The sequence below is a fragment of the Amphibalanus amphitrite genome, unplaced genomic scaffold (assembly GCF_019059575.1).
Source record: "Amphibalanus amphitrite isolate SeventyFive unplaced genomic scaffold, NRLGWU_Aamphi_draft 000000F_arrow, whole genome shotgun sequence".
Classification (NCBI taxonomy): Eukaryota; Metazoa; Arthropoda; class Thecostraca; order Balanomorpha; family Balanidae; genus Amphibalanus; species Amphibalanus amphitrite.
In genome coordinates, this window is record NW_024881498.1 from 3064636 (window position 1) to 3136724 (window position 72089).

At 50.3% G+C, this 72089-nt stretch overlaps 1 protein-coding gene across 1 annotated transcript; it reads right to left on the minus strand.

The window, feature by feature from the left end:
* Positions 1 to 4807: 4807 nt before the first annotated feature.
* LOC122365903 (T-cell leukemia homeobox protein 3-like) lies at positions 4808 to 49762 on the minus strand. The gene is made up of 4 exons (XM_043337940.1): positions 49056 to 49762; positions 11803 to 11897; positions 11503 to 11636; positions 4808 to 5665 (listed from the first exon to the last, which is right to left on the minus strand). The coding sequence occupies exons 1-4, from the start codon at positions 49624 to 49626 to the stop codon at positions 5398 to 5400; spliced, it is 1068 nt and encodes a 355-aa protein (XP_043193875.1). The 5' UTR covers positions 49627 to 49762; the 3' UTR covers positions 4808 to 5397.
* Between the last annotated feature and the right edge of the window lie 22327 nt (positions 49763 to 72089).

Sequence of the window (72089 nt, forward strand, 5' to 3'; positions counted from 1 at the left end):
TGGATTATCTCCAGTGGGGCGACCAGCCCGAAGCATGGCTCAGCTGCGCCCATACGCACGTCTGCCGGCACAACGTTGACTAATAGGCGGCAGAACATGCCCCTGACAAGCATAAGGCCAACGGGATAATGAAAATACCTACAAGCAATTGGCGACTGTGTGTACTCAAGGGAATTTTTATGCGGCACAATGAATGAATGCATGCAGATGCATTGACACCATCGATACCTTAACCCTTAACTCTCATCACTAGCATTGACATGCGAAAATCACCAACCAACGATACCTTAACCCGCGCATGACTGGGGGAGGGCCTCTACAGAGCCCCCTCCCGTTTCTCTGTAATATCTTCACCCGCTGGACGTCTCATCTAACCCGCTGGACGTATCAGTACATATAAGGTACCTGCGGCTGCATGCACCCAGTTGACACCCTGTGTGGAAGCAAAAATTTAGTAGCGGCTAAGGTTCGGCAGGAAAATGGTCTTGACGTAAGAATGACATAATGTTCGGTCGATTTTGAATTGATGCAAAACAGTAAACTAAGGAAATCGCTCTCAAGAGCTCAGTTTTTTTTTTAGCTAGATCCAATTGATTTGCATGAGTGGACTCAAAGTACACAAAGCTATCACGCTTATGTTTCGGATTTCCAAAGGCTCAAAATGTTAAAAAGGATACCTATATTGTACCCCCAAAACTATATTTTGAAATTTTTATCTATAACTTTTCGACTTTTCGAAAAAAGCGGAATATGTATTTGTGATAGAACACATATCGTTACTCTGCGCGGCGCGGCGCGGCGCGGCGGACCGACCGCCGCTCTCCGAGCGCCGGCCGTCTTCGCCAAGATGCATACAGAAACGTATCTGCTCGCTAACAGACCTGATAGCTCGCTAACAGCTAACAGACCTAAGAGACCTGATACAGTTTTTCCAGTTTTTGTTTTGTTTTGCTTTTTTCAATCAAATGACTTTTGAATTTTGGCAATCGGCCCAGTAGTTTCCGAGCTAGGAGAGGGGGAGGGGGGCTCCGTTTTCTGTTCATGAGCAAGCAAGTGCAACACACCTGAAGAAAAAGACAATGTGTGATAATACACATACATCTTTCACGATGACTCACTAATACCATATGAATATCATAACAATGATGTGTTATGAAAACACGTCTGTAGAGGTACAATCAACATAACTGCGTAATGGAAATACCCCAGTCATGCGCGTGGTAACTCGATTTAGAATATAAATGCAGCAAACACCTTAAGTAAATCGTTACTCTAGAATCATCATAAAATCGTTAATCGTTAGTCGCTAGTCGTTAAATCGTTATTAGGTTAAAATTATACACATCAATTGCCTGACGTTTCGTTGTATTAGCTTTCTCAAGGGCTACAAACATTCAAGGATACCTATAGGTTTTTGCTGCCATTTGCTATTTTTGTTGCTCTAAAAAAATGTTACTTTTGAATGTCCTTCAGAAAGATAATGCAGCGTAACGTAGGGCTATTCATCTGTATGATTTTAACTTTAAAAGACTAGCCGTTTAGGATCTACGATCCTAGATTGACGATTCTAGAGTAACAATTTACAAAGCCATGTCTTTGCTGCATTTATGTTCTCGACCTGTCTACATTCATCAACTCAATTTGGATTTGTCGAAATGAATAAAATCTGATGGCGAAAACCAGATTCGAAAGTAAGCTATTCGCTCCAAATCTGCCTCTTTAACCCGCGGTCCGCTGGGAGTCCTGGATTTCCAGGCCTGCTGGGGGGGGGGGGGAGGGAGTGAACACCCCGTTCTAGCTCTAGCTTGACTCTAAGACCACGTGATGACACGCCGTAGGCAGGGGCGGATCCAGGAAAACTCCAAGGGGAGGGTCATGAATCGAAGTGGTGCCCCTACCTATACCCAAAATTAAAAACTCAACGGATTTCGTCCACTTTATTTTGGTGGTGCCCCCATTTTCAGTTTTTTATTTTTATTTTTTATTTTTAGTCAGTATCTTACCTCTTAGTCACAACCACATTTACCAATTGTAAGCAAGTATATATGAATGTGCTATGTGTATATATGTTGTGGACGCTGAGTAATGAGTACTTACCAGGAACGTTATCAGGTAAGCAAATCGTTGTCAGTCCGACGAACTTGACCCTGGCGTCTAAAGGGTCTGTCCTTGACACTTCAGGCTTGTCAGGGGCACCAAAGTCCTTCCAGGGACACCACAAACCTGTCAGGGGCACCTACGGCCTTGAAGGGGCGCCACAGGCCCGCCAGGGGCACCACAGGCCTGCCAGGAAGCAGGGGCACCACAGGTCTAGCAAGTATACACGACAGGCCTGTCAGGGGCACAACGGGCCTGTTGGGCCCATGAGCACCCCTAGGGGCAGGGGCACCACAGTCCTTCCAGGGGCACCGCAGGCCTGTGAGGGGCACCAGCGGCCTAGCAGGGGCACCAGTCAACACAGGCCTGCCAGGGGCACCACAGACCTGCCAGGGGCACCAGAGGCCTGCCAGGAGCACCACCGACCTCGCAGGGGTAACTTGGGCCTGTCAGGGCCCAGGGGCACCACGGGCCTGTCGAGAGGCACTTCAGGCTTTTCAGGGGCACCATAGTCCTCTCAGGGCGCAGGGGTAGCAGGGGCACCAGAGGCCTGCCAGGGGCACTACAGGCCTAGCAAGGGCACCACTGGTCTATCAGGGGCACCACGAGCCTGTCATAGCCAGGCATCTCAGGCTTGTCAAGGCCCAGGGGCACCACAGGTCTGTGAGGGGCACCAGCGACCTAGCAGGGGCACCAGTCAACACAGGTCTGCCAGGGGCGCCACAGACCTGCCAGGGGCACCACAGACCTGCCAGGGGCACCAGAGGCCTGCCAGGGGCACCACCGGCCTCGCAGGGGCACCTTGGGCCTGTCAGGGGCACGACGGGCCTGCCGAGGGGCACTTCAGACTTTTCAGGGGCACCAGTCCTCTCCGGGCGCAGGGGCACCAGAGGCCTGCCAGGGGCACCACAGGCCTAACAAGGGCACCACGGGCCTGTCAGGGGCACCTCAGGCTTGTCAGGGCCCAGGGACACCACAGTCCTTCCAAGGGCACCGCAAGCCTGTCAGGGGCACCAGAGGCCTGCCAGGGGCACCACAGGCCTAGCAAGGGCACCTCTGGCCTGTCAGGGGCACCTCAGGCTTGTCAGGGCCCAGGGGCACCACAGTCCTTCCAGGGGCATTACAAGCCTGTCAGGGGCACCAGAGGCCTAGCAAGGGCACCACAGGCCTGCCATGGACACCACAGGCCTGCCAGGGGCACCACCGGCCTTGCAGGGGCGCCTCAGGCCTGTCAGGGGCACCACGTGCCTGCCAGGGACACTTCAGGCTTGTCAGGGGCGTTACAGTCCTGTCAGGGCCCAGGGGCACCAGGCCCGTGGTGTCCCTGCTAGGCCTGTGGTGCCCCTGGCGGTCCTGTGGTGCCCCTGTCAGGACTGTGATACCCCTGATAGGCCGGTGGTGCCCCTGGAAGGTCTTTGGGCCCCCGGGCCTCAAGGGGGGGGGTCATGACCCATGTGACCCCCCCCCCCCCCTTGGATCCGCCCCTGGCCGTAGGCAGCGTTCGAAAGAGCATCAGAAATAATGAAGTAATTACTTCAGTCCCTTTTTTAGGTCATATCAAAAAGGCAAGGTCACTAGAGCAGGCAGCCGAAGGTCAAAATTCGCCACTTTCCAAGTAAAGCCTCGACTATTTTCGACAAACCGGCGCATAGCTCAGGAGCGAATAGAGCTACAGCGCTGCGGAAAAGAGCATTGCATAGCTGTTTCAACGTTTTTTGTTTCTGAATAATGCTCTCAGATTTGACCTAAGGTTCACGACTTAGCCTGCAGGGGGCAAATACTGCCAAAATAGACGTTTTGTAACGTTTTTTTTTTCAATAACATTGGACTCAAAACTTGAAGGGCATACTTTTAACAGCATCGTGTTCCTCTCGGCACAACGCATCCTATGAACTATAATTTGACCTTGAAATATCAACTTGAACATTTGATGTCAGGTCAATGTCATGACTTCATCGGGAAAGGTCATGTTGCATATCAATCGATTCATATTGTCGAGCCGAACTCATCTAAGGCGTATTCGTCGCTATAGAATGCTACTATTTTTCATTTATTTATTTATTGGCATAATCGCCAACAAAGCAATTTCCACTTACAGGCGAAGTCATAGGCCCATCAAAAGCTATTAACGACGAACTGTTGAATACCATTCGTGACCTGAGATGACTCAGGGACATAACGAGGGGTCACGGATGTCATTTTCCAGTTCAGAGTGTCCAGTCCAATGTGTTGCGTGACACGGACTGCCGTAACCTGACACACGGACCCACGAACCCACGGATAAATATTCTATTTGTTCTTGATGTTCTTGTTAAGTGGTATGTTTTCTGTTCATGAGCAAGCAAGTGCAACACACCTGAAGAAAAAGACAAGGTGTGATAATACACATACATCTTTCACGATGACTCACTAATCCCATATGAATATCATAACAATGATGTGTTATGAAAACACGTCTGTAGAGGTACAATCAACATAATTAAAATGCATATATCATTTCATTTAGCTGCTTTGAGTGTGTTTTTGTTCCTACCCATGCGTATTATTTTATTCAATATTTCATGTTCCACGGTACTCTTTCGTTTTTTTTTTAATTTGGGCATTACGTTATCGCTAACCATCCCCCAAAGTGGACTTAAGTGACGAATGCTCCGGTACATGTTCATTTTGTCTCCCAGTGAAACCATTCGTATCACTCTAAACATGTTTCTAAAAGGATTTCCAGGACAATGTATTTAACACATAACGGCATTCACTCATCGCAATATATATCCTGGCACGTAGGTTTGTACACGCTATAGCAACTAAATGATTCTGCGACATTCACAGAGCGATGAACTGGCGGCCGCGGAGCGAGGGAGTGGCAGGGAGGCTATCCCGCCGGGGCAGAGTGATATGTTCATTCGGCGAGCCGTGGTGCCCCTGACGGAGGTCCTGCCAGCCGGGCGCACGGAGGGACGGGAAGGGGGGGGGGGGAGCGACTCACTATGTACCGGGCTGAAATTACTGACGCCAGCGACTACACCGGGGTCCTCTCGAGGTTTTGGCCGGCTCCTGTCGCCCATAATACTACGCAACATAAAAAGCACATGGTATCAAACAGCGCCCAAGTGTCGGCGACAGTGCGCGCGCCGGATCGCGCCGCCGCGCCGGTCCGGGCCGCCCGGGTAGGAACAGCCCATCCGCGGGGCGCGCGCGGCGCCGCCTCTCTCAGTCACCACTCGCCCCGTCCTCTCCGGCACTCGTCGCCCACTGGCGGCCACATATCACAGCGTGTCTGAAGTGCGCCGCGCGGCGGCCCTAGCAGAGCGGCGCGCTGACGGCGGCGGCGGCGGCGGCGGGCGCGGCGGGCGGCGGCGGCGGCGCCGGCGGAGAGCCGCTGGGCGGGCTGCCGGCGCGCTCCGCCCACGGCTGGATGCTCTGCAGCGCGCTGAGCGAGGCGTGGTTGACCGGCAGCTGGTCGCGCGGCGAGTACACGCCCTTGGAGAGACACTGGTCGGGCTGGAAGGACATCATCAGCCGGCTGGTGGCCTGGCGCTCCGCCTCGCGCTCCTCGGCCGTCTGACGTCTGCCAACGGCACAGGGCAGCGTCAGACAGAGGCGCCACACATAGCACAGAGCAACGTCAGACAGCTGCGTCACACACAGCACACAGTGGCGTCACACATAGCACACAGTGGCGTCACAACACAGCACAGAGCGGCGTCACACAGCACACAGAGGCGTCACACACAGCATCCAGTGGCGTCACACAGCGGCGTCAGACAGCAGACAGTAATAATCAGGAGCTTCAGGATCAGCTGTCGGAAGATGGGGACGTCAGAGAGCAGACAGGCCCCACCAGAACGCAGACCGGAAACAGACAGCAGAGACACAGGGCAGACGAGGACATAAGGACATTGTCTGCCTAGTGTCCTGTCTGCAGTAGATACATTTTGGCTAGCCTGTAGATACATAGTAATGCATCAGGACAAACGTCAGGCACTGACATTACCAAACGAGAAGAAAGATACGAAACACCATGCATCCATTTTGTACAAAAGGACGTAAAAGGTCACACAAGTGTCGTTCATGCTATAACATCATGGTTTGACTTCACCATTGGCTCTGGTACATGGCTCACTGAATCACTGGCCCCACTGGGCGAGTCCCACCAGTGGGAGGTGCAGTTGAACCGTGGGACGCCGGGCCGGGGTGTAACAATGCAGTGTCTGTTCCGGTCCGGCAGCCGCGCCGGCCAATGAGTGTTCGTGTCGCCGTAATTGGCCGCCGGATCCGCCGCATGAACAAAGCGGCTGCGGCGGCCCCACACGGGCGGCCGCACGCAACCATAGTTACGCGGATGAATTACGCGGCCGGACATTTTACGGTGGCGTAATTGGCCGGAACAGCGTGCAGGGAGCGGGCCGGGCACGCAGTTAATAACGGCGGCGCTGCCGGCCGCTGCCGCCGCTGCCGCCGCCACCGATGGTCCGGCCGCCGGCGGCGTATGGTCTGTGGCGGGGTGACAACTGGCCGGTCAGACCGATTTGGGAGGGTCTGGGTCGGCTGCTGCCGTATGGTCTGTGGCGGTGTGGCCGGCCAGACCGTTTGCGGAGGGGTCTGGGACTGGGTCGTGTGGTCTGCCGTCTGTGGCGGTGTGGCCGGTCGGACCGGCTGCGGAGGGTCTGGGACTGGGTCGTGTGGTCTGCCGTCTGTGGCGGTGTGGCCGGTTAGACCGACTGCGGAGGGGGTTTGGGTCCGCCGCTGGCGGGTGTACTCAGCTGACAGAAGCGGTAACCGTGACTGACGACATAGTTGACCGACAGAGCCCGTCTGTATGACGGAATGTACACGGAGTGCGTGCGCCGCCAACAGAGAGACTGTCCAACCAAATGGCTCGATCCTATCTCGGACGCGGCTAAATGGAGTTTGATTGTTCCATTGCAAGTCACGGCCGATTAATCAAACGACGCCGCCCGGCCGGTGGAGTCCGGGAGTGCGGGCGGGTCGCCGCGCGGCGCCAGCTGCAGTGCGTGCGGTCTCGTGGGAGCCGGGGCGGACCCAGCACCTCTGCTGCTGCCGGCGGCGGGCGGCGGGCGGCGGGCGGCGGACGCACTCCGCTGTGCGGCCAGAGTCCGGCGATGTCCGGTCGGCGGCGCGGTCGTCCCGCCGCCGGTCGATACGTGTCAGCGCCTCGGCAGACAGACAGACACACACGGGTCGACACGCAACGTCCGGCGGCGGCTGCTCCACCCCCTCAGCCGCCGCCGCCGCCGCCGCCGCCCACCAATGCTATCAACGATAGTGCGGCGGCCCGACGTGGCGCATTAGCGCCGTGATCGCCGCCGCTCGCCGCGCCGGCGCCGCCCTCGCCGCCTGTCTCCGGCTGCGATTGCGCAGCAACATGTGAATCGTTTTAAGAGTGTCCATTTGGCTGATTTATTGAAGCCGCGCCAAGTGAGCACTACTCGTTAATGGACATATCGCTAATGGTACACAGTTGCCGAACGATTTGACGATTTGCATAGCGATTTATATTGCCGCGGCGGCGCACCGGCCGGCCAACATCTCGACTGGCGCCGGTGGGCATTCGGTGGCGCCGACGGCGGCGGCTCGCGCTCTCTGGCCGAGCGCGCCGCCGCGATGGACGCGCCGAAAAAGCGCCGTGTCAACACGCGGCGGGCGCGGCCGGCGGCGTTTTTGCGGGTCGTCAGTGAGCCGAGTGGCGGCGCGGCCGACGGTGCCGGCGCCAGCAGCCGGCGGCGCGCCTCTAAAAACTGCACTTGTGCCGTTTTAAGATAAAAGCTTCACTAAATGTTTAGATAGTGGGTAATACGATTTTATTGCCGTTGGCCAGGGAGCGACTGGCGGCGCGCGCGAGCCTGGCGCCGTCTGGTCGCCGCGCCGCCACGAACTCGGCACAAAGGCGGCAGGTCGCTGAGAGCCAGCTATCTCAACAGCCTGTAATAATGGCATGACTCAATTAGTTCCAGATAGCTGCTTTACTATACAACTATTAATAAAATCCCCTATCACGGCATCGGACAGAGTGCGCATGCGCGGTGACGTCACGCTGACACGGGAAAGCCATTAGCGTGCGGTCGTTACGGGCGGCGGCGGTGGCGCGGGCGGCGCTTATCGGGCGCGGCCGCTTTGACTGGCAGTCGCCTCTCGGCCGAACCGGACCGGTTATCGAGCATGTTTACGCGATGTCGGAGTAATTAATACCGGGCGCAGGTCATGCGTCGCGCGGCGCGGGCCAGCGGTGCGCGCGGCGGTAGGCCGCTGGGAGCGCCGCGCCGGTGTGAATTATTCACACCACTCCGCCGGCCGTCCCGTCCGCTACTGACACTAATTAAAGGAGCCTCAGAGGCGGCCGGTAAACAGGCAGCCGCGGCTCCCTCCCGGCAACACACTGAGCAGGAGCACGTCAACCGCTGCTGCAGCCCGACCTCCGTACAGCTCACCGCAGCAGCCCCCGGGCGCGACCCAGACCTCCGTACAGCTCACACCTGCGGCGGGCTGTGGCAGTGTGCCAATCTGTACTACCGTGCGCCCTGTGATCCCGCGGTAGGCATCCCTGTGCCAGCTGCTCCCAGCAGCTTCTAGCGTGTTTCAGAAACCAGGCATTCATCTGTGCTCCCAACTTCTTTTGTCTGCTTTCAACTTTTATTGAGGACTGTCTAAAATTCTCAAGCAACAATGCTATCGAATGGTGTAAGCCGTCAGAAGTTCACGAGTTTCCAGTCTCTATATATTAGGTGATAAAAGTTACAGTTAGCTTGAACGTCATAATGCAGCTAGAAATCTGGAGAGAAATGTCACCCCTGCCTCACTATGGATGGCGGTGCCGGAAAATGATAAATCGCTGTTTTGCGATTAAGAAATATATCCAAGACTTGAGCTTCAATGCATAAATGTTCTCCCTCACACACTATTCATTGAGTTCAGTCGACCAGGATATTCAGTCTGCAGCCAAGTAAAAGGCAACAGTTTCATTAAGATACTGTCAGAAAGCAAACCACATACGGGTCACCGTCTTCAGGAAGCAGTATTTGCCATCTCATACATATAGGGGAGAGTGGGGCACATTCGTGCAAAAAATGGATAAACCCATATATCTGTTCTTTGGTTAGTGCAATGGCAAAATTGTTGATTGTAGTATGGAAAGGAACTATTGCAGATAGTTTTCCTCTTTAAAAGTTATCCTATAAACTTATTGCTTCCATTAGAAAAAATGACTTTTATTAACTCTGAACATTTGCACGAAACTGCCCCACCTATGGGGCACATTCGTTCAAGAGATGGGGCACTTCCGTTCACCCGGCAAAATTCGAGAAATTACCGGGCATTACCAGAAATTTACCAAAGGAAATTGGCAGGGGGTCATTTCACTTGATTCCTTTCGACAAGAATGCATTGCACAACAAATGTAGAAAGAATGGGCTGGCCAACAAGAATGTGCCAACTGCCGGCCTCCGTGACCTCGCCAAGTTCGCGTGAATTGCTCGTCACGACGTCGCAAGCAGTCGAGACTGAGTCAGGCGAGCGTCATTAGAGAAACCTACTACAGATAAAGTCATAAATCGCAAAAACTAAGAAAAATATGCACGAATGTGCCCCCAGGCAGTGCGTACACGAACCTGCCCCACAACGTTATTAGTAATATATTTCAAAATTTCTTTTTGAAAAAATGACACTTTTTCAACAAACAAGTTTGCAGCAGTTCCGTGAATAGAGTGGGCTTCTTCACCCCCAATTTTGAAAAGCTGAACCACATTTCCGAGTCAGGATCACGAAAATGGATGATATGAGAAAAGTTTGGAAAGCTCACGAATATTACAAATTTGCGTTTTTATCAAGCATGACAGCAGGTACAGTGTTGTCTTCTACGGTGAACGAAGGGCGGCAATGATAGACATATTTCCATAATTTACCTTGAGCTCGTGCAGTCACTCGTGTTCCCATAAACTGCTGAAAACGAATGTGCCCCATGCACGAATGTGCCCCACTCTCCCCTACGTAAATCCTTTTGAAAATATTATTGACTCTCATCGTGTCGTGGCTGTCTGGTAGTTGGCTCCGTACCGTCTGCCGAGTCGCCAGTAGTCGCAGTCCTTTATCCGTTAGCCAGCGTCGTGTGCAGCGCTGTATCGCCTCCCTGGCTGACATTTCTCGGCGCTGGCCAGGAACTACGGCAGCCGGCTGGATTGAAATCCCGGCCGGCTCGCGTCACTGCCGTCGTAACGAGCCAAGTTCTGCGCAGCCCCGCGCTGAGACACTGGCCGCCTGACACAATAAGGCTGCGATTCGTGGCTCTGGCCGCACCGGGCGACCGGTACATTAGTTGGCCGAGGCTGCAGTGCGGTGGGTACTCACTGCCGGGTGGGTAATTCCCGCGGAACATTGGCAATGGCGCGTCACATCCGTTAGAAACTACGTGATATTGTTCAATTATGTGCATTACTTATTCGCTGAGTATTGCACAGCAAAGATAAGGAAGCTCTTTTCTCAAGCTCTCGCTCGAGTGGTAAGATGTGGAACTGCTCGGCCACAGTTATCAGCGGTGCCAAAGCCGATCTGCTAAGGGTGAGCCTTGTTCAGGTCTTGTCCTCAGGTCGTTTCCACCTCGGACCACTGCTCAGCGTCTGGCGGCACTGGCCTCTGACGAGCCTGCACTTCGCCACGGTATGCTACCACGGTGTGCGGTGTGCTACCAGTGCCGCTGTTACTGGAGGGCGCGGTGGAGCTCGCCCCGCCACCCATGGCCATGGCGCGGTGCTAGTGCCCTGTGCGCGGCTGCAGGCTCCGTGCTGTGCGGAACAGCATCAAAGGATATCCTTCTGCCCACAGCTGCAGTCTCCGTGCTGTGCGGAACAGCATCAAAGGATATCCTGACCACAGCTGCAGTCTCCGTGCTGTGCGGAACAGCATCACAGGATATCCTTCTGCCCACAGCTGCAGTCTCCGTGCTGTGCGGAACAGCATCAAAGGATATCCTGACCACAGCTGCAGTCTCCGTGCTGTGCGGAACAGCATCACAGGATATCCTTCTGCCCACAGCTGCAGTCTCCGTGCTGTGCGGAACAGCATCAAAGGATATCCTGACCACAGCTGCAGGCTCCGTGCTGTGCGGAACAGCATCAAAGGATATCCTGACCACAGCTGCAGTCTCCGTGCTGTGCGGAACAGCATCACAGGATATCCTTCTGCCCACAGCTGCAGGCTCCGTGCTGTGCGGAACAGCATCAGAGGATATCCTTCTGCCCACAGCTGCAGTCTCCGGGTGTAGAACGGCATCTATGCGTACCGGCGAGGCATGTGTGTCATGTGAAGAGGCATTCGCTCGGCAGTGTCAATCTCTGACAGTACCTAAGCACTGTCCTCCAATGGCCCGAGTTTGTGCGCCGCGGGCGGGCTCACCTCCACTTGGTGCGCCGGTTCTGGAACCACGTTTTCACCTGGGCGTCTGTCATCTTGAGCTGCTTGGCCAGCGTGGCTCGCTCGGCCGACGCCAGGTACTTCTGCTTCAGGAAGCGCTTCTCCAACTCACATATCTGCAAAACACAACACCGTGCATTATTAAACATTTAGTTGCTAATGTACAGTGTGAAGGATAACACTGACCGGCTTAATAAATGCACTGTTAAATTGATCGAATCGTTTCCTTTTTCTTTTTGTTTTACAAGTGCAATGCAATCTGAAATAATATAGCCCTCTTACCTGCACTCTTGTGAATGATGTGCGCGGCTTTTTCCGTTTCGGGGGCGTCCGGTTCTGGTATGGGTGTCCTATCCTCCGGTTGAGCGGAAACGGCGCTGAAAACAGACAACACCCACTGTGAGGAGAAGTGAGCGGTGCAGCGACCAAATCATAACGCTGACAGTGTCCAGTCGTTCACTTCTCGTCCCCTCGTCTAGCCGCAGCCATTCATTCAAGCACGCCCGCTCTGTTGGGCGGCCGCTCGGGCGCCCGTGTCGCGCCCAGCTCTGCCGGGGGCGTCATCGATCATTGATGACGCCGGTGGGCGCCGGCGGTGGCGGCGGCCGATAAAGGCCGCCCGCGGGGGGGGGGGGGCGCCGATATGAGCCCAGCGCACCGGCGGCACACATTAGGATCAGCAATGCGACAGTCGGCGGCCGTAAAGCTCGTTCCCGGCCGTGTTATCCCGCGCTACTGCAACTTTGACGGGTTAGCTCGGTTTATTGGTGTCAAATTCCATGGGGTATTCCTGGGGGAGGCAGTTTTATCGTCAAACGCTGAGCATAGACTTCCATCATCGAATTGCGATATGGTTCAGCTCATTTATCATTCATATCGGGGTTTGGCCATTGGAAAGTTAAAGCGCGCCTCGTCGATCACGATGCCTTGTGTGAAATAATGGAAACATGTCGCTGATGTTACATTAAGTCACTACTGCATGAAAATCGGGAGTCCGCCGCAGGCATCGCGTTTTTAGTCTGCTCAGGCCTCCCTTCTCCAGTATTTAACGTCAATAGCTGTTGATCTTGGGCGAAATGGTTCTGTTTCTCGGCAAACTTTGTGATCGGCCCTCCCCCGAGGCGAGGTACGAATGGCTTCGATCGAAAACATCAGCCAAGTTGTGCGAGTTCTGGCAGTTTGATGTCGGACCCTACTCAAATAAAACGCCACACGCCTTCCTGAGTCTGTTCGCTATCGGCCACATGCAGGAGGACTGAAGGGGAAATATCAAGGAAGAGGACGGAAGAGTAAGACACAGTGTTAAATATATACAAGTATATGTTTTTTTATAAGCATAAATTGCATGAAATCATACGTATTGAGTATGACATAAAATATCATGTTGAAAACGTGACCAGATGCTCTAAAACTGTAGGTATAAGAGCGAGTTGGAACTAAAACGTCTCCTTGCGTTCTCAGCAAAACACTGTCAAAGCCATCTCCACATCTGGTTGTGGCTTAATGGAAGTTGTCAATTCGGCTTGTAAGCAACGATGCCTACATTGTGTGATAAACACATCACCCAGTGTAATAGCCTTAATTGCTGTTGTAACCAGGTCTTAGCAGCGTTTGAAAGCCTGCAAGCGGTGGCAAAAACTGCCTTATCGGGCGTGTGTGCGCGCTGCAGCCGGCGAATCACCGCTCAGACATCCGAGAGGTGGCAGTCGCTCCCAGCCGGCCCAAGGCAGCGGGCGGCGGCCGTCCGTCAGTCCGTCCGTCCGTCCGTCCGTCCGTCTGTCCGTCTGTCTGTCCGTCTGTCCGTCCGTCCGTCTGTCCGTCTGTCCGTCCGTCCGTCTGTCCGTCCGTCCGTCCGTCCGTCCGTCCGTCCGTCTGTCCGTCTGTCCGTCCGTCCGTCCGTCCGTCCGTCCGTCCGTCCGTCTGTCCGTCCGTCCGTCCGTCCGTCTGTCCGTCCGTCCGTCCGTCCGTCTGTCCGTCCGTCCGTCCGTCCGTCTGTCCGTCCGTCCGTCCGTCCATCTGTCCGTCCGTCCCCGTCTGGTCCGTCTGTCTGTCCGTCCGTCCGTCTGTCCGTCTGTCCGTCCGTCCGTCCGTCCGTCTGTCTGTATGTATGTCCGTCCGTCTGTCCGTGCCGGCTGCTGTCAGCACGGATAGCAACATTTCAAGCAAGCAAGTGGTAGAAATCCCCGAGTGTAGAAGTCATCCGTCAGAGGCGCAGACACAGAGGCGCTTCCTTTCCCTGGTGCGGGGACAGATACGCTCCTCTTCCCAGTCCCCGAGACAGGCACTTCCTTCCCAGGCGCGGGAAGCGGAACGCGGGGACAGATGGGTTAGGACCGCCGCTGGTGCGGTCTGTACTGAATTATCTGTCTTCCACCGCCCTACCGTCCCACCGTCCTAACGTCCTACCGTCCTACTGTCCCACAGGCCCACCTCCCACCGTCCTACCGTCCTACCGTCCCACCGTCCCACCGCCCTACCGTCCCACCGTCCTAACGTCCTACCGTCCTACTGTCCCACAGGCCCACCTCCCACCGTCCTAACGTCCTACCGTCCTACTGTCCCACAGGCCCACCTCCCACCGTCCCACCGTCCCACCGTCCCACCGTCCCACCGTCCCACCGTCCCACCGTCCCACTGTCCCACTGTCCCACCGTCCCCGGCCCACCGTCCCACCGTCCCATCGTCCTACTGTCTCACTATTGCACAGGTCCCACTGTTGCCTGGTCTCCCATTGCTCTCCCAGGTCCCACTAATGGCCCTGCACTATCCTACTAAGGCGGTGGTCCCGTAACCCTCCATTCGACATACTGGTTTCTGAGTGTGTGTATTACTTCCGTCCGTTCGTGACTCGATGAGTGTAGTTACTTCACTTACCAACCCCACATTACCAGACAGAGAGTATGTAACGATCTATGTGTCCCGCCCACTGACCTATTCTACATCCCCAACAATAGGGGAGTGCTGAGTCCTCTCGCTCCCCTTCCTCCTGCCCTCCCCGCTCCCCGGCCCTCCTCTCCCCTGGCTGGGGTGCTGCTGTATACCACTCAGCTGTTCTGTGTCCCGGCCGGGCCCGGCGGCCGCCGCTGTGCCCGCTGTTCCCCTGCGCGGCACGTGCCTGTAAGGGCGCCCGGCCGGGCGGGAGGCCGGGCGGTGCCTCCAATTCCCATCTGCGGTCCGCCCGGGCCGTCACTGACGCCACCAGCAGCGCGCGGACTATCAGTGACGTGTCAGTGACGCCGCCGTCAGCGCCCGGGCCGTCACTGACGCCACCAGCAGCGCCCGGACTGCCAGCGATGTGACCCGTCACTGATCAGTGACGTCAGTCAACTCCAGCACCGCTGCTAGTGTCGGAACTGCAGGTACAGAGGAACAACGGTCCAGGAGAGACGAGTGGAAAGAGAAAGAGGCTGTGACGTCAAACCAACGGCTGTCAAATGTCCTATTAGCTTTTTCTGCGTTGGCTACCTACGCTGGAAATATGATACCGGTTTAGTTTGGCACATGCTGCATAGCCGTACTAATGTGAGGAGTAGAATGTTTTTGTGTTGGTTCTTTTCGTGCTGTAAGACGAGGATTACATTATGTTTGTACAATATTGAGACAATGAATGTTGTTTTAAGCGAGCATCACATTCTTCGTCCGACTGAAGGATCTGTTTCGGCTACATCAATCAAATCTTTTGTCATCTCGCCTTTCAAGTGCCTATCTTGCTGCCGTAAAAGGGGGCAATTAGTAGATTTTTAACGACTAATAAGTCGTTTTAACAGTAATCCCATCGGTCGCTGTCAGTTTGAGCCCGTCACTCGGCCGGCTGACTGGACGTCTCTCCTCTCGGCTCGGCCGGAGCGCTGAGTGCCCACACAGACGGCGCACCGCCCAGACTCGGCGGACCCGTCGCAGTATCTCCCGGGCGGTCCGAGCTGGGGCTGCGGGCTGCGGGCTGCGGGCTGCGGGGCTGGCCAGCGCCGTCCTGCCGCCACCGGCAGTGGATTGAGTCATCAGGCGGCCGCGCTGGTGCCGCCGCGCCGCCGGCCGCGCCGCGCCGCGCCCTAATGCGATCGTAATGGGGCGGCCGGCGGCGTTTGAAGTTGTCTCGCTGCCGCACAGTGACCGTGAGCGCCGACCGCCGCCGACGCCCCCCATTTGCAAGCAATAGGCCATAAAGACGACGACAAATGGCACACCTGAATGGCCTACAGTGTTCCCGCATTAGATGAAGATTTATTGGGACCTTTGAGCCGGTGGGAACAGTTCGCGACAGTTTTTTCCCTCTGCACCATTTGTCAGTTGATGGCTGTGCACTTTGAGTGGCTCATTCACCGTGTAATGCACAGCCTGCGTGTAACAACAGCAAGTCGCACACAGAAAAGATATGCAACGATGACATGAATCAATTGCTAGTTGGCGTTAGAAGGCGCATATCCGGATGGCATTTGTCTGAGTTTGCGCCATTTTCCCGGCCAGCGGCGGTGGAAGTTGCTGGTAGAGCCGGGCGCGCCCGTCCGACTCATATATAATGCACGGGCCGATTGTTCTCCACTGTCTGCCCAGTCCGCGGCGCCGATCGGCTGAGCGCCGCAGCCCCGGCGGCTGCCGAGCCGAGCGCCGCTGCCGTGTTTATGACCTCCGCCGAGCCACCGCCGCGCTCCCGGCCACCGCCGGAAACGCTCCTCACAGAAACAATCAAACGATTTAACTTAACACTCATCGGCGCTTTTTCATTCAAATTGCTCGCCATTACGTATTGTAAACTGGATTGTCTCGCCTTTGTTTAGCCGCTGGGTAGTCGGTAATGACAGTGCGCGTGAGCCGGGTGGCGCAGCTGGATGGCTCCTGACGCGCATGCGGCGGGAACGCGGGGCCATAAACAGGAGCAGGACCACCGCAGCCCACCGCCGCTGACGGTCCGACACATACAGCCCGGTCGGTGTCGGCAGGGGCGGCTCCCAGGTGCTGGCGGCCACAGGTGAACCCCATCCGGAGGCGGAGAGCTCGCCGCTCTGCGTGCGCGCCGGCAGCGCCGGGCCACGGCGCCGCGCGTCGCCGCTCAGCCATCTCCACGGCTGTCTGGTCCATGTCGCGCGATGACGCGAAAACCGTGCCGTAAAAATGTCTTCACGTCTCGAGTTAACGGCTCCATTTTCTCCAGTCAAATATCCCAGACATCTTCCATCGCCCGTGTTTCCGATGGCGCCACTCGGCTGCGGTATTTCCCGTCAGCGCGGTGAGTGAATCATTTCTGACGAGTTCACCTGGACTCGCTGTGCGTCAGCTGCGCGCTGCCGGCCTGCGGTGACACAGCGGCTTCCCGTGTGGACATTCAGCTCGAGCGGACGGTCCTCCGGCCCGGCCCGGCCCGCGACACTCAGTGACCATTGGCGGTCAGCCGCCCGGCGCCCACCGCCGCCAGTCCTCGCCCCTCTGACCGGGTGGCGGGACACTGTAGTGGCGATTGTTGCAGTAATGGACCGTAGCGGTACCGATTGGCCAGGATACCGCCAGCCTACCATGGTACGATAGCACCGGTACTGGGGGACGACAGTCACCTCAGGGGCGGAGCTTCCGTTACAGGCGGTGGGGCGACTTCCCCACCAACTTGCCGCTTTGCCTCACCGATGCTAGCTCATTTGTAGGACTCTATGGCTGTAAATCAATCTCTTTTTCGTATTGAGTAGCTCCGGAATGTCTGTAATGAAAAGATTATCTCTGTAGTAATGAGAATTGTTTCAGGTATATTAAACTTGACTTAAACATTACGATCTTTTGCCCACCAACTTCCCTGGAAAAGCTCCACACGTGACCCCATCCCCGCGCAATGGGACGTGGGTCGCAGCTGATGCCAATACCCAGTACCCACACGTTAACATACGCCGCTCATTGATGAGTGGCATGCCCGACGAGCGCGGCGGATTCCCGATCTCATGGGGACCGTGCCGGTGACGGCCGCGGCGGCGCACCGTCTCTCCCGCAGCTGTCTCTGTCCTCCGTCCGGCGGAGACGGGTCGCAGCGGACCGGCGCGGCCGAGCGCTGAGCTGCGTCTGCGCCGGCCGTTTTTGCCGGGCACTAATGGCCGAGTGGCGGCCGCCGCCACCTCCGCGCCAATCGTTAACAATTTAATTTGAAGGCAGCGACAGGGCGCGGCACGGCGCCGCCGGCCCGCCGCGCTATGACAGAGCGACCGCAAAGTGGGCCCGGCTGGCGGCGCTGCGGTGGAGCCGGCCGGGCCGCTCTGGGAACTGCGTCGGCGGCGTCAGAGAGCGACACCGGGGCGGGCGCCGGGGGCGGCGACCGGGGACCGGGGACCTCCCAGTGGCCGGCCGGGGCCTCACGGACCTCACAGGGCCCGGACGGGACCTCACAGGGCCCGGACAGGACCTCACGGACCTCAGAGCGGCCGGCCGGAACCGTCGCGGCGCCGACCCGCCTCAACTGCAGCGCCGCCGGGACAAAGAGCCACGCATCCGACCGCCGCGCCGCCGAACCAGATTACAGACACTTGTGCAAAAGGGTAGCAGTTATGTCATTGTGGGTCGTATGAATGGGGAAGGATGACGACTGCGGGACGGCTCCCTGGGCTATCATCTGGCTCACTTAAATATGGTATTGGCAGAGACATAGGGTAAGGGCGGGTAAGAGTACGCGGGCGATAAGAGTACGCATCAGCTGTTTCGGTTGCTTAGCAACGCGGGTTTGTCGAGTTCATGAAGTGACATGAAGCCGCCAGTGCGTGCTTGTCACCAACGGAAGGTGGGCGTTGAGCGGCGACGCTGTTGAGTTTAAGGCGATGAATATCATTTTCGAGCGTTATGATATTATTTTGGTATGGTACAATAATTTTGATACTTGGCAGTTGAGATAAGGTACATTTCCGTGATTGTTGTGGGAAACTTGTGAGGTTATCTGGGGAAATACTGTGCAGTGCAATATTCTGTTTGCGAAGTTTTGCACAACGTTTCGGGGCTGTTTTGTGAGCGAATTGCATGTACGGTAAGAGGACGCACTGTTCAGGAGGGTAAGAGTACGCAGAATTATACATTAAATCGAATATACAGAAATATAAAATTATTAATCTATCGCTCAATGACGTTTGTTTTGTAGGTATATCATCAATGGAGCACTGTGATGCAGATGCGTACCCGAAATTCTTCCAAATACGAGTTATTCTCCCTTTTGATTGTGCATTTTTTTAGAAACACACGACATGATTATTTCCTGATTTAGGTATAGACTTGAAAGATTTATTTTATGTTTTTCTTTTTGGATACTAGAATTAACTTAAATGCCTTCTGAGTTTGAAGTTAAGCATTTGGACAGTACAAGCTGCATGGGTGTGTGAATTCATATGCTTGCGTACTCCACCCGCCTGGCGTGCGTACTCTTACACACCCCATATGGTAAGAGTACGCAACTGCAGCGGTTCAGAAAATGTCAGTTTTAGACCACTTCCATTTACGCTGAAGGATCGTTGCCCCATGGGCTGATGGCTAATTCAATGAAGTTTAATATTCCCTATTTGCAATTTCTTTCTTTCAAATATTAAACAAATGAGAGCAAGAAATCAACTAAGTGCGTACTCTTATACGACTTCACCCTAAGTAGTTAATGTGTGGTATTTAAAGCTAACGTTTTCTGTGTGTCGGTACCTACACAGGAAAATGGCGCTATTGGTGATATATATAATGAAGCTATTTTATCACAGTTGATAGGATGTGTTAATTAGAGACATTTGCGCGTCCAACCAATGTGTGACACTAGACATGTTTGTCACATTGGATATCTACCGACACCACGAATCGAAGAGGCCTTGCGAAATCTAGTAACTCCTAGGTCCGGATCCCCTAATGGTTTCGATTTCGTAATGCAGCCAAATGTATAAGGGTGTGTATTTCTGGGTTGGACCCCAACCCTGAGACCGTGGTGGATCCCTTGCCAGATGACATCCGTTTGGTCGTTTCCAAGTCTGGAGGGCCTGAGTGAAAATCATTGAGAACGCGACCGTTTGAGCGGTGTTGGCGTCTCCGCACAAGCCTTATACCTAACAGAGGGAAGGGATGTCGACGCCTGCAACAATTACTTGTCCCTTTCACACGCCGCCAGATTAAACTGCCATTAGCGGACGCGCGATTTAAGCTGAACCGAACGAGTTTATAATGACATAACAGTCACTGCGGCGGGCAGCGCGCTCACATGCCGCGGCTAATAATGTTATTTGTTGGCAGAGTTACTCATTGTACCACTAATGGAACAGCAGCCCGCAGGCCAGGTTTCAATTTGTTACAAGTGGCCGACAAAAAGAGCTAATGCTGTTGGGCGGCGATCTTAGATCTGCCGCAATGTCCGGCCTCATCAGCAGGCAGCGAGGGCCACAGGGACCTCACCAAGCGGGCCGCGTCAGTCCGACAGGGCTGCCTCAGTCGGCCCGGGCCCCGTCAGTCTGAGTGGGCCTCGTCAGTCGGCCCAGGCTGCGTCAGTCTGACAGAAACCTCACCAGACCGGGCCCCCTCAGTCTGAGTGGGCCTCATCAGTCTGAGTGGGCTGCGTCAGTCTGAGTGGGCCTCGTCAGTCTGACAGAAACCTCACCAGACCGGATCGCGTCAGTCTGGCCGCACCTCGTCAGTGGGCTCGCCCCCGCCGCGCCTCAGAACGCCATCTGATATCGGGCGGCATGCAATGAATGTGCTCTCTAATTGAAGACGGCCGTGCCGCAGCTACTGTTTTGTGTCGCCCGTGTTAATTGGAGCCTCCTGACTAGTTAACCGTTCCAGCCACAAGTGCGGTAAATGAGTCAAAAAAAAAAAAATGGTCACCCATAAACGTTGCGTGACGCAGGAGCACGACGCCTCCGGCCTCTGGTACAGTGTGCCCCCTCGGCCGCCCCCGGGCACCAATAACCGCCCAATTGACGCGGTACCGGTTCTCCCCACCCTTTGTCTTCACTAAGCTGGCTTCGGCCATAATTAACACCGAAAGTGAATTAGCTCCGGCCGAGGTGAGCGCTGCTCCACATAATCCCCCGGTCACACCCGGCCCGAGTGCAGTGGAGGAGGCGCGGCGGCCGGCCGCGACCGGCGCCGGACACCGGGGATGATACCAGGCTTGTATACCAATCAAGTCGATTGAATTGATTGATTTGTTTCAACGCGTATTTTGAGTTGATTGGATTGAGTCGATTGACTTTTCGAGATGACTGGTTGACTGACTCGTTTGACTTTAGCGACTGGTTGACTGATTTGATTCCCGAAAATTAGAGTGACTCGCATGATTGAGTCGATTGAATGGGAAGTTCAAATAAGTTTTAGTTGACGAAAAATAATGACACCAATTGATGACATCAAAGATCACAAAACTACACTGAAAACTGCTTGTAATCACAACTGCAATATGGGGTTGTGATGACAAGCCAAATAAAGCACAGGATCTAAACATGAACAGCCAACTTTGACTTTCAACTGCAATAACTGCTCCAATCCTGGTGATAGAGCCTGGCGATGCACCTACCTACCTTTCTGCACTCAGCAGGAAACGTTTTTTTTTTATCCAGATGATAAAGTGCAAGGCCCTATATACTAATAAAGTGTGATTAATTAATAATTCACATCTCCACATCTCCTCAGAAACAACCCACTGAACTCTATAAATATCTGAAACCCCTACAAAAATAACTGAAACAAAAGCGCCGTTTTCGTCTCGCTAATTATGTTTACGTACCTAATTAATAGCTAATTTGCTGCATTGTTTAATTTGCAGCAGAACGTTTGTTGATCCTTTTCTCCTGAGAGCCTAAGCATAACATATTTAATTTATTTCATTTTCCTTAAAATATTTACCGAATATTATTAAGTGGTTTTATTTCAAATGAAATAATAATTAAAACGAAATTGGTGTTGTACAACCGATTTATTTCATGATGATCTACCATACTACATGATAATCAATGACGTCATCTTACCAAAAAATCAAAAGACGTAGAATAAGGATTTATAAAAGCTTAGCATACTTATTGGCAAAACGTTTTCTTTGCTTCGCAGTCGCACCGTGCCGTTTTCGCGTTTTAATTTTCCTTGTTCCTACTTCCTTTGTCCTTAACTTATCCTGTGGTTCCAGAGTCCCTGTCCTCTCCATTTCCTTTTAAATGTATTTCTAATCCTCATCCCTGTCCCCCAATCCTAACAGTTTCAAATTGTATTGCAATAAAATGTTTTGAATTCTTCACATAGGTACCTAACATTGACATGTCACGTCCAGAGTCGTGGACCGCTAAATACTTCAAATCTCTTCCTTCCCAATCTGACAACATCCCACGTCTCAAATGCACATTGTGTGGAAAGATTTTTTTCAGGCTGCCAGTCAGTCTCTGTCTAACCGAAACCGTCACATGCAGGTAAGATATTTATTTTTTTTATTTCCCTATGGTTAATATGTTATTGATGCATATTATCCATTAAAATAGACATGGTGTAGGGTAAATGGCCAAATCACGAACACTGCCAAAATCTGAGCAGCCAACTTTCAACTGCAATATCTGATATTTAGTGTAAATGGAGTTGGAATATGGCCAAAATTAAATTGACAACTTTTAGGTGAAAGGTGGTGATTTGGGTTAAGGGGCGAGTCAACTACTGGGTTATTTTGCACCCATTAAATTAAACTTCTGCTCCAATTCTACCCATTGAACCTCAATATCATGATCCACCTGTCCATCACTAGGTATCCTTCCTTATTACATAGAAGCTTTGAATGGCATGGCAATTTATAATTTCAAATGACAATATTTTTGTTTCTTCTGTAGGTAGGTAGGTAGGTAGGCACATACATACACCAGACTGCTATGGACACTTTTCCAAGTTGGTGGGCAAAAAACCTAATGTATGTCTTGGTTTGAGTCGTTTGATTGAGTTGATTGATTCCTTTCATTGTCGCGTTTGAGTCGATTGAATCAATTCCCGAAAACTGCTCTGACTTGATTGATTTGATTGGTTTCCCAAATTTGTCGTGATTGAATTGATTGCTATTGATTGAGTCGTATACAACCCTGGATGATACCCGAGTCAGCCGACCGGAACAGCGATCAGCGCCGTCCAGCCCGGCTGTCAGTCAGTGGCGAATCGATAACGATGTTTTCAACACTCACCCGGCAGCCGATACACATCTCTCCGGTCGGTTTATGATCGATCCTTCTCAGAACAGTCGCCTGACTGAGGCGCGGCAGGCAGAACGGGCTAACCGCAGGCCACCGCCGCGGCTGGGAAACCGCCCGGCCCGTTCCCAGTTTAGGTTTGACCTTGCTCTAATAGCTCGGACAGATCGCACATTCAGCGAGCCGGAATTGGCAGTTGACAGTCAGTAAGCGGCCGTGGCGACAGTCGACAGTCAGTAAATGGTGGTGGCGACAGTGGAGAGCTAGCGGGGCGGCGGGTGGCGGCGGCCTCTCCGGTACAGAGCGCCGACAGCGTCTCCGTGTGCTCAGCGGGCCGACGGGCGCAGAGCACCACTCAGCTGGCTGCCCGGAGAGCGGTACGGAGAGCCCTGATCCCGGCGATCTCCCGACTGAGCGGCTTTAGCTGCAGCTGAGGCCTGAGCAGTCTGTTCGCGGCACCTGGCCACGGCCGGCGGACCGCCATCGCCGCCGTACTGCAGCGGCGGGCTGCCGCGCGCGGACCGCGGCGCCCCCTGCCGCCGGCGCGGCTCCCAGAGAGCGCCCGGCCCGGCACGATAAATTAATTACCTTATTGGACGTGAATAGCGGCGCTGAATATTTGATGGCGGCTGGCTGGCCCGGGGGAGCCGCGCCGCGGGGAGACACACTCGGATGAGATAGGCGGTGGCAAATGAAATTTGGAGCCGATTGTCGCTGATTGTTTTATGGCGGCGGGGTGGCGAGATGGGCCGCGTCCGGCGCGCCGTCGGAGGGCAGAGCCTGACGGCGGCGTGCTGCTGGCCGCCTGCTCGTGGTCCGGCCGGCGCCGTCTGCACTGGGCGGGCCGTCTGCGATCCCCAGTCAGGAGCGACCGCCGGCCCGACGTGGCCGGACGTCGGCAGGGCTGGCTGAGCGGTGGAACAGAGGCAAGAGGTCAGCGGCACACCATGGAGTGGCCATTTAAACCATCCTTGGTGTGTGTCCCCGTTCAAATCTAATGTTACGGAGCGCTTATAGTCCGACCAAATAAACCTCTGAAACATGAGGCAACTATCGGTGTATAACCAAAGAGAAATGTTTGTCTTTCTCTGTTATAGCTCTTTGCTTGGATGTGTACGTTGGTACTAAGTGTACTTATTACCTACTAGAACCATAATACATGGAGGTTATGTTACCTCGTCCGAGCATAAATGCTCCCTAATTAGTTGACATGAGAGGTAATTATATAATGACAGGCCGCTTATTCCTCTGCTAACGAATACTTTTGCTCGCCAGTATATATTTCAGCCAGCAATTAGTTTTGAAAGCACTCTGTCAGACATTCAGACCTATAAAGATGTTATCAGCTGCCCTGCAGGCCAGTTGAACCTACCGACCTCTGCGGCGCGATCATTGCGCTGCGGTAATTTGTCACCGGATGATTGACTGGCGTGCGACTCCTAATTCGGCCGCGCTGTGGCCGCCGCAGCCGATCCCAGCCCGGCCGGCGCGCCGGCAAAAATCGACAGCACGTCAATTTACGGTTGTTTATAGGCCTAGTGATGGCAAACGAGAGGTTTGAATGCGCCGCTCGGTCTGCGGCGCGGTCAAAAGTGCCGCTGCGTGTCGGCATTGTGCCGTCATCCGGCGACATTCCGCGGTGATACCGGCCGCCGATCATGTGGCCGCCGCGCCGCCAAACAATTGGACTGGCCCCGCTCGACATGGCCGGCTCTGAAAACATCCAGCAGCTGTCATATTACGCTAATTTATGGAAAAGGCACGGCTCGTTTAGTCTTGCCGCCTGCACCGAGTAGGTACTTATCAGTACTGAAAAAATATTGTAAGCGCGGCCTTTGCTAATGATTGGCTATAAATCCGTGTATTCCCACAGTTTTTTTGGTGGGACGATGGCTTTTCACAGTCGTATGGCTGCTTTGTCATAAATGCTTAGAACAGTGGTCGGCAGGTCCTTCGGGGTCGTGCCCCCTTTCTGGGCGCCAGGCAGGACCATTACCTCCACCTACTAGACTCAGTGTGGTTAAATTCATTTTACGTTAGGGGGAGGATGTAGAAAAAAGACCGGAAAGGATGTCGTTATTTACATAAAACTTGACTTCGACCATTTTTAAGCACTGTTTTTATATATGTCACCAGACAATGATGTAGAAATATTAAATACTGATAAAACTTTGAAGGCATTCTGATATTCGGGATATTAAATGAGGTTTTAAAGTCGGGTCATATATTTGAACATTTTGGTTATTCGAATGGTTGTCTTGGCGTGTTGTGAGAGTTTGCGAGGTTTGTGTTTCTCTTGCTCCTAGACGTTTGGGTTCGAGGTTATTATTATGAGTCGTGACTGCCGTATGGATGCTTTGATTTACATTTTTAGGATGTCATTATACTTTTCGTTATGGGTGGATTTCCCCGCAACATGACAATCTTGGACACACTGACTAGACTCCATTGCTTACATGACCAATTTTACTGAAAATCCATACCTTTCCGTGACTCTTTGGGTATTTTTGCGTTTCCAATGCATCAAATTTAACCCACGCCCTGCTGGGGCGTGGGTTGCTGGTGTTTGAACACCTGCCGGTTTTTTCGCGAATGTCTAAAAAAAACACGGCGACACTTTGGCTATCGATGACCTCTGGTGACCTGACCTTTGACCTGACCAAAAAAGTGACGGATTTGATTTCGACATTATTTTTTACGCTCTTTCGAACGCCGCCAACCACGTATCGTTACGTTGCTTATAAGCCGAGTTAGCCCTCGCCCGCACATGGGGGGGGGGTGGTTGCCACCCCCCCCACGTAGTCTTTCTGCTCTGCACTCAACATTTTTAGAGCTAGAAGGCTGATTTTTCGTATAGCTGCTCCTCTATCCTTTCTTGATGTCTACCGAAAATTTCAAGTTTCTGTGGTTTTTGGTTTCGGAGATATGGCCTTTGGGTCATTTGGGTCATTTGGGTCATGTCATGACCCAAATGGCCAATTCTCAACATCTTGCGTTGGCTATGGGCCTTGTGAGCTTTTGACACCTTGATTTCGGCCTTTTTTTGCCAGTCTTACCTCCCACCTATCATGGAACATGTTGTTCGACGATGTACAGATGTCAAGGTCAAGGTCAAGGTCAACCTAGGTCATCTAAGATAATTACGTTTTAGGCAAGCGGAATTTACTTTTTGTGAAGTTTTTTGACTGCATTTTTGGTAAAAACTTCTCAGATCATGATTTTATATAATGTGGACACATAAACAATCGGTGCACGCACACATCAGTATACACACAGACACACACAGACATACAAACACATATAATTGACCTTGACCTAACTTGACCTGAAATGACCTCAGCAGCAAAAACCTGGTCGGGTAGTGTGACAAAGAGGTTCTAGCTGGCTTGGCACCAGAAAACGGCATCGTCATCGGTATATGATAACCAGCGCACTTGATATCCAACGGTGACCAAAAACAGCAACATTTTTTAGTTTGACCTGACCCGGAAGGTCAATGTCTGACCTGAGAAGGTAAAACTGGGTATCATTGGATTCGTCTCTTCTCAAAGAATCTTTTTTGATCTTTACCGCTAAGCTCTATCTCCAACAGGAACGAAATGGCGCGGGGGGGTGGCAACCACCTCCCCCCCCCATGTGCGTTCTAGGATGGGAAAATGGCATGTGCGGGCGAGGGTTAGAAGGGGGTTAAACAAACACCCCCTCCCCCCAGCAGGGCGTGGAAATCCAGGAACCCCAGCAAGGCGCGGCGTAAAACATGACACTTCCTCCAAAAAACATTTCATATATCACATTTAACCCTCGTACGTATAGGGGCAGCGGGGGTGGGGGTCGTGAATAACTCACGTAAAAGGCGTCGGATTACAACAAAATTGTACCCTCGGGCCGATCATTTTTTCCCACCTGCCCGGATAACATCATGACATGGATGATGGACGTGGGCCCAAATGACCGTTGGCTTATGAACTTTTCTGGTGATCATGTCGGGCCATAAAATCCCACTTCAAGAAGTTATAGCGGGTCACAATTTTCTCGACATTTGCCACTGACCTCTTCAATGAGATGAAATAACAAGGACCCTTCCCTTACGCAAGCGGCTGTGAAAGCGCCAGTAGACAGGCGATGGTTAAAACATTGCAGTTGCCTTTGCACGACTGTACGGAATGGTGTGAAGCTATATAAAAATTGGTATGCGCCATGTAAGCAATTCATGCTGTGTGCGTTTGGCCTGGGTAAATCTTTGGGGCGCAACAGTCACGATGTTTGTCCCATCAAGGAAGCCCTTAGTTCTAAAAAGCTAGGCTTTCTCAGGGGCCCTCATTACCCCCGCCGAAGGGGCTCCATTACCCCCAAAGGGGGCATGCCCCACCATTTGCCGACCCCTGGCTTAGAAAGAGAAACCAAGTCTTGTTTGTGGTTTGTTACGTTGCGGGAGGGACCTTACAACTAGGGTGGTTGAAGAAGTGATACATTCTGCGGATATGATAGACTGCAATTTTGTCCTTTTAGTATACATATTCGCTGCAAAGTAAAAAATGTCAAATGGAACTCTTCAACTCTTCGCCACCATGCAAACTTTTGTCATTGGCTGCCAAACTTTATGGAGAGTTGAGACAACGATGAGCCTAACTGAAGCTGTGGAGACTCCCAAGTCACATGTCTTGAGTTTAGGATTTTAGAGTGACTGATAGAGGTAGCCTGGGTGTTATTATTCTCGATTTTGAAAAAAAAAACGATTACTGAAAGTATCGTATCATACCTACCACGGAGGGAGACGAGCCTCATGTATTGCTACATAGATTCATGATACAAAAAGTTTGGTTTTAAGTGAGTAGATACCCTTTCCTCGATAATTGTTGTATCTGCAACAAAAGTACATAGTTATATATTCTATCTGTTTGGCAAATTTTTAAGCAACAGTCATCAACCAACTTAAAAAAAAAAATCTTAAAAACCTGAAGAAATTTCTTCAAGTGGCTTGATGATTAACTGTCATTTGTAAAGTTCCCAAACAAATTGGATATATACCTACCCACTTTTGTTGCAATTTGAACAATTATCGTGGAAAAGGTTATTCAAAATCAAACTTTTCACGTCAAGATGCTCCTCGCAAGAGCACTGTGTGCAGTTAATATTCTATACTATAACATCTTTGTTCAAAACTGATCTCTAGAAAAGAGGTATCAAAATTGAAAAAAAAAAATAATTCATCTTGAAACTGGTGGATTTGAAATGAGTTAATCTTTTCCCAAAGCCTAGTGATTTTTAATGTTTACTATAAAATAATAAGAAAAAGAGTAACAAAAGGAAGTAGACGAATAAACAATTGAAGCAAGCATGGCATGAAGAGTAAGGCATCATTTAATCAAATGCATAAAACGACTTAACTTCTTAACTAAGGGCAATTTGATGTTTCACAGAGCTCATGTTCTTGATCAAAGATCCGAATTCCATTATCAAAAGCCGCTGCCTCTATTCCAATGTTGTGGCTGAAAGTTGAAAAACGCTTAATTAGACGTACATAGGGCAGCCTGAGGCAAGACGCCCAAGATAATTTATATTGTTGAATAGTTTTTTCCCACATCACCTAAAAGTGCAAATTTTTGCTAAGTGCGTTCTTTGGAATTTACTTTAAATGCCACCCCTCAAGTTCATTCACTCGTGATCGGACTCTCAGCTAGGAAGTGATTTGTGAAGCACCTGCAAATGGGCCATTTTCCCCACCCCACGGGCAAAACGCCCCAAGGCCTGGCGCAAAAAACCCATACTCTTGATTAGAAGATGAGCAAGGTAGTTGGCGAAATCTTACCTATATGAGAGGTCCGTTAGACCTCTGGAGGCACGTCGCTGAAGTTAACACCTCCCATCCTATCGGGTGTTCAGCTGTGGCACTATCATATGACCATGTTTATAACCTACTTTATAAGGCGAAATAATATATTATTGCAACGTAAATGTTCTTCCCTACTAACGCACTAAGCCAGTCACTCACTCGCTCACTCACTCATTCACTCACTCACCCTCACTTTCTCCAGCAGCTTGTGAAAAACGTGCAATATTCTTTTGTAACCTACATGTATCTTGCGCAGACTGTGTGTTTGATAATTTTGACTTTCACCGCAGTTTTTGTCTTTGATTTTTTTTCTGAGGGATGCCATGCTAATATTAATGACACCATGACAGCGGGCAATAGTGACCCGTGCGTGGTTTAATCCTTTTTTAATTATCTTCTGAGCTGCGACATGTTTAGTGAAATTTATTAGCGAGTTGGCGTGGACCATGTAATTACATGAATACTGCAGGGGGGAAGGAGCAATCATAAAAAAATATTGCCCTCTGTAACGCCTGTAACCGCTCGAGCGAAAACCTCAACAAGCATTATTGGCCTCGGCTTCATTTCGGGCAAGAAAGCATGTTTCGGTCTTAGCCCTCGGGCTACAACAACGTGACATCGGGCAATGATTTTTCTATTGCCCGCTACCCCATACCATATTCATATAAAAACGCATCACTTATACCACTGCTGATAACGTTTTTCATCCCGAGCTATTGCGGTGTGGCTCACACTCTGTGGCAGGCTCTCGCCTAAAATCGCGTGCTTCTTCTCTGTGAATTCGACAAAAGATGTTTGGCCAGTCAGCTCCGGGCCAAGGCACATCCGCACAATGAATTCGCTACTAGGGGTAATTATCATCAATCGTTTCACTTTGTGTAGCTGAACTGAACCGGGGCCGCCTGTTCGGTCCACTGAGCGCCTTTTGCCGCAAGGTGCCGAAGCGTTGCGCTGCTTTGGTGAGTTGCCGCTGGGAATGAATAAATGCCACTTGTTATAAATGAGTACTGTGCATAATGACTATTTTGTGAGAATTCATGTTAAAAAGAAACACCGCTTACACAACATTCAGAACGAAAAATTGGCTGTCATCCGACATAACCTACTTATTCATTGATGGATTTTGTTTTAATCTTATTCTTTCATACCATCTATACTACTATTTGAGGAGGGTGCGTCTGTCCGTTACCGAGGTCCCGACTTGGTGGTGCTTTGCGTGGACTGCAGGCCAGACCGTTGCACCTAGCCCGGTGAAATTTGCACAACTCATAGATCAAAGATGCGCGACGTGCCTTTGAGGGGTCTCAGCTCGATCGGGTCGATAGGGAGCGCGTGGTGCGTGCTCAAAAAGTGCAAATTCGCGTCATAGACTTTACATGTATAAATCGGCGTGCGAAATCGGGCGAAAATGGCTAATTTTGGCCGACACGGGTCCAGTTCCCGTGCAATATCTTGGTGACCAGGGATCCGACCGGCACGGGGAAAACAGCATCGTGTACAGAATTGAACGGGCTATTGAATGGTGTGCAATGCAGAGGATAGCACGCGCCACGTGCACCGGAGAGGGCACTTTTATTTGAAAAATGCGGTTTTTGAGGGATTTTGGAATTAATTTTATTTTTAGGTGACCGTTAAATGGAGCGAGTTGAATCAACGCCTATTTGCAAGAGAAAGGTACTGCCTCTCATATAAAAATTAAGAAAAGCTGATTGATCCAAATCAAGGTGGTGCAAATCACAGGAGAAAATGGTGTTTGTCAATTTTGTGCCACTTTGTTAATCACACGGGGTTTGCTGCATAACCTGATAGCTTTGGCAATTGAATATGGTACCATTGGATAGAGCATTCAATTCTGTCCAATATTCACTCTTCATTTTTGCATGATTAGCAACAGTATCCTTAAAAATGTAAATGTTCCAAACCATTACATTGTCATTTTTAGCGAAATTCATCGATGGCCCTCAAAAGACTTCACGCCAGTTTTCGAATCATTCTAAAGTAGAACGCATGATAATACGAGACGGGCACCTCGATGCGATGTATCTTTTTGTTTTCTTACGAAATGCATGGCCGTCAAAAAGCAATCGAACGAAATGGATATCTACCAACCAAATCGACACAGACCAACCCAATACCCACGGGTCAAAAAATCCCCCCATCGCGTTGCGGAGCACGCGGGTAACCCTAGTCCATTACCATTTTGATCTTATTCTTCTAGTATATCAACCAGGCGACTACAGAAGGCCTACTTTTTAGTCATGTAAGCCAGTACAAGTCCGCTAGGTATGATTAATAAAGCTAGTGCTTTTTACTTATACACCTTTTTGCACTCAAAATAGGCATCTTTTCATTCAATATCGGCGAATTGCATTCAATTTTAGCGATCTCTCATTTGCTTCGAATAGAGAGATCGCTAAAATGGAATGCAATTCGCCGAAATTGAATGAAAAGATGCCTATTTTGAGTGCAAAAAGGTGTAGTATTTTTGGTTACCATTGGCACAGGACCAGCCTCATAGAAATAGCATAGTAAACTCAGGAAATGACGTGCTTTCGTGCATTTCAATTGCCACCGCACATCAATGGAAGGAAAACAGTGTACTCGTGCTAACACCAGTAAACTGAGCTGACTGGAAGCTGATGGTTACTGCCTCGTCCCATCCCTTTCTTCGTGGTCACAAAAAGAACATGATGCGGAAAGGTCGGCAGCGGCTACTGGTTGTCAATGACGCGCCTTTTTTGTGTGCAAAATTCGCCTTTCAAACCAGCTATGCCACACGGCCGAGCGATGTTCATCCGCATTCCCTATCACTGTGATCCGAAACAATAACACCGTTTTTGTTAGAAAACATACACCTCTTGGAACGATGAATGTTTCATGGGGCGGTGGAGCCGTCCGAGCCCTGTCCAAATAGACTCAACTGCACCACTTTGCCGATATATCGACTCACAGATTGGCCGGCCGCGGCGGCTGCCGCCCAGAGCCCTGTTTTGATGGTCAGGGCAGCGCCACGCACGCACCGGGACCTCACCGAGCCGGGCCGGGCCGCGAGTTTCCTAAGTGTGGAACTATTCATACCGTCGCCCGTTCGAGTGACGTCATCACTCGGCGCTGGCGGCTAGGTGCATGGATTGGCGGGTCCTTAAGTTGGCGAAGAGGCGGAGCCAGTTATCCTGCGTAAATATTTAGTCAGTCTTAATTTTAGCGAGTTCCCTAGCTAGAGAAAAAGTAACTTGTTCTACGTGAATATATAACCGGTGTTATTTCAGTTATCGTTCGTGCATTCGCCCACCTTGGAAGCATATCTCCTACGAGGTGCTTGAGTTTTGACGGTGTGCACTGCGTTTCGCTTCAGCATTGAGCAAATGTCTTCGGTATTACGGCTGGTGATACTGCCTATCGGCGTTGAATGATGTTGTTTGACACCAATAGGCAGGGGTGTCGATTTTTCAAAATGGTTGGGGGTGCTCAACCCCTGCACCGGGTGAAAGATTGCAGCTTTGCCATGGGGGACAACCGTACATACAAGGCATGGTTGGGTATCCTCATAAGGTACCTACTGATAATCCTGGGATTTCCACTAATATTTCCCAAAGGTTGAACGTTCTTCAGCATCATTCTGCTCGTCCTGGTAGGTACTTGGCTACCTTATTACATAAATATGTCTCCGAAAAAAGTCGTACATTTGCCGGCAGCTGGTTGCAGCCCCGGCACTTCGGTAATAAGGCGACAGTAACCGATGACGGCGATTAGCACCGGTGCAGCAGCCCCTGCGGTCCGCAGGAGCGGATATTGCGCGGAGGGAACGGTAGCTACGAAGCTCTGGCGGTAATCAGACGATCACAATAATCTCTGATAATGACAGGTGATCGCATTTCGATATTTATGGGTTTACGATTTTCCAGTCAGTGGCGTAGCCAGGTGGGCCCGTGAGGCACATGCCCCCCCCCATCAGGTTCAGGGGCCCCTCGGGTTATTCGGGCCTGAGGGGCCCTGCGGCGCCAATTGGCCGCTGAGGGTCCACGTTGGCCATATTTGGACTAAGTAGGGCCCCACAGGGCTCGTAAGAACACCTCATGGGCCCACAAGTACCAACATTAAGATCTCCATAAGGGCCCCAAGCCAGCCTCTGAGGCCCACTTGCCGGCCTCTGGGGGTCCTAACCGGCCTATAGGGGGCCAGCTCTAGGAGCTGCACACCCGCCTGTAATGGCCCCACACCCATTTCTCTGAGGGCCCCTATAACGGCGACTGTGAGGGCCCTCACCGGCGCCCCTGAGCGCCACACCGGCGTCTCTAAGGGCCACACACCCCTAACTCTGAGGCCCTACACCAATGGCTTTAAAAACCCTACATGGGCGGTTCTGAGGGCCCTTGTCAGTTACCAGCGACCCTGACGATCCCACACAGGTGACTCGGAGGATCCCAGCGGCGTCTGAGCGCACCATACCAGTCTCTGAGAACCCCACAAGGCTTCTGAAGGCACCGGTGACCTCTTAATATCTTCTTGTCGGCCTATGAAGGGTCCGTTCCGTAACAGCAGTTCTGAGGGCCCCACGCGCGCCTGTGATGGCCCTAAACCAGTGTCTCTGAGAGCCCCCACAACGGCGCCTGTGAGGGCCGTCACCGGCGACTGTGAACCCTCCACACCGGCGGCTCCGAGGGCCCCACATTGCCATATCTGAGGGCCCCACACTAGTGCCTCTTAAGGCCCTATATCGGCGGCTCTGGGGGCCCAACATCGTAGCTTCTAAAGGCCCCCAAGTGCGCATGTGACGGCCACCCACCGGTGACATTTGAAGGCCCCACACCGGCTACTCTGAGGGCCCCATCGGCGCTGAGTCCGTGTCGGTCTCTAAAGACGACCCCACAGGGTTTCTTAAGGTACCACCGGCCTTTGATGGCCCTTTGTCGGCCTCTGAGGGCCCGTCGCCGGTCTCTGGAGCCCCCTGCCGGCTTGTAAAGGGTACGCGCCAGCAGCTCTAAGGGTCCGACATCCGTGTACGACGGACCCACACCAGTGTCTTTGCAACTTACCGTTTTTTTGCCCTTCTTCTTAAAACTAACTTTTCTTTTCTTTACATCTTTATTTCATGCATTGCAAGTTGTGTAATTGTTTTAGTTTTAGTAGTGAAAGACTGCAGAACCAATTATTTTCTTCAAGCAGAGTTAGTGGGAGTTACTGAGGGACAAAATCATTGGGGGTGCTAACTGGAACATTAGGGGGTGCCCGGAAAACCATTGGGGGTGCTCATTTGAGCATTGGGGGTGCTGCAGCACCCCCAAAGGTATACAAATCGACACCCATGCCAATAGGACATAAATTAGCAGGTAGTGCGAATTTATTATTAGCAGATTTATTAGCGAGACTATTAGCAGATTTATTAGCGGATTTATTATTTATTTTATTAGCAGGTAGTGCGGAACTATGGTGCGGATAGTGAGTGACGCCATCTGGACCGATGCTGGAGATGGTAGCGCCACCTGCCGCCACTTAACTGCTCGCTACTTGGTATCAGTGCCTGGCTGGTGCTGTGTGCTGATTGTTTGAAGCGTAGTACCTTATGACGTACAATATAAGGTCACTTTGTAAAATTTGAGGAGCATGGACGAATTAATTTGTGAGACATTGACGCCTTAGTAATACGTAATTGTTCCCAACACAAGCTACGTATTAGATTTCAATGTATTGCTCAACTTCCCATAATAACACCAGGGGCGCTAGTGCCGCGCGCCGCTAGCCTATAATCGTGCAGCGATTGGTCGGCCGACTGTGAGCCATGACGTCACAGCCTGTAACGTCATCTTGGCGAAGCTTACGCCAATCAGAGACCTTAGGTATGGGCAGTTCCACACTTAGGAAACTCGCGGCCGGGCCGAGTTCGCCGGCCCCACGCAACGCTCAGACGCTGCCGTGGAAACCTGCTCCACTTTCCTCGTTTTCGAGCCTCCAACATGCCGGGGGAAGGTGGATGACACTGACGCATGAAGCACAGGTGTGGCGCGCATCGCACGTACAGGGACCCGCAGTTGCTTCTGTACACACTAGTATTTCAGCGTATTCTTTGCCTGTGACACCGTTGGAGGCGAATTGGGAAATGATTGTGTGCTTATTAAAACCACCATCTGAAGGGCTTTAAACTGATGTGCTGCTCTCCTAATTCAGTGAACTTTTTATGGCTATATCAGCAAAACATTGTTTTCAGCGCTTTTTCCTGCCCCATTCCTTCTGAAACCTGGAACCGCTTATTCCATTCACTCCTGCCATCTGACGATGGTCGTGCTGACTACTAGTTCCGGCGCTAGTTACTGCTCCAGTTTTGCACCCGACACAAACTTAGGCGGCACCGGGCTGTGGCTCGACCATGGGGAGGGTCGGACCGAGCCGACTGCCTGGGGCGCGGTTAGATCGGACGCCCTGCTGGGGAAGGGGACGGGAGTGAGGGGGAGTGGAGGAGGTGGTCACGTGGTCCGTCCAAGCTCGCAGACGACCTGACGTGTCCTGCGCCCAGCCATGTTCCGTGATCCAAAATGGCACGAGAGCTGTGGAATGTCTGGAGGAGACGCTTCGAAAGCGAACTTCAGCAGCACTAATTTACCATATTCTGTGGAGATAAATTAATATTATCTTAATGCAGAAAAAAATTGTATGCCCAAGCTGTATAAGCTGTATCTTTTTAAAAGTTGTAAATAGAATTATTTTAGGGACTTGTAGGTTTCGTATACACAGTGAATTGTGTTACAATAAGCCGTTTCGCTGTTATGGTTACTAACTGAAGAGTTATCCTTTTTTCTCACAGGGAATGACAATACAATAACAATATAACAATACGAATAAAACCAGACGTTTCGCACAAAAAAGTGCCTCCGTCAGTGGCAAGAAATGAGTAATTAGGCATACATGTTTTCTTTCGATAACATCGATGAAGTAGTTATCTTTATTTTTTTAAAGATATATTTTCAGCAGTTTTTTAAGCACATCATGGAAGCTTATAAACATTTGTGTATTTTATCGGAAACCCGGCTGGCCAGACCGAGACGGTGCCGCATTTAGTTCTCATCGATGTTAAACCTATACACTTATTTTTCTCCACTGACGAAGGCACGTTGTTGCCGAAACGTTTGGTTTTATTCGCATTGTTTTTTATATTGTCATTGTCCGTGAGAAAAACGTACTCATATGGACTGGTCTCAGTTCATATAGAAATTGTTGCACATTCACCAACACAGATAAAATGAATATTAGCCCTCACCACACATATAAGTAGAGGTAAGTAGACCGCGCCCGCTGTTTTACACCAATAAATCGCGGCAAAGCGAAGGATTGCGACGAGTCTTTGGTGCCCTGGAGTTAATCAATTTTACAACTTCCCGGAAAATTAAATAGCCCTTATCATTTTTGCATCTTGTCTGAGAATTTGAAATCCCTGAACCAAATTACCTTTAACCTGTGATTATTTTTCTCAATATCATGTCAGGCCAGAATAGTAATTGAAAGTCAGCGCACATCTTCTGTGTGTTTCCATAGTCTTTTCACGTGATTAGGGACGTGGCAACATGTGAAATATAATATCTAATGTTTGTCTCATTAATTGTTGTGGGTGCCAAGGTCACGTGAAACTCGGTTAAGGTCATTTACTTGAAATGATCTCGGTTAACTTCCTTAAATTTACACCTTTTTACTGTGGTTTTTAGGAAGTGTTGGTTTGAAATTTAGCACCCATTTTAGCATTTGAAAACTAGGCATACTTAAGTATCAGTTATAGTGCCTATGCAATATGTTGCAAGGCTGTAAGTGCTGGTTAACATTCGATATAGCCGGCAGAACGCCTAATGGGTGATCTGGCGTGACCCGTCCTACCCTAAATGCTTTGATACATCATCTTTGATCAATGCAAGTGCAAATTCGGAGTCAGAAGCAAGCCAAGTCCCAGCAAACTTCACTTGTAGAAATCCTAGCAGGACCCAATGTTCCGTGCTTTTGGGTTATTAACCTGATCTGGGAGGTCAACCAGTGACCTAGGATCTCAGCATTGACCAGGACATAAAAATAATTGGCTTTTTCTCGTCAGCGATGACCAGAACCCTCAAATCATCGGATTTCTCTCGTCACGAGCAGCACGCTCTTTTTTATTTTTCAGCGAAGCTCTGGCTCTTTTTATCAAGGGCCGAATGGCTGAGGGTTTCTACGCCCCTCCGCTACATGTAAGACGCTGAAAAGAAATGCCTAAATAGGTGAGGGTTAAATATCGATTGCTTTTTAAGTGCCGAAGCCCGAAACACTTTAATTTACTTCGATAGCAGTTTTTAAGACCAACGAGCTCGAATAATATAACTTCTTGAACAATGTAAGCAACACAAAAAATGAATCGTGAGAGAAGCGGCACAAGATTAATTGAACTATGAGACACTTAATCAAAAACGGCATAGATTAGAAACTGCACCTAACTTGCACTGGTTTTTAAACCTTTTCGTTGCAGGCTTGTAGATTAAATTTTAGGATTGATTTCAGCTGATGCTCAAATGGAGCTATTCATTCGTTCATTCATGCGACCATCCAATTCCATTCATAAAAGAAGCCAGTGACAAAATTGTTCATTTTAGATGAGTGTGAAATACAAACTCAATAAAAGTTTAATGATACGGCAAATTTGACAGCTTTTATAATGAACAGACAAATAACTCTAACGAATCAAGGTTGCGAGCCCCAAATAGGGGAAAGTGAGGTATAGATGAGCCAAGGGGCAAGTTTAGCCACCCCATGTTTCTCAGCTCCTATGGCGCTGATTGACTCGAGCTTCCATGTGCCGTTCGCTTACGATGCTGTAGTCTTTCACGTGAGACGGCAACGTTCTCACGCTCAGCACCCGGTAACATGTGGTATCGCCCCTGATAACTAAGACATGTTTTGCCTTTAAAATGAGATGGTTGTTATCTGCGGTGCATGGTTATTTTCCTTAGCGGGTGTCATTAATCGAAAATGGCCACGGGTCGGGCAAGATGAGCCATTTTCACCTGGGGGAAGATGAGCCGGATAAGCCATTGTTGTCTCCGCTGTCGAAAACCAAACTGAGCTGCGCTTGTATCTGCTGAATAAAAATGGTAGGAAATTGTTTTTCTTTGTTGATTATACAAGTTGTAAGTGATGTGCAGATTATCTGAAGGATAAAATGATTTCTTTCGTGATAGAAAATTGACGAGTTATTGGAAGGCTTAAAACAGTCACTTTTTGATGGAGGAAAAAAACTTTGCTATAAGTATGTATGCCATGGAGTAAATAAAAGAGCCCACTCTTCCCCGCGCCCGGGAAAAGAAGAGGTTCGCTTTTTCCATCCATGCTCAACTTTCCCCACGACGTGTCTCAACTTACCCCGCCCATGGGGTAAGATGAGCAACGTGCAAGATGATTTTTGACGTAGCCTTTCAGTACAAAAATAAGCGGTATGAAACATTTCTGGCCACCATTACATGCGCAATGACTACTCTGTCCGTCCAACTCGTAAACGCATAAAAATGATCAGTAAGTTAGCCTGTAGCTTACGAAAAACAAACGCGGCTCAACTTACCTCATTCTTCCCTACGTTACACAATTGAGGGCATTTTTTTTAGGCCATCACAGTATTTGTCAACAATGGTTGTTTGGGGGGGGGGGCTGGAGAGGGTGGTTACTGGCTCATAAACTGCCCCCCCCCCCAAATAAAAGAAAACGAAACCGATCATCCGCGAAAAGAACTATTGAGCTCGAACCAAGGTGACGAATCGATTTATAGGTATGCAGGATGACTAACGATGCCACTTTTTGACTTCTTGTGTCAAATAAATTCCATCATCTGGATAGCACGTCAACATTCTATTTGACATTTTACAACAAACGTATACTATTTGGCGCGACTAGCCTCATAAACGTTCTGAAACTAAAACCGTTTCTTCACAATTAACTTGGACCACGTCATCCCAGCTTATGCACGACAAAAATAAAATAATGCTTCAGGATCACTGGCCTGAATTCGAATGCTTAAAGTTTACTCAAAACCGGTGTGGCTGAGGCACTCTTCGCTACATCTCGTGACGGCCACCATTGTGTTTCATTTTTCGGTAAGCTATAAGTTAATAAGGAAAGGATTGGTGAGTGGGTTGAAAATAGCCCCCCTCCACCCCCCCCCCCCCCTCCTTCTTCTGGAAACATAAGTAATCGAAAGATCTGGCGATGGTTTATCCACCTCCTCTGCCGCCGCGCTGCGAGGCCTCGATTCGTTCGGTATGTGGCTTCCTGAGCGGTCCTTCCCGGAGGCAAGGTGAAAGGTCATGGCCTGTATCAGAAATTTATACGTTGCTGAATATGTTTTATAGTTCTTCCAAGGCTTTGCACACCGCTTTATTATATCGGATAAACATTGCACTTTCTTGTCAATCAATACATTTAAAGAAAACTTGATCATAATCTTATACTGCGGCAATTGTAGTTCTGCTTACGGTTGCCTCTTTATGATACGGGCCACCACCACCTCCACTGCGCTGGAGCTCAGGCGTTCTACCCCTCCCCGCTACGGACCGGCCCTCGGGCTAGGTGTGTTAGTACTGAGCGCAAACCTGTAGTAGTCACGTGACTTTCATTCACGTAGCGGGAATGGAAGCTATAGGCGATACCAAGGACGGGCTCTGGGGAGGCAACCGGCGCGGAAAAATAGCACGATTGTAGTTTTGGAAGAATATCTGTTGCGGTAAGAGGAATTATACAAAACATATGTGCTAGGAGCAAACATGTGTTATTCCTCCATACTTTGCGCTACATTTCCTTTCTCCTATGGCCAGCACTTACCAAATAATAGCGCAATTCTAAATTGGTAATATATGTGTACAGTAGCAACTGCGGGTCCCTGTACCACATCGATGCCTGGGTACGAGTGAACATATCCTCATGGTTTACAACAAAACTGCTAATGCACTTTGTGTCGGCCTGGCCACAAACTAGGAAACTCTGTCTGATAAGCTGAAAGGGTAATGTCGTGGCGTGGTAGCGTGATCTACAGACCACAGTGTGCACTAGTGATGTCAATTGCAGAAAATCGGAATACAATACCAATCAAAACCGTGAGGAAATACCGAAACCAAACCAGCTTGGGAGCATGAGGAAAATACTTAACTTTTTACCAATTTATCAGCCTCTTTTGCATTAGTGAGGGCTTATTACTCGTATACCAACAAAATACCAAACACATTAGCATTGAAATACCAAATACCATGCTGGCATTGGTTTGGTATCGCTATACCAAAAAATTGGTATCCGATTGACATCTCTAGTGTGCGCTCGGTAAACCCACCAAGAATCGATACGTTGTGAAGCGCTGTTCCAAAGCGGAGGGATTAGGAGACGGTGATGTGGTCAGCGCGGCACCACCGACATGCCGCTCGTAGACACACATATTGTTGTACAGCTCATTGTCATTATTGGTGACATTCAGCATATGCGGCTGTCACAGGGACGGACTGCAGGGTTGGAGTGGGTACTGGGTGGGTACTGCACAGACATGGACGCCTCCTGAACGGCAGATCTGTCGGCGGGGGAGGGAAGCTCATGAGAGGGCTTCAGCGGAACGGAAGATGCCGGAAAACGCGAGAGAGAGAGAGAGAGAGAGAGAGAGAGAGAGAGAGAGAGAGAGAGAGAGAGAGAGAGAGGGAGAGAGGGAGAGAGAGAGAGAGAGAGAGAGAGAGAGAGAGAGAGAGAGAGAGAGAGAGAGAGAGAGAGAGAGAGAGAGAGAGAGAACCCAGAATAATTTGCGTGGCAACTCCACCGTTGGGTGTCAATATTTGGCAGCGCTGCGCACCTCCATCTGTAATATCTGTCTTTACTGAACCAAACTGTCTTTACTGGGATCTGTCGTTACTGAACTAAACTGTCTTTAGTGGGATATGTCGTCACTGAACCAAGCTGTCTTTACTGGGATCCGTCATTACTGAGCCAAACTGTCTTTACTGGGATCTGTTTTTACTGAACCAAACGACACTTCGGCCTAAACAGGAGCTTGTCGCAAGGCTCCTACAGGCTCGACGACTGATACATTACATGCATACGATGCGTCACGGGGCGAAGATAACAAATTTGTTCAATATTCAATCAACATTTGTTTCGTATCTATTTGGTGAAGGTATCAAAACTGCAGCTGGCCCGAATTCACTGGTGGCGGCGGGCTCGGGGCCGGGCGTTGACACAGACAGGGCAAAGCAGCGTAGCTCACAGGTGTTTATCGAGTCAGTGCTAACGGGCTGGGCAAAGAGAAACCCATCGACCGGACAGGTCAGGACACTGGGTCCAGGCTCGCAGATGAGTGCCACACAACCGCATACTTGTATGTGCAACAGTTCAATGAATCATGCGTCAATCCAAGAAAGAAAAACTTTGTGGGCCCAGTGAAGTTGACAGTTACATTTACCACACAAACCAAAAGCTCTTTACAAACTGGCTTGAAAAATTTAACAACCAAAAGTGAACATTGTTTGGTGGCAGACTGAAGTTCAAACCTTCATTCCACCAGCCCGTCAGGCGTCAAGGAACTTCCCAACCACTCCTTTCTGCCAGTCTCCAACGCATCGACCTCAAAGGCAGAAACGACAATGTCTCTCGACAGTCTGAAAGCAAAGAGGAGCCTACTGCTTCCAAAGATACAGTGAGCAATATTCCACAGCATGGTAGCCATGCCTCTGACACTGATTCTGAGTCTACAGCCCAGAGTCAGGAAGCATGCCAAGAAACTGATGATACGGCCACTGTCTCTGACCCTGCCATGAATCAGTCTTTACCCGCTTCTGGTAAAAAAGCACAAAGAAAAGGTCAGATGAGAAGGAATCATGGTAGGGGCAAGAAGTAGGAGATGGCTGCTATGACCTACCTTGTCATTGTATACCTCAACCAGGTTGAAACCCCCTGAAATCTGGTCTGCTGTTCATGCTATTGTTAAAAGAAATTGAGCCTTGATACTGATAGGGAATCATGCATCATCCTGACCATGGTTCAGAGCCTAAATCCTTACCAGTTTTCATTCCAATGTTTCCACCTCAACCTTGTTTGCAACAGGGGTTTGCAAGGCCCCTTTTGTTTGTTTCCCACCACGAGGTCAGGTGGAAGTGGCCTTGATCATGCTGCCAAATAGTTGTGTACTACTTTTAGCTTTGTCTTCCCTGTCGTTTTTGATGAGCATGCCCAGAAACGATGTTTGGCTGTCACTAATCTGTTGAAATGTGTTCAAGTTTAAGTTTGTTTGTTTTTTTTTGTTAACTTTGATGTTAATTTTTTTTTTCGCCTCAATTGAAGCAGTAATTCACTTTAATATACATACTTTTTTTACAATATTTCCTCAGTACTTCGTTTCTTTTATTTTCTTCGAATATGGTAGCAATTAAAATATTATATGTAATTGGCGCACATAAGACCTATAATGACGCAAACAACACCTGCTCTTGCTGGCATTGACTTGGCCTCTGCCCTTGGCCTCTGCCTTTGCTGCATTGGGCATTGGTTGCTGTCGTGCGCTTGTGGATTTTTCTAGGGATATTTTTCGACTGCATCGTTATCTTTCATGAAATTTTTTAATCTATCTTGAGTATCCTGGGGGCTGGCGTGAGTATGTGACAGGTAAGAAAATCAAATTCTGACTGGAATCAGTTCCTTCTGGTGTTGCTTGGATTGGAAAGCATATTGCTTGACTTGTTCTGTCACCTTAAGCCACTGCTCGGACTAATGCTTGTTGCATGGATGATTAAAATGGCGCAGACCAGGTTAAAGATAAAAGATGTCGACTGGCATCCCTGGTCACCTACTGGCTCCCCCACTTCTGCCAGCTGGCTGATACTCAGATTGAGATGGTATCAGTATTGCCATGGCACAGTAGTTTCTGCTCAATCACTGATGGTGATGAGGTCTCAGTGTTGCTGATCAGTGCAGTACTCTAATGCATTTCCTAGGCAGGCTGATGGTTTTTCCATAAGTTGTGAGCTTTCACTTGAACAGGCAGTCCCTAGGCAGACACCAGATGGATCCGCCATTGTGCTATTGGACCCACTTTGGTCTTCTGTCGAGTGAATGTGAGTGTGCAAGGGTACTGTGGTACCGGTTTTAAAATTTTAACCTGGACACTAGGGACTGGTCAATAAATATGTTGATGTTGATTACAACTGAACTGTGTGTATTGTGCACAGATGCCACCTATCAGCTTGCCAGCTGGTAATGCTAACTGTTCACTGTTACAGACGCTGAGCATGAGCAGACTGTGGGAAGTTGAGCTAGGGCATGATGTACATCGAGAAACATGCCAATTACATGGCTCACAGACCAAATAGCGCCTGAGAATTTAATCATACCAAGCACTGGCATGAGTGTTGATCAGTTCCTTGAGGAATGGTCCTTTTTGCAGGATTTTCAGTCTGAATGATACTTTGTTGCTGTTGCATATTCGAGCCAGCTGCCTGGGTTGCCTCTTCTGGGATCATCACCTTTACTTTGGTTAGAGTTCTGCATTGTAACAATTTATCAATGTGTCTTGTTTGGCATAACTTATTGTCAATATAACATGAAGCTAAATTCTATATATGCTAGATTATATTAAATTATATTTTCTTGATGTGTTGAAGAAAATCTCTTGACTTTCAGATTGCTTTTTCTCATTACTGTATGTTTTGCTCTTTATATTCAATATGATTTTTTTTTGTTCTTCCTGATCTAATGTTTATGTTTTCTTACCTGTGACAGTCAGACATCCTTTGTGGGGCGGCTTATGTTCTTGTAGGGAGCCTTGGCTTTGACAATTGTTACCAACTAACTACATGGCTTAAGATGACCCTATTGATGATGCTGGTTTTGTGTACATATTGTATATATAGGGTTTCTGTCTTTTCCTTGAACTATGTCAATGTCTCTGACGACATTAATTCACTTATCCTTAATCCTCAACCATGAGGCCCACGTGACCCAAGTATCCTTACTTTACCTTGTGTTCACATTGCATTACCCCTTTCTCATATCTTTTGTCTTTGTCCTTTTATTTACTGTCCCTCAAAGGACTTCATTTTTGTTACCACTTATGTGCTCAATTCAACTTATTCAATCAGAGATGTTTCTCATTTCCACTGGTCACTGCAGCCATTTCCCTTCTCTATCGTCTGAAGCATGGATGACACGATGATTGAGATGGATGTGGACATGGGCATTTACAGTGTTGCCCAAGATGTGGATTTGACTTGTGTGCACAATAACTGTGAATATTTTGTTCCATCTGCAGAACTCCACTTACAGAAAGGTTTATCTATCCTACATGTCAATGCTAGATCTCTTGCAAACAAACTTGACATGTTCCAAACCTTTCTCAATAGTACTGGTGTAGTATGGTCTTTAATATGTGTTTCTGAAACTTGGTTAAAATCGCATATGCTACCATTTGTTTGCATTGATCAGTATGATTTATTTGCAAATTGTAGGGAAGAGAATAGAGGTGGAGGTACGTTCATAGAAGTTTAAGTGCAAAATTAAGAAAAGACTTGACTCATTCTGATAGTGAGAACACCTTCATAGAAGTGTTTGTGACACATGGGAAAGTGCGTAAGAGTATGGTTGTTGGAGTTGTCTATAGACCTCCTAGTTTTTCTCATACAACATTCAAGTGTAACATGGAAGAAACTTTACAAAAAATTGCAAACTCAAACAAGTTTGCAGTTATATTAGGTGATTTTAACTATGATTTGTTGAAAGAAGTTAGTGATAAGCATGTACAAGAATTCCGTGATTTGATGTCATCTTATAGTTATGAGCATTTGATTTCGAAACCTACACGCGTCACTTGTGACCAATCATCATTGCTCGATAACTTCTTTATTAATGATAAGACTTTCTACAGAACCTCAGGTATTATCACTGCAGATATATCAGACCACTTTCCCATTTTCTTAAATCTTTCATTTGATACTGAAAGTCTGAGAAATCCCTCACCTAAGATGGTGTTTGACATGAGGCGAGCAGAAGACCTCGGCACCTTTCTGGAGACACAGCTAGTTGACTTCCATACCTTAAATGAACCAAATGCTGCTTGTAATGTACTGATTGATGCTTTCACCCAGGGCATTACAAAATTTTCACGGCCCAAATTATTATCTCGGAGGAAAACCCCATACAAGCCCTGGATAACGCCAGCTATTTTATGTTCAATAAATAGAAAGAACAATTTATATAAGAAATTCATAGGTACCCGCAATGAGTTAAATGAGACTAGGTATAAACAATACAGAAATAACTTAACCAATATAATACGGAATGCAAAAAGAGCATATTTTCAGAGTGCATTTAGAGTTGCTAAAGGCAATAGCAGCAAAACCTGGAAAGTCATGAAAGAAGCTCTAAATCATTCTAGACAACCATCAAATTTGTCCAAGTTCTTTGCTAATGAAGATGGATCAGTACGTTCTCCGGAACATATTTCTAATGGATTCAATGAGTTTTTTACATCAGTTGCGGAAAAACTTGAGAGTGAAATGCCTACATCAGATGATGATCCATTACGTTTCTTACCTAATGGAGACTTTCCGACTTTTAATGAGCCTTTAGTTACATCAGCAGCAGATGTTGAGTCAATCATTTTAAGTTTAAACTCTGTTGGAGGTGGTATTGATAAAATCAGTACCAAAATATTAGTAGCCACTTACAAAAAGTGCCTGCACCATTTAACTCACTTCTTTAATTTATGCCTACATGCTGCCATTTTTCCTGATCGTCTCAAAATAGCTCTGGTTGTTCCTATTTATAAATCGGGAGATAAGGACTCGTTTAATAACTATAGACCTATTTCATTACTGCCTATCTTTTCGAAGATACTTGAAAAAATAATACACTCGTATATTATAAACTTCCTTGATCAATATGATATTCTCCACCACTGTCAATATGGTTTTAGGAAAAAGCATAGCACATATATGCCTATTTCTCTTCTTGTGGAGGATGTTACAAAAGGACTAGAAAATAATGATAAGGTGCTAGGTCTTTTCTTGGATTTAAAAAAAGCTTTTGATACTGTTAATATTAATATTTTGATTAAAAAGCTTCATCATATCGGGATACGTGGTCCTTTGCTGAGTATCTTGAAATCTTATTTCAACAATAGGAGACAGTTAGTAGAGGTGGATAACTATTTATCTAAACTGACAGATATTAAGCTGGGAGTACCGCAAGGCTCGATACTTGGCCCATTATTATTCATAATTTATATAAATGATATCGTCAATATCTCTAACCAAGTGAAGTTTTTATTATTTGCTGACGATACAGCAATCATAGTGAAAGGGCCTTCTTATGACCATATTCAAAATCAAATGAATAACTTCCTTCCGATGCTTAGGAGATGGTGCCTAAGCAATAAATTAACACTCAACCCGACTAAAACTTATTACCAGCTATATTCACTTATCTCAAATGACAAAGAAATGGAAATCATCATCAATGAAACTAAGATCAAGAGATGTTTTTCAATAAAATACCTAGGAGTAATGATTGATGAAAACTTGAAATGGGAATCGCATATCAACTTAGTCTGTAAGAAAATAAGCTGTAGTATTGGCTTAATGGGTCGTGTCAGAGCGTTTCTTTCGGCAAGGGAGCTTTTACTTTTATACAACAGTATTGTTCTTCCTCATCTTAACTACTGTGCTGCCATATGGGGTAATGCGTACCTACACAGACTTCATAGAATAACGTTGCTTCAAAAGAGAGCCTTGAGGATAATTGATAACAAACCTTTCCTTTACCCGTCCCGTACCTTATTTGTTAAACACGGCATCCTTAAAATGCCTGAGCTTACCAAACTACAGACAATCGTTATTCTACTATCTTTTTTGACTGGAACCCTTCCAGCTGAAGTGTCTGACCTATTCAAACTTAGTACTTCCATTATTGTGAGGTCGCCTGAACATTTTGTTACGCCCTTTTCTCGTTTTAATTTCCGGATTTCTTCCATTTCGTTCAGTGCTCCTAAGGCATGGAATTCTATTGTTGCCAAAGACTTCCCTCAACTTGCCGATGTCCCCAGAAGCAAGGTTATTCTTAAAAAGTTTGTTAAGTCGGTGCTCATCAAAGAATATGGCGATTAGGAGAACGTACCAGTACGTTACATTTTATATAACTGAGCTAGATCAGTTTGTGGCGTATTGTATGATCTGTAATGTCATCCATGCTTTGGCCTATTACCTCTTCAATCGTTTTTCTCGATTATTTGCTGAGTTTTTTTTTCAATACAAATATTGTGACCGGTTATTTAATACTCATTTGTTTTTCTCGTGATATATTTTTTTAAGGACAGTTAACGCGTAAATCACTTGACAAACTATTAAAGTCTCTTTTCTACAAGAATATTTATTACGCAGTTTTCGTCACGTGTTCTTGTTGTTGTTTTTTTCTTTTGTTTTGTTTATGCATACATTGTTTGCTTTTTTTCATTCGTCTTTTTTGTCCTTATCCTACCTAACCATTGTCAGCCCTGGGTACTCAGCGGACGTCACTAGCCATGCTATCTGTCTGCTGGGTCCCCAGGGGTAACCTTTTTACTAATACCTGTGGTGGCGGGCTGTCCATAGCTTGAAAAAAGAGCGGGGAGTGATGTGACCTAATGTGCTTGAATTCCCCTCCTTGAATGAAGTTCCATGGTACTTAACGTAGCCAGGTCACATGGGCATGGAAGGGCACTCCTGCATACCTGTTCCACTATGTTTCACATGGTGGACAATTCAATAGGTATGGGACAAAAAATAAAAAAAAAAGATTTCATATGTGATCACCTTCCGAACGACTTCTAACGGATATCCAAGGATCTTCATCCCGCTCCTGCTATACAGTTTTGCAGCACGCAGGTTTCTTCCATCCCACGTGATCCAGCAGACAAGTCTCGTACCGTTTCGAGTGTTCCTGACAGCCACAGCCACGATTTAGGACCTCAGTGGTGCAGACCGTACCGTCCCGGCGGTCTCCGCTGGCCGTGCGGCCGGGGGGACTAGCCGCCGCCGTGGACACGGGTCTCAGGGCGGCGCTCAGGGCGACCCGCAGCCGGCTCTGCAGCGGCCTCGTGGGACCGGCTGCCGACACGATCAGGTAGAGATTTCACAGGACTTTGGACAGGCCCGAGCCGGGCCGTTATCGCCACAGGTCGCAGGCCAGGCGGCCGTCCAGCAGCGCTCCAGTGGTGTGGATACTGCCACCCGGTCGGCTCACTGCAGCTAGGCCGCTGACTAAAATCAGGGGACCTCAATGCGGTCAACAATCTGCTATTATATCTCTCCCAAAACCCTTATGATCGAGCAAATATGGTCAAAAGATGGTCAACGATTGATCATGGCAAAATCTGTGAAAGGTCGTTCGGTACTGAGTGCGCCCTTTCTTGATCTCTCGCCATGAAATAACTGGCGACACTGGCGGACGCCGTACGTGTATCAGCAGTCACTCGAGCCTCAAGGTCGATATCGCACTATCGCACGAATCTTGGAATGTACAGCGTCGCATCGAGTCCATGTGAGGCTGCTCGTTAGGAAGCCGACCTGCGCCGACTGTCGGCGACCGGCGACGCTCTCGTTTGGCAGGGTAATGGAATGGATCGCCAGCTAACGATCACCGGCAGCATGATACACGCTGACAACGTTAGACGCTCCTTTTGTGGAAAACTTCAAACACCGTCATCAAATTAAAATCAATCCAGAGACATTATTGAGAGTCGGGCACTTCTCACTCGAAGCTACAAAACGCCTTGCATTAAACGACGTACACATGGCACATCTCTCCAGTTCTCAGTGATTTTATCAGATTAAGTGCTATAAGTATAGAAAACTGTCATCAGTGCAGTGGTAGCTTCAAGTTCGACGGCGACTAGCGAGGCTAAAACTATCGCCATGACTTACCGGTGCTTCATGGATACAGAACAGCATTCATAATTAAACCTACGGGCGGGCGTTTGTTTATTTTTTGCGACGTTTGCGTTGGCGTTTCGGGCGTGCGTTTTGCGCGTTTTGCGGTGTTTGCGTTTTGCGGCGGGCGGGCGTTTTTCACATTTCAAAGTCCAAACCTTCGGGCCATAGCGCTCCTCGAAAAGCGCTGCCCTCGAGTAATTAAACCTACGCTGCCTTCTGGGAAGGCATAGTAACTTATTGCAGCCTGCTGGGATTCAGGTACCCAAATGTTTTGGAAGGCCGAACGAAACCTTATCTTAAAATTTAAATTAGGCATCTCAACTTGTGTAATTGCAATATCAGCAAAGCCAGCAGTTACGACACAAGACGCCCTAAAAATGTCGATATACGTGGCGGAGGTGGTTAACAGTTCCACACTTTGAACAGCCCCTCAGGGAGAGATCACACCACAGATTCAGATCTCTTGTGTCATCCTCACCCGCAACTCGGAGAAGCGGTACGTTTTGCTCAATTCTCTCTGTTGTCTTGGCTTTAGCGGCGCCCTCGCTTTTCACCATCAACGACGCAGTCATCTCGCCACCCTACCCACTCTGCTCCCCGCTCGGCCCAGTCCGCTCCCCCGGCGCAGTGGCCACTCACCTCCGAACCTGTCTCTGACGAGCTGCGAGGCGAGCGCGGCCGTCCGGTGCAGCGGGTTGAGCGCCGACGCGGCCGCCGCCGCCGGGCCGAGCCAGCCGAAGGGGGCGGCCAGCGGGCCGGCGGCCGGCCGCTGCGCCGGCACGCGGATCACGCCGCCGGCGCCGGCCGCCGCGAACGGGTCGTACAGGGCGGCCGCGTACTGCTCGGGCAGCAGCGTGGGCGGCAGCGCGCCCGACGACACGGCCGTGTAGAACGGCGCGTACGAGAAGGGCGCCACGGCGCGCGACTCCTTCTGGTGCGGTGTCAGCGGCCGGCCGGCCGGCGACGGCGGCGATCGCGCCGCGCGCCGCTCGCCGCCCGGGGAGCCGCCGCCGCCGCCGCCGCCCAGCAGCCGCGAGATGCTGAACGAGATGCGGGCGCTGGCGGGCGGCGGCGACTCGGCGGCGCTCCGGTCCGGCTCCGACCCCGGCGACGACGGCCGGCTGTCGTCGTCCACGTTGATCTCGTCGTCGTGTTCGTCGGCGCCGACGCGGGGCGGCGAGGCCGGCAGGGCGGCCGGCGACTCGATCATGGCGGCGCGCTGTCACAGGTAGGTACGTACACAGGGTGCACTGGCGCGCGCGGCCGGTCGGCGGCGGCTCCACTCTGTCTCTGGCGGCCACCTGCCGGTCACCTGAGCCGACACACGCTGCCGTCTCCGCGGCGGCCGGCCGAGCTCTCCGGCGCGGCCCGGCGCCGGCCGCCGCCGCACGCCAGCCGCCCGCTCATTGGTCCGCATCGATTAATTCCGCCGCTAAAGAGCGGCTCGACCAATGAGCGCGCGCTTTGAGCGCAGGCTCCGCCCCGGCCATTAATCGGGCCGACTGGAGACCCGGATTGGCCAAACAACCATTACGCCGCAGATACATGATTTTATGGCGAATTAACAATGGAAAATAGCCCGAAACATTGGAAAGTTTCCGTCCGGCGCATTAGCTCGCCAGTGCGCTCCTTCCACCTCCTCTGACGGCAAATGACGAGCCGGGGAAGAGACACCCACCGCTTCATCCGCTGAAGGGGCCATAAAAGAAGCACTTGACGAATGCTGTGAGTGGTAATTGCAATTGTTTGTAGGGTCAATTAGTGCGGGGACAGATTTACAGCGGAGATAGGCGGGCCATTTGTCGCTGGCCGGGCGCGCACACATGGTCGGGTGCTGGGCGGCGGTCCATTATCTGCGATATACCCACCGGCCGGCCGGACAGGACAGGGTCGGCGGCGGTCCTGAACAAATACAGCACGCGCCGCCGGGTCGAGTGGCCGGTCCCTGCCGTCAGAGAGGCCCGTCAGAGAAACAGCTCCATCGGAGGGGATGGCCAGTGGAGGGACAGATCGGCAGGCATGGATCCATGGGGGAGGGGGGGGGGGTCCCACTCGGTCGGTCACACGCCTCTGATCTCCGGGCGGTAGAGTAGATCGAAAATTAATATGAGCATGACGGAAAACTAGCATTGTTTTTTCTTTTATATGATTGCATTGAGTAGGACGTCTCTCTGGCGGCTTACGTCAAATATTGGGGCAATCACAAAAGTCCCAAGACGGATCTAACATCACAAGCATCTCTCATGAAATCTTTGATTCAAAACCAAATAGTTAGACGCGTTTCTGAATAACAGCCTGACTGCTGACACCATGATGTCGCGAAGAAGTGGAAGCGTGCATTGCTTAGATAGATTCGGACCAACGCCCTCGTTTTGGCACTGGGTCCTTTGACTCCGTGGAGCGCTGCCGGTCCAGTTCTCGTTCTGACGTTCTCAGATATCGGCCATCATTTTTAATGAGCGGACGGCCGACGGCCATTTATGGAATACCTCGGAATACCGTTTCCACTCAGTGATCTTTTCGAATGATTGGTCCGACAAAACAGTCACCCATCCGCCTGGCTGGGCCATAGATCGACTCTAATAGCCCTTTATCTTTAATGCGCATAGCATCAAAGGAACGTTTATACCGTAAGCATTTCAAATACGATTTTACATGCATAGCACCTAGTTAGATAAATCGATGTTTTCCATCTATGTTATACATTCTACATATTAGCCGTTTTCGCGACGGCCATCTGGTCAAAGAAGGTTTATTGTGTTTTTTAAAGGTGTCAGTTCGGGTTGCACAGTTGCTTATATACCTCATTTGTCAAAGTATCAGACATTGTTTTCTATTGAAACACCGAAATAAAGTCATGATATAAATAACGATATTTGGTGTAAAAGGGATTTGGTGCAGATTTGGTCTGATTACGTGCATTCACCAGATGGCCCGTTGTGAAAACGGCTATTGTCATTTTTAACCCTCGAACTTAGAACTCTCTCGATTTTTGGGCAAAAACTTGCGCAAAAACGCCGAAATCCGATGCGACGAAACGGGTGCGTATTATTTAGGCCAGGGTTCATAATGTCCAGGGCACAATGTGTCCAGTGCTCGAATTGGCCAGTGCCTTGAATTGGCCAGTGTTCACATTGTCCAGGGATTACATGGTCCAAAAGTGGCCAACTGGCTGCAGATAGGGTAAATTCAAAGAGGCCAGGGTTCATAATGTCCAGGGCACGATGTGTCCAGTGTTCAAAATGGCTGGTGTTCATAATGTCCAGGGCACGATGTGTCCAGTGTTCGAAATGGCCAGGGTTCATAATGTCCAGGGCACGATGTGTCCAGTGTTCAAAATGGCCAGTGCCTTGAATGGGCCAGAGTTCATAGTGTCCAGGGATTACATAGTCAACCCAACCCAACCAAACCTAACCTAACCTAACCTAACCTAACCTAACCTAACCTGACCTAACCTAACCTAACCTAACCTAACCTAACCTAACCTAACCTAACCTAAGGTAATGATGTTTGCCTACCAGGGATAAGGAAATAGTTTCTCGCATGAATAGATTGCAAGCAATAGTAAATCAAATATTTTTAGGTTAAGTGGTTATGCATCAGGCTTCAGGCCTTCGGCCTGAAGCCAGATACATAACCACTTATTCGGCCTGAAGCCAGATACATAACCACTTAACCTAAAAATATTTGATTTACTATTGCCTGTAATCTCTCCTAAGGCATTGCCTTCGGCACTGCACTGCTTTGCATTGAGCTGATTCCGTGTTTTTTACATAATGACGTCACTTTCAGTGACTATGTAATCCCTGGACATTATGAACTCTGGCCCATTCAAGGCACTGGCCATTTTGAACACTGGACACATCGTGCCCTGGACATTATGAACCCTGGCCATTTCCAACACTGGACACATCGTGCCCTGGACATTATGAACCCTGGCCATTTTGAACACTGGACACATCGTGCCCTGGACATTATGAACCCTGGCCTCTTTGAATATACCCTATCTGCAGCCAGTTGGCCACATTTGGACCATGTAATCCCTGGACATTATGAACTTTGGCCCATTCAAGGCACTGGCCATTTTGACACTGGGCATAGCGTACCCTGGACATTATGAACCCTGGCCAGAATGAATGCTCCCCGACGAAACCATGTTTGGCCGGCATTGTGATTCGGCGTCTCAGCTCACATCGTCCGCGCGTTTCCAGTTTTCTTTTGGTTGTAAATGCTCAAACAAATGAAAAGATGCTGCTTCCTGGTGTATGTCAAGGTCACGTGAAAGTCAGGTCAAAGTCATCGAAGCTGGGCCAGGTGCTGCAGCCGGTATTCAGTCTACAATTACATCCTGCCATGTCTGTGCGCATTAGTTGCGTCTTTATTTGACATGTCGCTATAAAAGCTTAATACATTTCACTAGATGCATTTACCGTAGCATTTTGTTACAATAAACCAGCTTCTCCAATAATTTTAATTCACTGTAATAAAATGATGCAATAAAATCACATTATTTAGTGTGATCGGTGCAGAAAATAAGGCATGTCGATGTTGAAATAAACTAGAATTAATTTTGACATGCGATTTACGCACGCTGAGAAATAACTTGAAGTAAGTTGACGCTCGGAGCCAAAGAGCCACCATATTTGTGATGATTAATATAAATAAGCTGTTTGACAGCATTTTTGCCAGCTTTTCCCTGATGTGGCCCATGGCCATGCTTGTTGAGTTGTACATATTACTCAAAAGTGGCCCGCCAACTTCAGCATGGCTGAGGTACTGCGCAGTGTGCAATACAATTCGAAAGATGTGGAGTTAAAAAAGGGTAGTTTATAATTCAGGGTTGCGGAGTACGAGCCGGAGTCGGAGTCGAATTTGAAGTCGCTCGGAGGCGACAGGTCTGCCCAGAGTTGGAGTCATAGTCGGGGCTGGTTTATTGAAAGCCTGAGTCGGAGTCGTAGTCACCTAAATATCCATCGACTCCGCAGCACTGGTTTATATGTAGCTGATTTGAACGTAACGCTTATAGACGATCGGTTAAATGGCGCAAATTGACAATTTGCGGAGTTTTTGCTAGTGATTGCGCCTGCGGAGATATAAGCTCCGCAAAAGCTTGACCACGGCCGGCCGGCCGCTCATTGTCATAATCAGAAAGTTCTGCTATTCTACGTAAGACTTCGCTGGCTCCGCTCGCTCGTAAGACGTAATATGTTTATCTCTGTCCGATGACACTCAGTGCTCTATCCCTGTCCTATGACACTCGGTGGTTTGTCTCTATCCGATGACGCTCAGTGCTCTTTCCCTGTCCGATGACACTCGGTGGTCTTTATGTAAATCTATATCTTTATCTATCTCTGTCCGATGACGCTCAGTGCTCTTTCCCTGTCCGATGACACTCGTTGGTCTATGTATCTCTGTCCGATGACGCTCAGTGCTCTGTCCCTGTCCAATGACGTTCAGTGGTCTGCCTCTGCCCGATGACACTCGGTGACGCCTCAATCGGAGCCGCTGCCGTGCTCCGTCTCCGGTCGAGGAATGCCGCGATGGTCGGCCCGTGGGCCGGCCGGCCGCTCGCGCTGGCGGGCCGCCGGATAACATCGGCTCGCGCCGGCGGCGGCCCGCATCTCGCCGGTCGCCGCCGTCTCGGCTTTGATTCGGCGCCGCCCGATCGGTATCGGTCGCCAGAGCCGGCGTTTGCGCTCTGCTGGAGCGGAAGCTGCTGACCAGATGTGACGTAAATGGCGCGCGGGGCGTGTTTGTGCGGCCAGGTGACCGGGCGGTCTACCGAGGACCGGGCCCTCCCTGTGGTCTGCTCTGCCGCGGACCGGTCTCTGTGGTCTGCTCTGCCGCGGACCGGTCTCTGTGGTCTGGTCTCCCGAGGACCGGTCTCTGTGGTCTGCTCTGCCGCGGACCGGTCTCTGTGGTCTGGTCTGCCGAGGACCGGACTCTGTGGTCTGGTCTGCCGAGGACCGGTCTTTGTGGTCTGGTCTGCCGAGGACCGGACCCTGTGGTCTGGCCTTCCCGGCCGGTCGGCGCGACGGTCCGAGCCAGGCCGGCGCCTATCACCATTTTGTGTGGCGCCTCGTCTAATGCGGCTCGTCTGCCGGACTTTTTGCGGTCGATGTGTGTGTTTGGAGGGGGCGCCGATATGAGGCGGGCTGCAGTGCGCGCGCCGCCTCACTATGCGGCCGCGGCGCCACTGTCCAGCTCGCACGGCCCGATAAAAGCCGCCATCGCGGCCCGGCCGCCAGTGCACTTTAGACGGAGAGGATTGGTCCGTCCTGGCGCATAAGTACGATCGTACCAGCCCGTTCTTCTGGCCGTAAAAGGAGCCTCACTCAGGATGGTAATAGCGATGGTTTATTCCGATTCGTTTGGCCGCTTTAAATGCCACTCTTGGCTGACAGACGAAGGACAGTGCTTTATACCAGTCCTTCAATTGAATAGCAACACCCCGCTTTTGCGACATTCACTCTGGCCTCGATCGTAAAAACGAGCTTACATGAGAGTTCTATGTATGCTTTTTGATGTGGCATGTATATTGAATGCAGGATAATGGATGCAGCACAGTCAACCAAAGTATGAAAGAGAGCTTTAATTCCAGCTGTCGCTGAGGTGCTTGTTGCACTAGTACTTTAAATCTTGCAAAAATTCGCATATCCTGCCTCACATCCAGGGATGCGAAGCCGTGGAAATTTCAGACGGCTCCGGCTCCGGCTCCGGATCCGGAGAAAAAAATCGGCTCCAGCTCCGGCTCCGGCTCCGGCTCCGGGTGAAATGTTATGGCGGCTCCGGCTCCGGCTCCGGCTCCGAGTAAAATGGTCCGGCTCCGGCGGCTCCGGCTCCGGCGGCTCCGGCTCCGGCGGCTCCGGCTCCGACTCAGTACCTCCCCTATGCAATCAATTAAATACGGGTGGAAGAAAAATTGGATTGGTTATACGCCTCTTTGCCATGACCGGCTCACCGCGACCCCGCGCAAACGCACCTCGGAGAGAACTGGCAGAACAAAGGACTAGGAAGCGATGGCATTGGAAACGTAGTCGCCGCGAATCGGAGTTCACTGAACTATCGTAAGCTGACACCCGTCTCGGCTGCATTGGGGGGGGGGGGGGGAAGAGACGGTGCTGGGAGTCGCAGTCCACTGCACTGGCTTCAAAACAATGGCCGTCACCTGATGACCGGTCCTCATGTTCTGGGGATGCAGTAGACGTGGGGGGGGGGGGGGAGGAGCAGACAGGAAGTTGATTGCGTACTGTGGGATACTGGGGATATTCGGCTTTTTCATTCACTTGATGGCCCATGACGTATGTAGGGGAGACCCGGGAGGTATGGGCCCCCTGGAGGTATGGGCCATCGCAGTTTTGAAGAAGTGTTGCGTATTTTTACACATTTGACGGCGTTAACTGGTAGCAGCCCTTCAGTGATTACATCCCACGTGATTTTCAAAACCTTCCTCAGTCTTCTATGGCAATGAGCGGCGATAAAGCGTTTTTGCCCTCTTCGAGTAAAATACGGTACATACAGAAAATTCGTGATAAATTTGAACCAGGCTCGTTTTATGATGTCAGACCATCGCTAACATAAAGTTTAAAACATGCAAATTAAGACTGCATAGACAATATGAAGCTTTCTTGCAAGATTATGATCTGAGATGCTACGCACATTATGGCGTTCTAACCGGGAGGTTTGGGCCACCCACCCCCGGTGATCCTAAATAAATAAAAAGATGCTTTCATTAAATGTCCCCGTCAATAAGTTTTATTTTTGTCGCGCAAGGTCGAAAATTTAACTTCGAATTTCATTCGAACAGAAATATATTATTCATCTTATTTCATGGTGCATGATTGAGTTTACCAAAATACATATGGGCCCAAGTGACCTCCATGAAGCAAGCTGTTGGCCGCTTATGCGGTTCCTGGGCTCTAAGAGAGATCGAGGTAGATACCAGCTACGAGTATTATTCTCATTGTCGAGAAAATAATATGAAACATGGCATCGGCCCATACCTCCCGGGCCATGGCCCATACCTCCCGGTGCATTTTGATGGATCGAAAAAGCACATGATTTATTGAAAGTTATCTCGGGACAAAATAGTTGATCCCAGATGCCTAATGTCAGGCACACGTTGCAGGCGAAAGGCAATTTCACATACACAGAGTGAAAAACCGAGTCTAGCCACTGCCCACTGGAAGAAAATTGCTTTTTCACAAAACCGGCCCATACCTCCCGGGTCTCCCCTACCATACCATATGTTTTACTGCCTTGTACTGTCAAACCGAACTAGGTCAATTTTTTTTCCTCTTCAAAAAATAAAAAGGAGCCGAAGTCGCCCCCTTTTTTGGCGGCTCCGGCTCCGGCTCCGGCTCCGGGCTATATTGTTTCACGGCTCCGGCTCCGGCTCCGGCTCCGGGCAAAATATGCCGGCTCCGGCGGCTCCGGCTCCGACTCCGGCTCCGGCTCCGCATCCCTACTCACATCAGTCGTCGTCGAATAAAAGTGGGATGCGTCCTTGGCGGCATTTTCATCAGGCGTGCCTTCTACGAGATTGAAGACGCGCCTGAGTAGGAGGCCAGCGCCATTGGGTACCGGAAATTAGGCCTCCGTTTCTACCCTACATCAGCTAATTTTCAAACTACTGACTTTCTCCAGTGTCGTCGGACTCATCTACTCATCGGCTCATCGATTCACCAGGGCACAGGACTGACTTTTGCGTGGCGACACTTACAACGCTATCATTTCTGATGGATGTAGTACATTTAAAATGCGTGATGTTCCAATGGTTTCGTCCAGTAAATCTGGACAGATCTAACACTTCCAAGCCGCTGTTCTGACCAACTTCCAGCTCGCACTGCACTCTGAGGGCCGTGGCCGACTGAACCACAACTCACACTTTCAGTGTACCGACCAAACTCTCTGTTGCATAGCTCATTATATCTTTGAATGAATTCTGCACTCCTCACACAGCTGTCCACAGCTCGTGCAGCCTCCACCTGCTCACAGACCCACAGTTCCCTCAGACCCCACAGTCCACCATTCGCGCAGCCCCCACAGTCCGGCCGGTCACTCAGCGCCACAGGCCGGGCTGAGCTCCGGCTGAGCTCCGGCTGGCCAGCCGGGCTGAGCTCCGGCCGGCGCGCCGCTCCCGCGTTTGGCCCTCGCTCGGCGTCCGACGGTAATTGTGCGCCGTTCGTGTCACAGCGCGCCCGATTACCGGCCGAAGAGAGTTGTCATTAGGGCCCGCTCCGCTTCCTCCGCCGACCATTGTGCCCGGCCGGCGCGCGCATGCGACGGGCCGGCCGGCCGGCCACGGCGGTTTTTATTTCCTGCTAAAGATATAGAATTAAACTAATGTCATTGCGGTAATGGTGGCGGCGCGGCTGTCTCAAAACGCGGCGACAGTTTTTAGCGGTAATGATAAGCCGCAGTAATAAGCGGAGCCCGGACGGGTGACGGCCTTTTTATCGCCGCTCTCATGATACGGTGTAACGACAATAAGTGGCTCTCCATCCGATGTCCCAGATGGGCGCCATTTCACCGTGCCTTTACAGCAGCAACTCAGCTGCATCTGAGGTATTTTGTCCGTGCCTCTGAAGGCACGCCAGAGCTTCCGTTGAATGGCCGGGAAGCCTGACGAGTAGTCATTTACGGTGGTTTCGTGAGGGCTCGTCGGCCGTCTGTGGTTGCGGCAGTTAGAGCGCCGTGTCTCTTTGTCGTCCGCGGCCGGCCGCTCCCTGGGGCGGGGCGGGGCGACCGCAGCTGCCGTAGCCGCCTGTCAACTGGGCCGACAAATGCGCTGCCCGGGCACACACCGCCACGCCGCGCCGGTCGCCGAGGCCCGGCACGGTCAGAGACAACCGTCACTATGTGGCGGCGGCGGCTGAGCCGAGCTGAGTGACCACGCGGCGGCGGTCACAGCCAGCTGAATGGAGCGCTGCATCCGGAACTGACGACGCCGATCGCCCGCGGAGCTGGCGCGTCCAGCGCCGCGCGCCGACTCCGGTTCCCGAGGGCCCGTGCGGACTGAGGACACAATGGCCGGACAATTTGGCCAGGTTATCAGAGCTGTAATGACGGACGGCGGACAAACGCGCTCGGTCGACGGTCGACCGGGTCACACACAGAGCAGTAATCAGACGAATGGGTCGCGGCGATCGGCACTAATTTAATGACAGATGAGGACAGAGGCCATTACGGGGCTCACCGACCTCGCTGACATTGTGGCCGCCAATCGTCGACCAGATGGGCTCATACGGAAAAAGACTAAATTCAGAAAATGATATGCCTAAAGAAATCCAGAATTTGATCTAAATAGCAATAATGTATGATACTTTGTCTTGGTCCCATACTATTTTAACTTGTAAGTGCATACCTAATTATTACCTAATGGCTAGAAGTCTAACAGGTATGCATGTTGTTAATATGTGAGGTGTCCAATGTCCACGTGTATCAAATAATAACGCATCTTCCCGTGTCCCTGCTTCCCCCTGACTGGTCACTGTTCCTCCGAAACATTCCAGATCCTGACGTTCATCTGATTTCAAGAACTTGGTCTCCGTAATGCGTCATCCGTATTTGTCAGGGAAAATGACTTTGTGTATCGCACGCTGAATCAAAGCTCAATTTCTCGCAGTCACAGCGAAAGGCTTTTGTGCATTTCCAAGGCGCATAATGGCCCCCTATCCGCCCTGAGGAGTGCCTCGGAAAGCCATTCTTGCCGGTTCCATTTCGACTGCAGAATCGTTTCCGCCGAATGTCGATAAATATTTTATTTGAGAAATCAGGAATTGCCCTGCCTTTACGAATCACACTGCGCTATCAATTTGAAACTGGCAGTCTCCGTGGCAATAAAACCGGGCCGGTGTCAAACCGGACAGATTGGATTGAGCTATTTGACTATAGAATTCAATCTACCGTTTGGAAGGCCAGTCCAATCGGATCCGGCGAACCGGAGGCGTCCAATTTAGACCACCACGAGAGGCCCTAAGGCCGCCGCTCAAGTGCCACTTGAACGCCAAACGAAACAAAAGTGCCCGAGAAGTGGCGGCGGCGCCCCGGCGAGCAGCGGCACAGCACAGCGGCCGATCGGCTCCCCACAATAGAACATTTATCTGGTGTCGGAGATTCACAGAGAGCACCTCCCAAGTCTCCGACCAATGTGTATGGCTGAGGACGGCTAGGCCTGCCCATCTAGGTCAGCCGACAGGGAAACGAAATAGCAACAACCTTTTAACTCCATTAATTCATATTGAAAATGCATGCTACTTCTTATATTTTAGTAATCTGGCTTTCAAAAAAATTAGTGTTGCCATTGAGAAATATGCTGCTCATCAAAATGATTAACCCTCGCCCATGTAGGGGGGGGGGGGTTGGTGCAACCCCCCCCCCTGAGGTTTTTCGGAAATAGTGCAAAAACGGCGGCGCGCAGCGCCGCCAAATTTTGGGTATCTTATGGGGCAAACCTTGCGCATCTTTTGATAAAAAAAATTTGACCGGGTCATGTCAGGTCACGGAGTTATGACGTCACAAAGGGAACAGCCTCCGGCCGGATTTTCACAAACTGGGTGCCAACGTCCGAGGTTTCCTGCCGGTGGTACGGACATCGGTTGATGGATCGTGATGAAACTTCCCATGCATGTTGGGGCAAGTATTGGCTATCATATGGTATAAGAAACTTGACCGGGTCAGGTCAGGTCACGGAGCTATGACGTCACAAGAGGAACAGCGTCCGGTACTATTTTTGAAAAGCGCCCGAACCACTATTTTGCTAATTCTTGTCACCTCAATGGGAATATGCAGCAATATTAGCTTCTATAGGGAGCAAATGGACCTTCCAAATCCAAAAATACAATCAGATTTCAAAAATTTAAATTTTGATTTTTCGAATTTCTGCCGCCGACTGTGACCTTTCCGACTTCCGGCGCTCCCAACGCGCCATTTTTAGAGCTAGGGAAACGAAATACATACCAAACGATAGAGAATTGATCAAGGAACACGATAGTGAAGGTTTCAAGTCGATATCTCCCACCGTTTTGCCGCAATAGCCGCGGAAAGTTGAAAAAAAGTCTATTTTTCCGGAAATTTGACCTTTGACCGGTCAAAAGTAGGTCAAATGTTGACCTAGGACCAAAAAATATACCACCAATCGCGAGATCTCGGCGAGAGCAATCCGTTGGTCTTTTCCGCTAAGCTCTACGACGCTCCGTTTTCAAACGCCAAGGGGGGGGTCGCACCAACCCCCCCCCTGCATGGGCGAAGGTGGCAGATCGCCGTTTACGGGCGAGGGTTAACATTTAATCGCAAAAACGATATGCATTCTTCCATATTTAGCCAGGAATTTATAATAAATCTTCCAGAAAGTGTAATAAGTATAGAAAATATTTAAGACTTCCAGGAAGTATAATAAAAACTACCCTAAGCTGGCTTTAAGTGCAAATACTGAAAATAATGTGACAGTCGTTATATTTTTAGTCTTTCAAATGACCATGTGTCTTGGAGTTTTAGATATATTTGGATGATTTTGGGCATGTTTTAAGTCAGTAAGGTATTCTCTGACATAAATTCCGTTTTTATTTATTACTGTAAACCCAAAAATAAAATATCAAGAAAGCGCTAGAAATTCTCAAGATCTTGATATTTTTCTTGACGACTTGAGGACTTATTTTCTAGGTCTATATTTTCTAGGTCTTAATATTTTCAAATTCAAAGTTTAAGTTCTTGAAATATTTTAAATTTTGGGGAACACAAAAAAACGGAATATGTCAGAGAGCACCTTATTGCCTTTATGCATGCCAAAAACCAACAAAATATCGCCAAAGCTGCCAGAGATGTAGCCATTCGAAAGATTAAAAATGTACCTAGTTCTTATGACGTCACATTATTTTCAGCATTTCTGCTTAAACTTGGTCTAGGATATAATAGCCGTTTTCACGACGGCCATCTGGTACACATTTCGTGCATATCTGGTACAGATTAGGTGCAGATTTGGTCAAATCAGGTTCAGTGTGTATCTTAGGTGTGTATCTTAGCAGCTATCAGCTAGGGCTGCACTAATTGCTTATATGCCTGCTTTGTCGTAGTATCAGAGAGCATCATCGATTAAAACACTGAAATAAATTCGTAGAATGAAGATATTTGCCGTAAAAGAGATTAGGTGCAGATTCGTTCAAATCAGGTGCATTCGCCGGAGACTGTCGTGAAAACGGCTATTTTCACTCAGTAATGCTTGTTTATTCCCTCAGCGAATAAGAACGGTTTTACTGGTGAGAGACCCATTAGATTTTTCGTGATCGGTTCAGCCCAAACTCAGCGTAAGAACTTGAGTACAATTTATCCGAGGACCATTTGCTGCAGGCGGAGCAAAGCAGTTTGTTCGAACACTGGTGGCATGATATGAGTGTACCACAAAGAATTGGGAGTTCTTAACTCCATGAAGCTGCACACAAAAGCTGACTCAATAGACTAAAATGTTCATAATGAAATGGGTGTTTTAAAGATATCGAAATGGTGGGTTGTTGACTGAGCAAAGCTCACCAGGCTTCAATGGAGGTGTTTAGTGGGACAGGCAATTCTGGTTGTGTTTTTTATCGCCCCCGTCTCCCGGAGCACTATACCTACTGGTTGCGTGCGTTGAGGCGTGCCGACTGCCGCCAGCCGCCTTACCTGCCCTGGCCGTCTTACCCCACTTTCCTATTCAACAAGATAATCTCATTTAACTAAGAACTGTATGTGTGAGTTTTATTACTGTGACAGCAGTTATGATAAATCATCCATCTCGCATAAGACAATGCGGATGAATCTCCTTCAAATTTGATGAATGTTTGTTCATCCTCATACAAAATGGATTTGAGCTTGTAACAATATTAAATGCTTTTTAGCAGCCCGTTGTTGAATAAATGTGTCGGATAAGCTCATAACCTAGCGATGGAATGATACTGTTGATTGCCTGCTTCTAAAGTTCCATTATTTATAACGGCCATTTGCATTTTTGTCGGGTATCTGTTCAGTTTGCTTTGTACGACGATTAGCAGCTGACATATGACGGAGCCGGTGTTAGGGATCTGTTCACACACGGCTGAATGCACGTGAATAATTGAACACCCGAGCAGAGAGGGCTCCAAGGAAAACAGCACATTCAAAGTGGATTAGAGATGGGGACATGGACGCGCTCTATGCGCGATAACACTCAGCAGGGGAGAGGAGGCGGCGGTGGGGACGGGAGGGCGGGGCAGAGCGCCGGGAGCTCGCGGTCTCGACCCACAGGCAGCAGCAGCACGGGCCAAACACTCACTAACTTTGCCACCAACTCGTATTTCGCTATTAGTTCCATGGAAAAGATCCAACTGGCCTGGCCAAGTTCTCCATAATTCTCGGCCAGGGGCATCGCGTTACAGCGGCGGCCATATATCAGCCACCCATAGCCGGCCCGTTAAACCAATTTCTCATGCTCCCGCTCCCAAAAGACTGAGTACGTGTCCTATATAAATCGCAGATGAAGCGCCTCTAACGGCATTGGGCCCGCCGCCGGCGGCTAACTTTTCCAAACTGAATCCCCAGTGTTTTATCAGGAAGCAATTACCATCTAACTTCTCTGTTTTAATCGCGTTCCATCCGTCCCACGTGGACGCGGCTCCATTAGTTAGCCTTTTATTTGATTACACTTTTATTACTCTCTAAGCTACAAAAATTACACGCCTCTATTAGATTTAATTACATGGGATCTAATCGAGAGAAAAGATCCTCGTGCCGGGGAAATAATTGTGCCTCAGAAGAGTTAATTTGCGCCTGGAGATGAATTGTAGGCCGGTAAATGGCCACCAAAGCTGAGCTGGCCCCGGCAGCCAGCCATCTTGTCTTATTAGTGTGTGTGGTCTGCGTGCGGATACGGGCACTGATGAAGCTGGGAGCGGCTCCCCACCAGAGGAGCTCGCCGCGCGCCGCCCCGAGAGGCGGAAACAAATCGGACCATGATGGTATATGAAACGGGAAGCTGTATTTGTCTGCTAGGAAACTTGATTTCGAGGCACTGGTGGCATATGTTCTTAAGGCAAAATACAATTAACATGTCGGTATATGGTTTTGTGAAAATCGTGCGAAAGTTAACAAGTTGTTTGACTCTAATTCCGATCTCATTTTTTCATCAAGTAGGTATGTACCTTAGTGATTAAATTTCACTGATTCAGGTGGAAATTACAGCAAAATGTGAATATTTAGTTGTTATTTTTTTCGTCTCTAGACAGTACCTATAAGGTTTGTGCAAACCTTGTTGATTAGGTGCCGTATATCTGAGCCTCGTTTCGGTAGCGCTTGACTAATTCTCTACTAGCTATTAGATTGTAAATGTGATTTTGGTGTATTGTGAGGAATCAGTGCTCTAGCTTGATGAATAACTTCACAGCATGTCTTAAGTTTAAAATGATGGATTGACAGATGATGGGATAAGTAAGGCAAGTCGCAAAGGAATAAATAGCAGTTGGCTTGTTTCATCGCTTATTTCCCGAGCAAATTTCACTTTTCAGCATGGCGCACACCTGCAAGTCAAAGTGCAACGTACTGCTGAGCAAGAGCAGACAAACATTTGTACTTTTTTCCGCCGCCCAAAGCATAAATAATGGTATTGCAAGATGTTCGGACATACTGAAACAATTACGGCTATTAGACGCGGCCGAGGCCTCCATCACTGGCGCTGCAAATGCGTTTTTAATGCGCTACATCCGATCATCAAGGGCACTGACGATGTGTGCACAGCGACTCTACAGCTCAATTCGCTCAACAATTGCAGAGCTGCATTGATATTTGATGAAATGTCTCTTGTCGACGTGCTGCATTCTGAACTAGTAGGTATAGTAGCAGGTATGTGCATGTCAATTATCAGCATTCAGCAGTGTCATTGAACAAAGTTTTAAACCTATTTCAAAGTAAGCAAATCTTTGAAAATTATGTGACCTAAAAATAGGATTAGGAATAGGTTCAAACTTTCCTGAAACGTTTCGACTGTTTTACCCAGCATGGTGTCGCCTATCTAATACTTGCCATGTTGTGTTGGTGCCACTCTCACGACCTCAGCATTTAGTCGCTTACATACAGCGTCATAAGAATATGGCCGCAATCACCCAAACCTGTTTCCTTGTTCTCTATTCTTTTTATTTTCTAGCGGTAACACCTAAATAAGAGCAGCACGGCTCAACCAAATGGTCACATTGAAAACAAAAATAGTGAACAACGTCCTCACTCTATGTGGCCTTTTCTATCCTTGTTTGTCCAGTTTGCTGTTTAGATATAATCTTTTTGACAGGGTGCCGGCAGCCGGTTGGTTGGCGCTCATCCTTCTCTGTCCACTCGGCTGATGCCTTTCTGCGGCGCGGAACAGCACAGCGGCCAGGGGCGCCACATCTCAAATCCGGCCGTGTCGGCCGGCCATGTCTGCCACTTAGCCGGCGAGTTAGCCGGCGGCGGCAAAGTTACTCTGGCGGCGGCTCGCTTTTCACGGCTCGGACACGTGCCTAACCGCCTTTATGGCACCTTTGTATTCTCTGCACTGTGTCTGGGCGGGCCGCTGACGACTGCTCCGCCGTCCGGACGACCACTGCCCGCCCCGGAAGCGCTATTCCGAATACCATTTCATTACCCAGCGGCAGTGCTACCACCTCAAAATGCCCGATTCTTCTTGATTAGCGCGCGCGCGCTGTGTTTTAACGCGGCGCCAGGGGAGTCGTTGCCGCCAACTTGCCGGCGCCAGATTAAAGTGTTGTTCTTTTGTGGCTGGGTATGACGCCCGAGGCTCAGCGGCCGCCTCGGAGAGAGAGGTGTGCGTGCGCCCCGGGCGGCCCCTCCGCTGCCTCCTCGGAGAGAGAGAGAGAGAGAGAGAGAGAGGGGGGAGACGCGTGTTCTAGAGCGGCGCCACCACTCCAGCAGTCACTGACTTCATGAGAGCCGGACAACATTGATGTTATCACATTCGACAAGACATCAGGACTGGGCCCAGCCTTTTGATCATCCTATCCTATTATCAAAACGTTTATTGGACACACATGGTACCTGTCTGAAACCTGGCAGTGGCAACCGGCAAGCACCAGGCATTGAGAGATGCGCAGAAACAGAGATATGCGCTAAGCTTAGGAAGCAAAACAAAAATTGCATAGACTCTATGAAAAAGGGAATAAAACAAAAGGGGCAAAGCAGGCAGCATGCGACAACATGTGACATATCGAACGCAACATAATATAAGTACAGTAGCTAAGGTTAGGTAGATCCTACAGGTGAGATTAATCAGTTCGATGGCGCCTGTAGACACCGTACCACATGTATTGAACACTCCAAGGTTCATTCGTAGCTCCCAGCTGACTTAGCGTGCGTAAACTATGTCGCAACTGCCCAGAGCGCCGTTCTTGCGGTAGGTATTGAGGGAAAACCTGAAGGGTCTTCCAAACGGCCTCACCATGCAGGGAGCGGGGTGCTATTGCTGCTCTACACTGAAAACAATTTAACCTAAGGCTGGCGAGTAAACCGGTGTTTTACGGGTACCCCTATCCGCAACCATTTTTAACCACCCTCCCAGGAGTAGTGCTAGGTCCCATTGCGGTGTAGTCGTACTTGCTCTGAGCGGATATAACCGCTGTCAGCGAACAAGTCCGCTGAGAGCAGGGACGACTACACTGCAATGGGACCTTACTGTACTCCTGGGAGGGTGGTTAAAAATGGTTGCGGATAGGGGTACCTGCAAAACACCGGTTTACTCGCGGGCCTTGGGTTAAATTGTTTTCAGTGTACCTAGTCCATGTTTACGTCATCTCCATAGCTGGGCTGCCTCGCATTTCACACACAGATGATCCCCGTTTTACTGCATATGAGGTATATGCAGTACGTATGTACGTACATACGTACCTCGATCCGACCCTGCAGGTCCCATACATTTCTGTCCTGCCTTCTGCCGGACAATAAAGCTGTCCCGACCCTCTGTTAGACAGTGAAGCTGTCCCCGGCCCCCTGTTGGACAGTGAAGCTGGCCTGGCCCTGTAGGACAGTGAATCTGTCCCGGCCCTCTGTTAGACAGTGAATCTGTCCCGGCCCTCTGTAGGACAGTGAAGCTGTCCCGACCCTCTGTTAGACAGTGAAGCTGTCCCCGGCCCCCTGTTGGCTGTCGCCGGCCCCTGGCCCTGTCGGACCGCCCCCGCTCGTGACCGGTCCTCAGCCGTCCGGCGCCCCCGGAGAGGGTGGCCGGACGATCGCTCACCATCGCCACCGCGCCGCTGCGCCGCCCGACCGCGACACACCGTACACACACCGCACCAAACGCCAATTCATGAGCCCGATGATATTGTCAAGCCCCCATCTAATCGAGTTTTAACGACATTACAGCATGGGAATAATTTTTCATTATCCGGTCGTGCGCGGCACGCGTCATTGACTTTTGTATGGTTTTATAAGGCCCATATGGTGTGGGGCGATGGAAAGGCCGGCTGCTGTCAGGGGCGGCGGGGGAGCGAGCGTGCCATCCCAGCGCTACTGAAAACACGGTGATTAGCCTGACAATGGAGGGAAGAGGCCTGTCGCGCTGCCGCCGCCGGCCGCGTCAGAGGCTGGTGACTGGTGACTGGTGACGGCCGGACCGGGGTCTGTATGTGACTGGTGACGGCCGGACCGGGCTCTGTGGTGACTGGTGACGGCCGGACCAGGGTCTGTATGTGACTGGTGACGGCCGGACCGGGGGCTGTGTGGTGACTGGTGACGGCCGGACCGGGCTCTGTGGGGACTAGTGACGGCCGGACCGGGCTCTGTGGTGACTGGTGACGGCCGGACCAGGGTCTGTATGTGACTGGTGACGGCCGGACCGGGGGCTGTGTGGTGACTGGTGACGGCCGGACCGGGGTCTGTATGTGACTGGTGACGGCCGGACCGGGCTCTGTGGGGACTGCCGTCGTCGAGCCGGACCGGGCTGTGTTGCTGACGGCGGCACCTGTGTCAGAACTTCTCAGACCGCTCGGCACTGGTCGGGCACACAGCGGGGGGGGGGAGGGGAGCGGACCACAGCTCGGGGTGGGGCCGATTCAATCACTCCTGCCCACGGTGACAGCGCCACAAACCCCCTACCATTGAGTGAGCCGGCGTGGCGAGCGCGCACACTGCCGGACGGGCGGCACCGGCGTCCGGGCTCTGGCTGCAACGGAGAGCTGTGTAGAAGACCTGTCAGCCACTCGGACCGTGTCTCTGCAGTCTGCTGCTATTGGAACGGACAGTGTTTAGTGTTGCATGCAACGCTGACATACGTGCTTTCCTTTTCGGTTTCCTTTCAGCTCACCAACAGACCACCACTAGAGGACTCGCGCAGAAGACCGGTCCCGTAGCTCAGTTGGTAGAGCGTTGGACTCCGAGTGGTGAGAGCACGCGTTCCCGGTTACAACAGTCCGGGTTCGAAACGCGACGGGCGCTTGACATTTATGGGCCTCCTGACAGGTATGGTTGCGGTTGGTGGCAGGCCGTAGCCAGGCGAAGTCAGTGAGGGGACCGGCCGTGCGCGGCTATGTGCGCACGTTAAACTTTGGACTCTAAATTCTGCCATAGAACCGGAATTGCGCGATCGGAGGGTAGAGGGCAGGGTCACCGCAACAAGCTTCGCTTAGCGGTGGCTCTGTCCTTGTGAATCCTTCCTATCAAAAGGTTCGGACTAAATTTATAAAAAAAAGACCAGAGGAGTGAGGATTGTGCCTTATCTGCGCCTCCGTGCAGTCCATTTGCGTAGCGACCCCGCGGCTCCAGTGACGGGCGCGGATCGCGCCTGAGCTCCAGTGTGACGGACACGGATCGCGCCTGACCTCCAGTGTGACGGTGTGGTGGAGGGACAGATCGTGCCTGCGCTCCAGTCGGACAGTGGGGGACGGAGCGGACCGGCGCCAGTCGGCTTTGGACGCCGCCCGTCACGCGGCCCGTTTCTCAGGGGTATCCCGTGACGTGACGTCAGAGCTACCCGGCTAATGGAGTCCCTCTGCGACCAACGGCGCGGCGCTCCCCTCACACCGGGAGTCGGGACCGGCCGGTGGGACCCCTCACCGGCCGGGGACTGGTGGGACCCCTCACCGGCCGGGGACTGGTGGGACCCCTCACCAGCTGGGGCTGGTGGGACACCTCAATGCCCTGCGACTGGTGGGACCCCTCACCGCCCTGGGACTGGTGGGACCCTCACCGGCCTGGGACTGGTGGGACTCGCTGGGGACTGGTGGGACCCCTACCCTGGTGCGAGACTTGAGTGGGACAGCGCGCGGTGTAGCGATATGCAGGCCTGATGCTTGGATATATGCAGATATATTAGTCGTTTTCACGACGGACATCTGGTACTTAAAATTTGGTGCAGATTAGGTGCAGATTTGGCGCAGATTTGGTCAAATTAGGTTCATTGTTTTTCTTGAAAGTTATCAGTTTGGGCTGCACAAATGCTGATTTATATACCTAATTTTTCAAATGACCAGACATTACTTACGATTAAAACACTGAACTTAATTCATAATATGAAGATATTTATTAAAAAGAGTTAAGGTGCATTTTTGGTCGAATTAACCAGGTGCATTAGCCAGATAGCCCGTCGTGAAAACGGCTATTATGGAAGGCGCTGTTTCTAAAAAAACTGCTGTATTTTTTCAAAGTCATTGCTTTTGTTACAAATTGGTAACCTTTTTTGCATTTTTAAACCGGTATACCTGCTTGCAAAATCACAGCATGTTTCTATTGTGTTTTATGTCGGGGTTACCTATTACCTAAAAGTTAAATTTAATCGGCTCGGATTGAATCGCCTGGAGAACAAGCAGCCTAAACGCAATACGCATCAATGAAAGACTAACCCATTTAGCGTATTGACTGTGCACTGTGCAGCATCAATGGTCTAATTAGATCAGATATAGTTAGAATTGACAATTCGAATTGGAGCGTTTCGTATGTGAGTTGTGACACCTTTCAGATTGTCGTTGACACAACACTGTCATTATCGAGCGGAGTGAGTCCGCGGGGCCGGCCCGGCGGACTGTCACCCCCCCCCCCCCCCCGGTGCAGCCCCGATCGCTCCCCGATCCGTCAGACTCGTAATCAGTCCCCGGCGACCGGCGGCCGGACCAATGACTTGCCGCTCAGTTATCTCCGAAAGCGGCCACCACTTAACTGTCCCGCGGGAAATCGACGCGCGGCCGGCCGGCGCGGCGCGCGCACGTGTGCCAGGATTAGTCGGCCGTCGGGGCCGCTAATTCGTGCGGCGCTCCTGCGCGCCCGGAGAGTGATAATCTGATGAGCGCCGGCCAGTTCATTACCGGGCCGCTGCCTGCGCCGGGCCCGCGCCACGCTGTCGGCCACGGCGAAATCCGAACCGCCCGATGGGATTAGAGCGCGACGTGCTGTCTTTTGCACGCAGTCGAGTGGCGGCGGTGTCGCTGCTCCTGGCTGGGTGGGTGGAGGCGGGGCGGCGGTGTCGCTGCTCCGCCGCTGAGTGCAGGTGGAGGTGGGGTGGCGGTGCCGCTGCTCCTGGCTGGGTGGGTGGAGGTGGGGTGGCGGTGTCGCTGCTCCTGGCTGGGTGGGTGGAGGTGGGGTGGCGGTGTCGCTGCTCCTGGCTGGGTGGTTGGAGGTGGGGCGGCGGTGTCGCTGCTCCTGGCTGGGTGGGTGGGTTGAGGCGGGGCGGCGACTCCCGGCGGCGGCTGTTGACGGGACCGGCGGCGGGCGGCGGCCGATATGGACGCCAATCGGTCCCGGAGAGAGGTGCAGGAGGGGACCAAAGACGGCCGTGTACCGAATGGCGCCGCGACACGCCACGGCGGCTGGCGCACCACAGAGTCCGGTGCTCCGAGCTCTTCCCACTCGCGCACGCGGAACCCAGCGCCGTTGTGGCGGGCAACCAATTGCAGTCACGTCGAGCGCACAGATGACGATATTGGATTGCCTTTCGGCGCCGCTTTCTTGAGCACGCCGGTGACAAGTGCGTCGTTCGGCCGCCGTCCTGGCCCGCCGCGGCGGCCGCAGAGGTGCGCTAGAGACATTTGGCGGCTAAAACCAATCGCCAAAGTAGCTGTCCGGATGGGCGCGCGCCCTGCATGGGTGCGGCTCCGGGGACCCACCGTTTTCAGTTCTCACGCTTGTGTGAAGCTTGTTATAGACACTATTTCCGGTGCCTCGTTTGCAAGCTAGTATATGAGTATGTTAACACTAAATTAGTTATTGATGAAAGGCAGCTTCATGGTCCAGAAATGTCAGCAATTTTTTCATTTAAATAGTCCCACCCTGGGAACTCTAGCCACCAACTCTCGCCATTAACACGCACTTGACTAAGCATCCAGCCGAACGCCACGGCTGGAGACTTCCACACGCGGGTAAGTCGCGTGAAAGTGGTTTGCGGGTAAGTTGGCGTTTATCTCGCGTTTAAGTCGGCGGGTAACTTTGCCCGGAGACTTCCATCTGCGGGTAAATAGTTTGTTCGCTAAGTTAGCGAACGAACTTACACGCGAGCCACCCCATGTATTAAGTTCGCGGGTATCTTTTCGGTGGTGCTTTTTTTGGTCATTAGGTGGTTTTAAAAGTTTATTTCTGTGCAAATTTTATATGCAAGTGGTAGACAATAGTGCAATCATCTAGTTCTGGCCTTTTCAGCCAGTTCGGCCTAGCCGTTCGGCTGCTAAGATTAGACGAATTTGAGGTCACCTTTTCATAGTACTGAGGCCAGTTTTACCAACAGAAAAATAGCCGCCTGCCGGAATTTTTCGCCTAAAGGCCGATTCACATACGGATAGAGAGCGGTAAAGCCCTATCCGCTTACGTGCTTATCGCGTTTACACTCCGTATGTGAAACGATCTTTAGACAAAAAATTCCGCCAGGCGGCTATTTTTCTGTTGGTTGAACTGGCCTCTGTGCTTGTTGAGGGGTTACAAATTACGTATTTCATCACTGCAAGTATCCAGATGTTTTCGACAAGTCATACATGAGTAATGAGAGCAATATTTGAGTTGACAGAATTGAGGATGTAGGACTCAAATTTTCAAATACGGAGGTATTAGTCTATTTCCATCGCACCTATCTCCTTGCCACCAGCTGCTATTTCGTAATCTTCGGGATAGTGAGATGGGATTCGTATCGCATCCGAAATAATGTGATCGTCGAGCCAGCCGGCTAGTGTCGGGCCCCTGTCGTCGCACTTCGCGTTACGTGTCAGTGGGGCGAGGACCAGCTCAGTGGAAGCAATACGAGTGTCCGGTCAACAACCATGGACAGGAAGAAGAGGAGCAGAAATTTCAGTAGCAGAGACATGCATTTGTTAGCCGATGTCATGAAGACTGAAGTAAAAGTCATCGAAAATAAGCGACACGATGGAAGGAGTAATGAAGAACGAAAACGGCTTTGGAAGAACATTGTTACAGCCTGTTATGCAAGGTCAGAAGAAAAATGGGACTAGAAACAGCTGACACAGCTCTGGAGAGATATGAAAAGGACGGCCAAAAAGAACCATTAGCGGTTTAAACGGCAGCAAATGGGCACTGGTGGTGGACCGGATCCTGCGCAGTTGGAACGTCAGCCACCCCCGCGACACGCACATATTAAACTGATCACTCGGTGATAATCGTCCTTTGTGTGGCATTGAATTGGACACCGACGACGCCTCACCGGTGAAGTGACGGGGCGGGGGTGACGGAGACGAACCGACGAGGGCAGACGAG

Bases quoted from the DNA above. Each gene is read 5' to 3' on its own strand.
- LOC122365903 (XM_043337940.1), bottom strand. From the start codon at position 49,626: ATGATCGAGTCGCCGGCCGCCCTGCCGGCCTCGCCGCCCCGCGTCGGC. The intron at 11,898-49,055 runs GTGAGTGGCCAC...GTCTGTTTTCAG, and splicing joins CGTCAGAGACAGGTTCGGAG to CGCCGTTTCCGCTCAACCGG. The intron at 5,666-11,502 runs GTGAGCCCGCCC...TGCCGTTGGCAG, and splicing joins AACCGGCGCACCAAGTGGAG to ACGTCAGACGGCCGAGGAGC.